This window comes from Apodemus sylvaticus, chromosome 18, assembly GCF_947179515.1.
Source record: "Apodemus sylvaticus chromosome 18, mApoSyl1.1, whole genome shotgun sequence".
NCBI classification, from domain to species: Eukaryota; Metazoa; Chordata; class Mammalia; order Rodentia; family Muridae; genus Apodemus; species Apodemus sylvaticus.
This window is the reverse complement of record NC_067489.1, coordinates 67220676-67292764: the sequence shown is the minus strand read 5'-3', so window position 1 is coordinate 67292764 and position 72089 is coordinate 67220676. Positions and strand designations below refer to the sequence as shown.

At 38.9% G+C, this 72089-nt stretch overlaps 1 protein-coding gene and 1 pseudogene across 4 annotated transcripts; one reads left to right on the top strand and one right to left on the bottom strand.

The window, feature by feature from the left end:
• Nucleotides 1-9255: 9255 nt before the first annotated feature.
• Nucleotides 9256-9569, bottom strand: LOC127668790 (60S ribosomal protein L36-like; annotated as a pseudogene).
• A 32873-nt stretch (nucleotides 9570-42442) lies between these two features.
• Nucleotides 42443-71106, top strand: LOC127668802 (eukaryotic translation initiation factor 5A-1-like). Of its 4 annotated transcripts, XR_007974200.1 has the most exons (8): nucleotides 42443-42580; nucleotides 43062-43256; nucleotides 43891-43995; nucleotides 46828-46892; nucleotides 64300-64458; nucleotides 67995-68179; nucleotides 69967-70086; nucleotides 70901-71106. XR_007974200.1 is itself a non-coding variant. In XM_052162597.1 (7 exons), exons 2-5 carry the CDS (start codon nucleotides 43098-43100, stop codon nucleotides 68145-68147), a joined length of 576 nt encoding a protein of 191 aa, XP_052018557.1. In that variant the 5' UTR covers nucleotides 42443-42580; nucleotides 43062-43097; the 3' UTR covers nucleotides 68148-68179; nucleotides 69967-70086; nucleotides 70901-71106. The 4 variants fall into 4 exon arrangements, 3 of the variants coding, with proteins under 3 accessions (XP_052018557.1, XP_052018555.1, XP_052018556.1); XM_052162597.1 differs by lacking the exon at nucleotides 46828-46892; XM_052162595.1 differs by lacking the exons at nucleotides 46828-46892; nucleotides 67995-68179; nucleotides 69967-70086.
• Nucleotides 71107-72089: the final 983 nt, after the last annotated feature.

Below are 72089 nucleotides of genomic sequence, written 5' to 3'. Positions count from 1 at the left end.
TAATGAATTCATATACCTACATATAGACCAAAAATTGACATGCGCAAAGTCTTCTGAGAAACAAAATAAATAGAAATCCTTAAACATAGAACTTTGTAAGCATTTACCTGCTCAAGAGCCTGCCTGGATTTCCTCAGTCTTGATGCATGTACCTGGATGTCAGGTGGGGGATCAGGCAGAGAACCCATGGGGAAGTAGAGAGTGTGGAGTTCTAGGGGAAGCTTAAAGTCCCTGAAAAACCCAAGACAGCAAGAGAAGGAGAACATGGAGCATTTTAACCCATTGGGTAAGGACTTCCTACTCAGCCATTAGCTCTCCTTAATTTGAACCAGAGAAAGAATAATAGTATTTATGTTGTAGACTCTGAATGTGTTTTCTGGGGAGACCTTGTGGCTACAAGTTGAAGACCTGTTGGAGATATTGGAAGATAGGAAATCTTGCCAATTTTCCTATTGTTTAATCAGGTAAGTCACCCAGAAGACATCTCAAGTCCTGCTTCTTGGGATAGAGACAGAAATATACCAAGACATCTAGGTAGTTTGGTTTACATTGTTAGACCTGATCAAAAGTAAAGCCAATTCTAGAGAGGACAGGAGGAATGTGTTGATATTTTGGTGATTCTCCATCAAAAAGCAAAGAACCTCTCAGGTGATTTCATTAACACACTTAAAGAGAAGTTTATCCTCCTTGCTGCTGACATTTTCCTGTTAGCATAGTAAGAGGCATTTGTAGTCTATGAGGTGTCAGGTACAGTGACATTTCTGTATGACAATCATGCATTTTTGAGGTAGGATATCCATATAAGGCAGGCTGGCCACATGATTTTCTTGCCTCAGCTTCAGTGAGCTTTGAGTGACAGTGCTGTTGATGTTCTATTTAGGCCAGGGTTACTGATATAGCATGCTCAAGTTCTGGAGTACCAAACCTCACAAATCATCAATATAGGAACCAGAGGCTAAAAGATACTTCACAGTTAGGCAAAGGGACAGGTGACCATAAAGAAATACTCATTGCTCACAAGCTATGTTGCCATGTCTCTTAGACAACTTACCTTTAATTGGTCAAGAGAGATTCCGAGGGAGCAGAGGGATGAAGTTCTCCACAGACTGACTGGAGACAACTGAGGAGACAGAGATTCTAAGCTGAATGAAGTAAGTGGAATGCCTGTTGCTTTCTGTTGAGTGCCTCTCCCCTCTCTGCCTTGTGAGAGCACTATGCATCTACCTCCATCTGTGACACTGCTATCTTGATAGATGTACAAGGCTGAAAGATTGGTTACAACACTGGTCATAGAGTTTGCATTCCAGGACCCTTAGCTATTTTATCCTGAGATATCTGAAAGAGAACATGATTGGACAGTGGTTAATGGAAGTCCAGGAAAAGGAGGAAGCAGTGGATGCCACAGTTATCATGAACTAATGCACAAGTCCCGTTTCTTGGCGGCTCAGGGCAGTTTCTCAAGTGTACAGTAGATTAAATGGCTATACAATTGGAAACAACCATTTTTCAGTATGTGTGTCTACATGTGCCTCTCTGTCATGGGAGGTTTCTCCAAGTGTGTGTGATACATGAGTATGTACAGAGATGAGGGTCTCCATGAGTGAGAGATTATGCTTGTAGATGTGAACATTCATACATGTGTACTTAGTTCTGCGTGGGCCTTCTCTGCCTCTATGCATACAGCACAAGCAATAAATCAAAGACTGTTCTCAGGGGCTCTATTGCTGCCCTGAGAGCCTGTTACCAAGGCTCAAAGGGTATGTGAGCAAGAGAGAAATGTGAGAAGGCTGGGCTACACTTGTTAGGCAGGACGGTCAATTGTGTTTGGAAGAGGGATGGAAGCTTCTCTGGATTCCTCTATGTAGGAAACCATGAAATTTTCTATCAGTTTAATCATCCATACACCCAATAAGCTGCATCACATACTGTTTTGCAGGTGTGTACTATTGTGAGCATAGGTGAAAACAGGGCTTTTCACAGAGCAGCTTACAGCATAAATAAAACATAGATTTCTGTAGAGGTCAAAGCTGTAGGCATTTTGATGGGATAGCTCATTTAAACTTACTTCAAGTTGTACAACAATCTACCTACCCATTTGGTTCTCACTGTTTACAGCTCTGTTCCCTATCTTCTGCTTCCATCAGTATCTTTTCATACTCCTGCATCTGCTTTTGTCCCCTCTGTCTGTCTCCTGCCCTGGTCAATCCCAGTAGTTTTGACCTTTCTATTGGCTGTCAGATATTTATAATTAGCAATTAGCAGTAAGACAGTGCCAGAATATCTCTTGGATTGCCATCAGGCAATGACATTCATGTTTTGAGCAAAGTCAGAAAAATTTAAATCAGCAAAATTTAAAATCTAAAGCACAGTGATGGTTCAGAAATGACAGTATCAAACTCCTGCCATCACTTAGCTCTTTATCAGTACAGATTTAACAATTGAAAATACAGAGATGCACCTTCATATACAGTAAGGAATGTCACCTGAACAATGGATGGATATGTGCACACAGCATGCAAATGTGGAGGTCACAAGACAATTTCAGATGTTGCTTTATGTTACCTTCTACTTTCCTGGTTGTGAGCCAGCTTATGAAGTACTAAAAACCACAGTCGGGTCTTCTGAAAGAGTAGTGCATGCTCTTAATCACTAAAGCATCTATCTAACCCTCACCTAAGATACTTCACATTTGTTTGTTTGTGTGTTCGATATTGATCATAAAGGGATAAATGGTTGGAGGTCAGCAGATAATTTCAGGAAGGTGGTTTCTTTTAGATCTGTATATTGAATTTAAGAATGAAACTTAGGTTACCACACAGAAAAGCTCAACAAAGTAAGATTTGGCAAACCAACAGAAGAAAAGAGCTCAAGAAACTGAGACATATTTTTACACATTCAGGAGTCCTATAAAGTACTAAACTGAAAGATAGGTTTTGGGAAGACTTTGCACACACCAATACACCCCATGTCTGCTGCCTCACCGTCTGTGTGTACAAATAAGTTTTGATCAGCTGACTTAGAAGGCTTTGTTCTCCTTGTGTCTAGTCTATCCTATGGTAAGCATATTATTTATTCTTATTTTTCTACTTCAGGATTCCTTGAGCTCTGAGGAGGGGTATTTAATGGAGAAATCTCATATGGAGTTGGGTGCTGCTCTTTCTCTCTGTCTCTCTGTCTCTGACTCTTTCTGTCTCTGTCTCTCTCTCTTTCTGCCTCTATCTCTTTTCTCTGTGTGTATATGTCTGTCTGTTGGACATTCTGTATGTATTTCAGTCTCTCTGCATGCATAATGTCTGATTGTCTATCTTTGCATTTTTTCCCATCAGATGCATGAGAAACCGGGGAAGATCCTTGAGGACATGGGCACAGGGGGAAAGTTCCTGAACATAATATATATTCAATTAATGACTTCACTGTACCTTTTAAAATGGTAAAAAATGTAAAATGTAAAGATATAAATAATGATGCATTTGGAGCTTCTAATATGTGTATATTTACTTTCTTTAAAGAATTGGACATTGAAGGCCTCCGTTCTCTCATTCAGCTTGGGAAAGAAATGCCAATGCTGCCATTACCCTTAGCAAGGCTGGATTTTTATACACAGATTGATTTTTAGAGCGGCTGTTCAGAACAGACTGCTTCTGGAACGCATGTAGTTGCAGGCTGATTTTGAGTGCAAGGGTAATACTTTAAGTAGTGACAAACACTTCAGATCCCAGAAATGTCAACAGGCAATGAAAACTTCATACTTGTCTGATTAGAAATGCAATTGGCCCACACTACTGTCTAATATTTTGTGAATGGATATCTAGAATGGTATTTCATATTGGGGTCACAGATAACTGCTGGTTCAAAGTTCAAAGTACTATAATGGTGGGAGAATAGGAGCCTTTCCAAGACTCCTTGTTAGAACATAGGGTAACAAATGCATAAAGACAGCGAATCTAAAATAAGAACTGTGGGAGAGTCACAGGACATAAGATGAGTAGAGCATCTGGGAAAGGATCCTTCCACTCACCATCTGCACCCTGGAGCTGGGTGGTTTCATTGCCCTCTGAGCACAGCCTGCCAGGAGAGAGCTGGGATTCCAGCAGTGATGTCACTTCTGGGTCACTTTCCCTCCAATAACAGTCCAGAGAGGGACAAAAAGCTCATTTCCTGGTTGTAGAAAGACAGCAAGAAGTTGCCATGCATAAGTGAGATCGTGAACTCAACACTTCCAGTGACTCCATCATGGAACTGTAAACCTTCAAAATGTAAGAAAAGCATGTATGTTACAAATCCTATTTAAGTAATGACAATTTATTATATTAATGACATCTACTTTGTCTGAAACCGATGTAGCTGCCCTAGTTCATTTTTGTGTCTTTCACTGTCAACTTGGTACATCCTTCCAGACCCCTTTAGCCTATGTTTCTTATAGACAATGTATTATGAGAACTTTCTTTTTCATAGATCAGGAAAGCTTTATGTTTGTAAAGAATAATGTGAGCACATTTAATATTCCTTGTAATGTAGTTTTAATAAGTACCATTATTTTTATTTCTTACATGTTTACCTTGTTCTGTTTTGCATTTGTTTACATTATATTTTGTTTTACTTTTCTTGTTTGTGGTGTTAATATACCAAATTTTATGTAATTTAATCATGTATCCTCAATTAAAATATTAAGTATATTCTAAAAAAACAATAAATACAGACCTATCAGAATTATACCAGACTTATTACCAGACACAATGAAAGCTAGAAGGTCCAGGACAGATCTCATTCAGACCCTAAGAGAACACAAATAAAGCCTAGACTACTATATCCAGCAAAATTCTCAATTACCGTAATGAAGAAATCAAGATATTCCATGACAAAACCAAATTTATACAATATTGTTCCACAAATCCAGCCCTTCAAAGAATAATACATAGAAAACTCCAACAGAATGATGGAAACTACACTAGAAAAAGCAATAATGTAATCTTCCATTAACAGACCAATAAGACGGTAGCCACATAAACATATTATGATTGTACAATGCATTTAAAATGAAGATGCAACAATGGTTGAAGTTGAGGAAAGGGAGTGTGTGCTGACTGGTAGCTTATGGGAAAGGCGTTAAGGATCATATTGTTTTCCCTTCCATAATCTCATGGTGTCCATCTGCAATGGAATGGCCATCATCTAAGACATCAAGATCTTTCTATGGACATGGAGCTTCAATATGCAATCATTTTTTAACCACTTTCCTTGGAATTTATATCATTAGCTTTGCAACATGGTCTCACTATTGTATCAAGACAGTCTCAGACCTGGGATGATCTCCCTGCTCCTGCCTTACAAGAGGCAGGGCTAAAATCATGTTCCGGCATACAGGATTTCTTTTCATTATCTTCTTTTTCATATTTGATTATGAATTTTTATTTCTAACAAACTTCAAACTTTTATAAAATAAAAATTATTTTTATTTAAGTAGCTCAAATTTATATGGATAAGAGTAATACCTTCTCAAAAATAGCAAACATTGATTATATGACTAATCAGTTAATCCAGCCTCTGTCATAATGGGAAGCACTATTATGAGATTCTGTCATTTTCCTATAACTTGGACAGCAAACATACTTATTAATATAGCAGGCTATATGATTGCTATATACATGTAGCTTCTTTTCTTATGATATTGGAAACATCTAGAGTAGAGTTCTATACAGGTATGCCTAAGGCCTTAGTAATAAGATGTAAGGGTGGAATTTCAGCCTCTTCAAAGTAGTTAATTGTGACTAAATATAATTTCAGAATTGTCACTGACTAGTAACTATTCCATCTCTTCTACAATGGTAAATATCAACTATCAACTTGAGTGGATTTAAAATTACCATGGAAACATGTCTTTAGGTATATCTTTCAGTATGTTTTCAGGAAAGCTTATCTGGGGAGAGAAAACACACCCTGAATGTGGGTCCATGCTCTCAAGGGCTGTGATCCTTGACAGATTAAAAAGGAAAAAATAAGCTGAGCACTGCCTTTCATCTCTCTCTGATTCATGAGTAGATGTAACGTGGCTAGCTGACCCATACCTCCTAAACCAAGATGGGCTGTGTCAGTTCAAACTCTAAGCAAAATGAAACTCTCCTGCTGTGGTCTAAGCCACAGTTAGTGACAGACTCCTAGGCACTGGCATAGTATGGAAAGTGATATGGACTCTTGTCATAATGGACCAGACTGTCCAGTGTGGAAGCAGATGACAGAATGTTGAGTACTGATTATGTAGTCCCTTCCAGCACTGTACTGCAGCTTTGTGTATCTGACAGCATATGGCAAAAGTGATGATTTTAGGTTATGAAAGACACTGTACCTCAGTTTACCCTCATGGTAGGAAAGGAAGCATGTAGTTGAAAAGAATATGGGAATATGTCTGCATGACAAGGTAGGGAAGAACTCTGTTGAAAGCCTCTAAGAATCAAGGCCTCCCAAGAAGCCTTGTAGTAAGCTTAGACTCTACAACTACAATCAAGCCTCAATATGAAGGCAGTCATGCAAACAAACTGCCATCACTTCCATCTTCTCCTCAATATCTCTATGCCTCAGAACACCTGACCTGCTCCTGGATGTCTAAACTGTGGACAAAAATCAACACTTATTGTTTAAATGTTCTAAGTGTCCCAGTAAGTTAATCCACTGCATTTTTAACAGGATCACCGCATGGGCATGATAGGACATACCTTTAATTCCAACACTTAGGCAGCTATGCCAAGAAGATCTGGAATTCAAGATGACTTTGAAAATCATATCTTCAAACTCTAAGAGCAAAAAAGGGAAAGATAATTAATTTCATTTATAGGGGAACACGTATTACATTGCATAATAACCATTATATTTAAATAAACAACATGGGAAGGAAACTGTATTTATCTCCATAACAATCTTGACATCATTTCCATGTCATATAGAAAATGATCAATGTTTATAGAAAGTTGTGAGTGTGATGCAAGTAATATAGGTTTCTAATGTTGTCATAAATAGAAAAGACATAAGTTACAGTAAAAAAAAAAAAAAACCTGTAAGCTCATTAATCTCATCATGCCAAATCAAATAGAATATTTTTTCTGTAGGAAAATTTATGCTAAAAGATGGGACAGCATATTGTTTATACAATGGTATGCTATAGAGAAATAGTATGCAATATAAATCTTAAACAAATACATTTCACTCATTTACTTTAATTGACTTATTTTCAAAGAGAATGCTTGAAGAATCCAAGGAAAAGATATGTGGATCTAAGAAAAAAACTTACAAGCACATCTGAGAAGAAATAGCTGAATACATTATTTGAAGGTTGTCTATTGTTTTCCTTTTAGGACTTTGTAATCATGAGATTCAATGCAGAACTTTAAGAAAATGACTGATTTCAAAATAATGAATATTGTTCCTGAATATTGTTGCAAAACATACCAAGTACATATTGATGGGAATCACTACTACAAAACTGTGTGGAGACCAATGTGAAGGGTGCACTGTGATGGAAAGTGACTAAGAACACAGCATAATTACTCTTTCTTGTAAATAATGTACTGCAGATGAACAGAGTTTTAGGCATATAAGCTGGCCTGTAATTCTCTCTCAGAGGCACAGACAGAAACTTAGGAGCAAGCAGCTAGCTGATCTGGACAATGCAGCAAGCTTAATTTATAAGACAGAGAGTCAAGGAAGAGAGTCTTGTCAACCTCAGCTTCCCTACACATTAGCAAGGGTACACATGTGTAGTGAGTGCCAACACATGTGCAGTACATATGAGCCTCCACACTATTAATATATCCAAAACTTGTTAACTCAAGTAATGCTAAGTAAACGTAACATCAGAAATCAGATTACCTCACTACTATAACAGGCTCTTTAATAACAAAGAAAGAATTATGGACAACTTTGTGTTACTGCTTTTCATTACCATATATGCAGAGTTTCTGTGGTAGTTTACAATTCTGTTTTCTGTATGGTTTCAGAAATCCAATGCCTATTACATTCTACCTGAACAAAATGTTGTATTTGTGGTATACAGGGGCAGGTTTGCTGGGCTACAAATTCACAGACATTCAACCTTCCTAACACACAACCTTACTGATTACCTTAGAATCTGCCCTGTCACAGGTGTAGTTCCTCTTTGCTACAGGGCAAAGCTTCCTGGAGCAGTGCCTCAGCCTCTGGCCTTTTTACGTTTTACAGAGCTCTGGAAAATAGCTCAAAGAAAGAACAGAAGGCTCAGGTCAGTGTAGGGTTGTTCAATATGAATCTCAAAGGCTTCTTACTAATACATTTATTTTCATTGTTAAAGAATCTTATTCTTTTCATTTGTGAGGCCCGATTACAGTATCTGAGAATGTGTTCTCACAAATCCCCAGCATGAAGCAATCATTATGAGCACAATTTATCACCTCAGCCTTGAGACTGGATATTATTGTCCCTGAAATTTTAGGAACTGCAAGTGTAAAGAACATGTGTTTGGGGGTCATGATTTCATTATGCGAGATGAATATAATATATGTAATGTCACCCTGTTTGACTCTGTTAGACAAAATATTAACCAGCATAATCCCAGATCCAATTCATGTGCAGATTATTTTAATTTCTGAGATAAAATTCTACTCACTCTATCACTCTTGGTGTCTTCATCTCTCTTCTCTCTCTTTTCTTAGTTTTGAACACAGGCCTGAACTAGACGAGTCAGCACAACTTTGCATCTATGGTGCTCTAATTTTTTTCAGTTCTGCTGTGACACACATTTTTAAATAATGAGAAGCATTTTGCTCTGATTAAATGAAATACACAGAATTCGTAGTACAACTCAGTTGGTAAATTACTGGGTTAACAGACACAAAGTTTTGATATTTGTCCTCAGCACTGCATAAAACTTGTTGGTGCTGAATCTTTGCAATCTCAGCATCCAGATCCAGTGAAAAGTAGAGCAGAAATCCTGTATCATCTTATATAACTTATTATGTCACCCTGTGCTTCAGGGTTTCCTGCCCAAAGAAGCAATGAACATATGGCAAGTCAAATATTAATGTTTATAAACAAATTATCCTGCCCATGCAGGCAAGTGAATTTGCTTCTTTTGAAGGATAAAAACCTCCATGACAGTTGTCTAGACAGGTAAACTGCAGTGATAGGAAAGGAAATAAAATGTGCACCTGCTGAAACTCTGCAGACTGCCATTTTGTTCTTTTTTTCTTTTTTTGGAACTATCTTTTATGGGGGGGGGGGGGGTATTCATCAATCTTCCTTGGCGACTGCCTTCCTCATGGCTGCCAGGACATTGCCAGCTCCTCCCGCTTTCTCGTGGCCCGGATGTTCGCGCCCACCCTCTTCTTGATGAACTAGAGTGCACACGCGTGTCTGTGGACACTGAGCGACTCCAAGGCGCTCTGCTCTTGGGGAGCGAATCCCTGCACCTCCCGGATCGCATCCCTCGCGAACTTGGTGTGCTTGGTGAGGCGCCCCGAGGCCGGCTGTGTCTTGGTTCCCTGATGTTCTTCTTCACCTTGTGGCTTTGTTGAGGCCACGGCCATGGGGTAGCGCAGGGCCATGGCTGCTGCTCTCCTACCACGGCCAGGACAGGAAGCCCAGTTTGTTATTTCAACCTTATTCTCTAACCTACTTTCCTGGAAGTTGCTAGTTCCTTCTACTCGATTATCCAGGCTCCATCCGTTTACCTGTATCGTATATTGTGCACTTCATGGTTTGTGGAGGACTAGGTTTATTTCATTATTTTCTATAAATAATATAGCATAGACAACAATAGAAAAAAATAAACAGGTTTTCTATTTATTAGTCTATTGCAAATAGACATTATATTTCTTTGTCTCTAATCTTGATACACATGTGTGTTTAATCCAGAGAGCATTTTTATGAAGTGCAACAACATATTGCCTAAACAGCCTAATTGCTGAAACAACGTCACAGTGACTGGTTGTCACCATATCACTTCTAAATCAATTTTGTTTCTAGGCCAATGAAGAGAAAACAATATTAAATTGTATTTCATTTAGGTTCATCTTAAACTTTGCACTAGATAAATATGACGGTCATTTAATTGGCTATACTTTACATTAATTTATATGTGTGGACATTATAGTTTGCAATTAATATTATGAAATTGAAATCGTAAACTTTTTTGTTTTTGTATGCAAACCAATAAAGTTTCATATGATTCAAAGGAAAAAAGTTACATTATATGTATTCATTTAAATAAGTAAAAAGTCTGTTATATAAAACAAAAGAAGTGAACATTTACATTTTTATTACTAAAACTACTAAAAAACTCAAGAAACATTTAAAAAATCTATTCATGTGTCTTTGTGCTGAACTAAAATAATTTTTATAGATTTATTTCCCCTCTTGATTTAACTATCTTTGATAAAATTAGTTGAAATCAGTAAACTCATTTTTCCAGTTTTTGCTTTTTGAATTCATAATTTCTAATAGTGTCTTGAGGGTAGTATAAGAGAATCACATTAATTGGAAAGTGTTTAACAGTTCTTTACTTTGGTAGACTAGAGTAAGGAAGGAGTTTATGTTATTGTGGAAACCACTAAGCTAAGACATTCACTCTCCTGGATGTTACCCTCACTATATACCTCCTATGAAGAATATTATGGACTTAGAGTGAAAGAAAATATTTTGTCATCTCAGTAACAGAGCCTTGTAAATCTTGGTCTATTTTGATGAGACACTTACAACTTGAAAAGGAACTATGGAATTGATGTATAAGCTTATAAACATTGAGGAATAAATGGGCCTATAAACTAGATTTCAAACCTGCTGTATTGTGTATTGGGGGGCATCAGTAAACTTAAGATTTTATATAAAAAGCAAACATACAGTTTTATTATATGCAGAAGATGTTTCACCAGGCTTGATTTAATAATATTTTGTTCCTCTTTTTATTGATATTTTCTTTATTTACATTTCTACTGTTTTCCCCTTTCCATGTCTCCTCTATAAAAATTGGGTACAGAGCTAAACAAAATATTTTCAACTGAAGAATACTGAATGGCGGAGAAGCACCTAGAGAGATGTTCAACATCCTTAATCATCAGCGAAATGAAAATCTAAACAACCCTGGCATTCAACCTCACACCAGTTTGAATGGGTAAGATCGAAAACTCAGGTGCCAGCAGACTCTGGTGAGGATGTGGAGAAAGAGGAACACTCCTCCATTGTTGGTGGGATTGCAATCTGGTAAAACCACTCTAGAATTCAGTTTGGCAGTTCCTCAGAAAATTGAACATAGCACTACCTGAGGAACCAGATATACCACTCCTGGGCATATACCTAGAAGATGCTCCAACATGTAATAAGGACACATGCTCCACTATGTTCATAGCAGCCAATACATAGTAGCCAGAAGCAACAAAGAACCCAGATGTCCCTCAACAGAGGAATGGAAACAGAAAACATTGTACAATTACACAATGGAGTACTACTCAGCTATTAAAAGCAATGGATTCATGAAATTGTTAGCAAATGGATGAAACTAGAAAATGTCTTCCTGAGTGAGGTAACGCAATCACAAGAGAACACACATAGAATGCACTCCCTGATCAGTGGATATTAGCCCAGAATCTTGGAATACCTAAGATACAATTCACAGACAGTGTGAAGCTCAAGAGGAAGGAACACCAAAGTGTGGATACTGTGATCCTCTTAGAAGGAGGATCAAAATGCCCATGGGGGGAGATTCAGAGACAAATTGTGGAGCAGAGACTAAGGGAAAGGCCATTCAGAGACTGCCACACCTGGAGCCCAGCCCACATACACTTACTAAACCCAGACACTATTGCCGATGCCAACAAATGCTTACTCACAGGAGTCTGATACAGCTGCTCCCTGAGAGGCTCTGCTAGTGCCTGACAAATACAGAAGTGGATGCTAACTGCCAACCAATGGACTGAGCACAGGGACCCTAATGGAGGATCTAGAGAAAGAACCCAAGAAGCTATAGGTGTTTGCAGCCTCAGAGGAGGAAAAATATGAACCACCCAGTAACCCCAGAACTCTCAGGGACCAAACCACCATCAATCAAATACACATGGCGGGACCCCTGGCTCCAGTACCATATGTAGCAGAGGATGGCCTTGTTGGACACCAGTGAAAGGAGAGGCTCTTGGTCCTGTGAAGTCTGGATGCTCTAGTGTAGGGGAATGGCAGGACAGGGAAGCGGGTGTTGAGGGGTTGGGGAGCAGGAGGAGAGAAGATGGGATAGGGAGTTTTGGAGGGGAAAACTAGGAAAGAGGATAACAATTGTGATGTAAATAAAATAACTAAAAACAATTAAGGAAAAAAGGTAAAAAAAATAATCAATTGTATGAAAGAGACAAGAAGAGTTGTCAATACATAAACTGAACAATTCAGGAGGCTGTGTAAAAGAGAACTATGTAGAAAGTGAACCCAGAAGACTCAGTTACACACTCCCTCCCCATGGGAAATCCAGCAGAAAGCAGGGGACAAGGACCTGGGATCATTGAATAGGTATATAATCATGGGTATATAGGAGAAATCGTGTCGTTTGCCACAAAGTGAGTGGAAAATATAACTTAATGTGATTTTGTGCAATCATATAAAATTTTCTGATGAGTCATATAAAAATAAAAGGACAACTTTCTGAGTGTGCAGTTCCTCTGAACTAAAGAGTGTAAAAGAGTCTGAGATTCCACTAACTTCATAATTCTTCCCTTTTACTTTTCAGTGCTGCACATTTCTAGTTACTATGTTTTTCCCTGAATTACTTTAACTTTCAGGGTATTTTGAGCTTCAATTGGAATTTTATATTTCCCCCCCTAGATCTGTGAAAAATATCAGTAGACTGCTGATGATCAGTAAAGATATAGACTGGAGACGCATATGGTGGTTATTGAAGAAACTAGCAATAAAGATGAAATCTGTTCCAGGTATACAACTTCTCAGTATAGATGATACTGAAAGGACTTTAAGTCAGTAATACACAAATATACTTACACATATGTGTTTATTGATGTCATGTTTCAAGGAGTCAGGTAGAAGTTTGAGCATAGCTGACCATCATATGAAGAAAACTGAAATAAAATATGCACATGTTAAATAATCTTATTAGAATATCTCAGTTAACCTTGAGTGATATCTTAGCCTCACCTGAGAAGAGTGTAGCAACTATGGATCACCAAGATGAAAATGGTCTTTAGGCATGTCTGTGAGTGGGTTGTTAATTGATAGGGGAAGACCCATGCAACTGTGGACATTGCCCACCATTCCCTGGAAGGAGGTCCTGGGCAACTAAGCATGAGCTTGGGAGTCAGCCAGCAAAAACAGTGCTCATTGCTGCAGAAGATTCTGTTCATCGTGGCTGGGAGTAGAGTATGCTGGAGCACAGCATTTTAGCCTTGCAGAAAGGCAACAAAGAAGAAGGGGTGCACTCCTCTGGTGGCCATCTCCTTTGCTACTATTTATTCAACCTCAGCTTCCAGGTCAAAGGACACATACTTCCCACATTCAGAGTGGAACGCCTGCCATTTGATAATCCCACCTGGAAAATCTCTAACACAACCAGAAATATGCTTCTATGATTTCCTAGATGATTTCAGTCAACTTGAAAGTGTATAAACCATCAAAACATTTAACAGTATATTTATTATTATATACCTTTCTTCAACTTTGTTTGCAAAGAGAGTGCTCAGGGAATTTAATCATCCCAGGAAGAAATTCCCATTAGCTGCAATTCCTGGCCCAAAGGCAAAGTAATTCCACACTAATACTTGAACATATATGTTAATTGCTGCAATGCTTCAACGAAACAAGAAATAGAATGGGTCGAGCTGACAATTATCTGAAGAACATGAAATGTTCCAATATACATATAATAAAATGTGCCAATCTACTAACAGAATTTATTTAAAATATTTCAGTTACACTTTAATTATTGCTTGGTACAGCTTAGAGTATCAAAAGTACAAACTTAGAATTTCTGGTACTCATACTTCAATATTCATTTTTTAAAAAATATTTTAAATGAAAATTATCAATTATAAATATTAGTGAGATACAATATCATGAGTAAATAAATGTACACACTATTTCCTAAATGATATAAATTTCCTAGCTTCTTGTTTATCTTGTGACAGGTGGGAACCTAGTGATAACTAGGCACTCAGACCAAGGGAGTCTAGGGAAGAAAAGATCTTTCTCTACTGGAACAACAAATATGGTATGTCTCAATGCAGTTACAAATGAAGGTAATTTACATGGAATTATGAGAGACAAATTTAAAATGTAAATGTTATTTTTGTGTTTACACTAATGATCCTCAAATATTTTCACCCAAGTGGACATATATCACTTTTTCTTTATATTGCCACTGGGATTAGATAACACAGGTCAATGCCCTTATCAGTTAGTCTTTAGCCTGCATTGCACTCTGTGCTCAAACAATGACCCAAGAAAGTCATGTACAATGCTGAGGTCCAAGGTGCTCAGATTACTCAAAGGTTTTATTGCCTACTGAGGAATTTCAGGATTAGGTTCTGAACTTTTTTGTTTGTTTTTTGTTTATTTTTTATTAGCTATTTCCTTTATTTATATTTCAAATGGTATTCCCTTTCCTTGTTTCCCCTCCAAGAATACCCTATCCCATCTCCCCTCCCCGTTTACCAACAATCACCCACACACTTTCCTGACCTGGCATTCCCCTACACTGGGGCATCGAGCCTTCATAGCAGCAATGGCCTCTCCTCTCATTGATGTCTGAAATGGCCATCCTCTGCTACATAAGTAGCTGGAGCCATGGGTCCTCTTTGTTTGGTGTTTTAATCTTTGGGAGCTTTGGGGATACTTGTTGGTACTTGTTCCTCCTGTGGAGCTGAAAATCTCTTCAGCTCTTTGGGTCATTTCTCTAGCTGCTCCTTTGAGGAACCTAAGCTCGGTCTATTGGTTGGTTGTAAGCCATCGTGTGTTGATCCACCTTTCAAGAAGGATCAATGTACCCACACTTTGTATTACTTCTTCTTGAGCTTCATGTGGTCTGTGAGTTGTATATTGGGTATTGGGAGCTTTGGGGCTAATATCCACTTATCAGCAAGTGACTACTGTGTATTTTCTTTTGTGATTGGGTTACCTCAGTCAGGGTGATATTTTCTAGTTCCAACCATTTGCCTAAGAATTTCATGAATTCATTGTTTTTAATAGCTGAGCAGTACTCCATTGTGTAAATGTACCACATTTTCCGTATCAATTCCTCTGAACTTCTTAGAGAGCAGAAACTGAGTGTTCCTTCCTCATGGTCATGAAAATGCATTACCCTCCTATGTGTACAAATCCACTCATAGCTATGCGAAGTTTTCAATTTCTCATTTCAATAAATAGGCTATTTGTAAGACAGCTCCTAAAGTTGAACATTCCCTAAAAACTCTTGTGCATTACATTTTTAATGGGGAGAGACATCCCAATCCCAAGCCTACCACTTGATTACCATTATAAGGAAATCCCATGGTGGGATTATTTACCAAATGGTGGGATTATTTACCAAATTCATAAAACTCAATCACCACATGTGAGGTTCTATTCACTCTAATTTCTTTAGCAAAAGAGATCCGTGAATCCAACACAAACATGCCGCAATACAGTTGCACAGACCTCTGTGTGTGTGTGTGTGTGTGTGTGTGTGTGTGTGTGTGTGTGTGTGTGTGTTTGTGTGTGTGTGTGTGTCTGTGTTTGTGTGTGTGTGTCTGTTTACGTGCATGCATGTGCACGTGCGCTAGAGATCTGGAATGGCAGCAGGCCCGACCAATGATTTTGATCTTTCCTGTCTTTCTTTTTCTGTCTTAGAACATCCTCAGACACCATGATGTCACGCTACCTCCACAAGAGAGATTCCAAATCTTAAGTGCGCTAAAGCAGAGCATTGACATCAACAACAATTCTTTGTTGGCTTCTTACATGAGCCTGAGGAAAAATGTCTTCTAAATGGCAGCCGACTTGGATAAATGTGGACAAGGAGAAGCCGCCTTTGTGCTCTATCACAAATTCCTCACATGAGAACCCGCGGTTTCTACTCCTTTCCTGGAACTCTTCCCTTGTTCAACCTGCTGTTCTATTAAGGGTTCTCTCCTTGGCTGACAGCTATGGAACTTGAGGCTGCCATCTCTTTATCAGATTTCTGGCAGCTCACACAGAGGCTTTTTCTTGCAATTCAAAGACATGAGGACCAAAGGTGGTGGTATCATGAATAAGGAATATTATTGGTAGTAGACTTAGTTCTTGAACCTGTGCACACATGATCCAGATCATAGTGGATGAAAAAGGGGACCAGAAAACAGGATGTATCTGACCTGGTAGGTATTTTGATTTCCAAATCTCCTCTCAAGAAGTCACTGGCATGTCTCTGATGGGTGGCCAAGCTCAGTGAATTCCATGAGAGAGAAGTAGGACTTCCTAGAGCTCCACAGTCACCAGAGGATTGTGGACTACTTGGGGTCAGTGTGGTTAAGCACAGTTAGGCTTTTTTCAAAATGGTCATCATATTGGGTAGGCAGAATAAAAAGTAGAAAGCAGAGCTGTCACCAGGAAATAACTATTACAGCCTCAATGACAAGTGTGCTTTACATATAGTAAGGGGATGGTAGAAAAGTCTCACCAACCATAAGAGGCCCAGAGTGGTGAAACAGAATATAAGGAGATACACGTGACTCTGAGGAGCTCAGACACTGGGGAGGTGTTTTATGGATATGATTTCATTGACCTTCTGAAGACTGTGTGATGAGCAGATATAACACTTCCTGTCTACAAAGATAAAGCTCAGGTTTACAGATGAGCTCAGATTCCACTGTTTGCATTATCCTTGTTTTATAACTCCTAGAACAAAGTTTCTTTTGGGTTTCCACTGGTGCTTTCCAGCAAAATAAAGGCATTCACTTGAGATCATAGTAAATCTCCCATTATTTCTTTTCTTTTCCAAAAATAAATCACTCTTACTAAGGAGTCATATAATTTCCCAGACATCAGGTTTCCTAGTCTGAGTTTATGGGCATATCCTCTTCTTAAGTAGAGTTTCTGGCAGGGTTGTGAATCTGTTTTGAATCTTGACAGACCTGAGGGTTGAAGCAGTTCACCAGCATCTTTCGGTGTAGCATCTGACTAGGTGCCAACAGCACAGCACTTCCAGGAACTAATCACCCTCGGTATCTAGTGTCATTACCTAATGACATCTGATGAGGTTGTGCACTCCTGGTAAGCAATATACAAACCTTCTATGTGGACAAAGATTCATATTGTGATTGGGAATGGAAGACTGTGAACACTGTCTTTATTTTCTAGTTTCAAATTTATGAGGACAACCAGTTTCCTCAAATTTCTGTGGGTCCATCTGGTTCCTCTTGAGTGCTGATGTGAGAGTGGCACTATGCCACTTTAGCAATGCCCATTGACAGTTGAATGTTTGCTGAATGTGCCATTTTAATGGAAGACTGTGGATATGCTCTTTCCAGGCCAAGGTATGGAAATGGATATGGGATGTCAGCGTGTGCCTTTTTAAATATGAGAAACATGTGAAACCAAGTATACAGAGGCCAGATTTCCTTAGGTCCTCATTTAGACATATAATTTTCTCTGCACAGCTTTCTCTCTGCACTATTCTGTTAAGACTCTATGTGGAAAAAATCCCCGCAGAAATAAAGTACCAAGAGATTTTAGAGAATTTTAGAAGATCAAATATCTTCAAGGTACATTTTCATTCTCAATGTGGGGGACCAAAAATCTACAGAGTAGTACAAGGCTACTCACAGAAAAGCCGCAGATGAAGACACTAGATTGAATGAAGGAAATATTCCTTCAGGATTTCAGTACAGAGGACGGGGTGGAAGGGAATGGGGTTCAAGTCATGCCTGAGATACTGATGCCCCTGCCAACTTATTTTCTTTGTCTTTTTGCTGACATCAGAACTGTTCTAATTATCCATTTTGGTTTGGTATTGCAGAGGACAAAACAAATTTTTAGGAGAGATGAGGAGCTGAAAAAGGAATTACGAAAGGAATACTTGGAAGAATATCTAAGCTATTTGGCAAAGAAATTCAGTATGAGAAGCGTGGAGACAGGAGAACTCTGTGTCACCTACTCAGTCTGTTTCCAGGACTCTCTTGTGCTGTCTCAGTGGAGTGTGTTATTTAATAAAAGTGCTCCACATGCAATGTGCATATGAAGCAAACACACAAATACACACACACACACACACACACACACAAACACACAATGGAGTGGCATACTGAGAAGACTTAGACCTAGCTTACTGAAAACAGGAAATGAGTAAAGTAGAAGAATGCATTTTCAACACACCAGGGATACAGGCCCTACACTGAGATGTCAGATTTTAACAGAACTACATTTGGTTAATGTCTTGGCTGACAAGAATTTGCTTCCAAGGTTTGAAGCAGTGGCCTAAATGATTTTCCCTTCCTACAGAAGAAGAATAAAGAGGAACTTGCCCAAAAAGCATCCTTCTGGGAGGAGATAAGAAACATTCTAGTAACATCAGGATTTTTCAAATGGGCTTCCTAGTCATTTGGAAAAAATGTATTGTTCTGAAGGAAACAACTTTGGGGAGGTGGGCTCTGGAGCACCATTAGCATCAAAGAAAGTTCAGCCTTCTTTAGTAACAACAAGGACCCTCAGCCCACCAGTGGTGTCTTCAGGAAAGGAATCCTGTGAAGAAGCAGCCCCAGCCACATCACCAACTTCCAAAGAGGCTGCAGAAACACACACCTTGGAAAGACCAGGTGAGTCACCACAGGTTTCTGACTTGGACAAGACTTGTATATAAGTGGTTCCAATTTCTTCTGGATCAGTCACACAAAAGTGCAACTGAAGCTCATAAGTAAGGTAAGGCAGAGATGCTGGACAGGTGTCTCAAGTCTGGAGCACTGGACCCCACAGAGAATACTGAATCTCCAGCCATGTGTTCAATATTTTGCTATCAGGGATCAACTTAGTATCCTCTGGTAACAGAACCTCCTGTGATGAGTGTTGCTTTTTTCAGTCCTGACAATCTGTCTTGTCAGCTTGTGCAGACATAGCAATACTTCTGGATGTGTCTGTGAGTTGATGGTAAGAAAGAAAAATTCTGACCTTGCCTTGCAGTTCTGAGGCCACAAGGGTCTCTCTTTCCCTACAATACTGTACTATTGTAGATATCCCCTGATGGTCTGATCTTGAGAATAGACTGTCTTTCTGCTGTGTGCAGCCTCTTAATACCTGATGGGGTTTCTCATAGGCTCACAGCTCTAGTGTAAATGCTCCATATGATTGAGCATGCCCACAGCTGGCTTCTTAAAGGAGGACTCTATGAAATACTTGCAGTTTGACTCTATGTCTGGAAGTCACAGACTTGTAAGTCACTTGTGTGAGACTGTGCCTAAGGAAAATCCCAGCAGGACACAGGAAAACACATGTCCAGATCTTAGAATCCAGAGGCCAAAAAATCTGAAGATATGAACTAAGAATAGAGAAGACATATCTCTGCCTGGGGAAACACAGCAGAAGTTTCCTATTCTCTTACAGTTTAGATACCTGGAGATATATGGTCCATACCTGAGAAGACTTTGTCCAATGAATCCCTCCACACACATAGATATTTTATAGTCAGCCCAGATTCACAACCAAATATATTGCTCTATCCACTTAAGCTGACAGTAAAGTCCAAGGCCCTATCTCCCAGACACCAATACCCAGAACTCAGAGTAATACTTCCTGCCCATGATGAGGAGCAGAATGAAGGAAAGAATCCCAATGGCTTTGAATTTCTCTCCCAGGCTGCCAGACTGAGTACTGCTCAGAGATACCAGGCCCTGTCACCTCAGACTTTCCTAAATTTTTCATTACAGTTCAGAAGAGACCTGAACCTGCTGGTCCTCCCTCAGGATTTATGTGAGAAATTCCTCCCCTCAGGAAGGCAGAACACTAAGAAAAGAATTGGGAAATGTGGGGTATTATGTGGAGCCTTGGAAAAGATATGAACACTTCTCCTGATCTGGGGCCATTTCTTTCCCCTTGATTTTACATAACTGCCAGGGAACATATCTAGTGTATATAGCCACACACCTCACCCTCCAGAGGGAACTATGTGTGACAAGGACTGGCCATCTTGAATTTGATGACTGTATGTGGTTGCTTTTCAGAGTCCATGGAAATGAACACTATAATTAGAAATTTTCATTGTAGTTGAAGGCTAGAGCCAGTGATTCTAGTCACTCACACAATGAGGCTGAAGGCTTCCTACAAACTCAAATCAGCTCCACAGTCTGAGTGCCATATTACCTAAAGGATAAAGAAGGCAGACCGAAAGCATAAGGCAGCCAGGGAGGCATAAAGCAGGAATAGAGACATGGTGCCTAGTTGCAAAGCGAAAAGGAAACTGCTTTTGTGTCCTTGACTTCGTACCTATTCTGGTAAGCTTTGGAGTATAAATTATCAAGACACCTCAGGATGCCTGAGCAGACCTGCTGACTGCTACAGGAAAGAGCCTAGGACCAGGAGGTGTCAGGATGAATATCTCCAGTTCCACTCAACATATTTTCCTTTTTACTGTATCTCAACAAAGCACAATAGCACCCAAAACAACAAAGAGAGTAGGAACAATGAGATTTATGCACTGGTGTGGTCTGGGTCATGTGTGTGTGAGAGGATGGGTCTGAGTCCTCCAAGAGTTGTGATACCTACATCATCATTCCTCTCTAGAAAGGAGCCCAAGATTTTTGCTATGCACAAAATGAGGAGTATCAGTTCCTCATATAAGAAGAACTGGGTCTTCTTACATTAGGCTGGATTCATGTAAGCAAATGGAACTCGGTAACTGAGGGTACCTCTTGTCTCTCTCTTAGAAACAGCCAGCCTAAATAGTGCTCTACACAGAGTCAATCCATTCCAGATCTTCTTCACTGACCATATACAGCCAATAGTGAGCAGTTCAAGTTAAAGGAGCATTTCCTAGTACTTTTACAGCTCCTTGTATTTTATGTCTTACTCGGAGAAATTCTTCAATGTTCCAACTTGATATGAATCTGCATGGAAAACGGTTGCTTGCCAGGATGTATTAAAACAGTCTGTACAGACCACATACCTAAAAGATGTAAAAATGAAACTTAAGTATGCCAAGAGTGTCCTTTCTAATGATTATGTTTGGTATTTATGAAGAAGTACTTCATTTGTGCCCAACCAAAGAGATCCTACAAGGTAGGTTTTCAAGTATTTGCACATGCAGAGCATACATCTCTTGATTTTCAAGGGAACACACTAATTTGCCTAGAGAGTCCTTTGGATGAGTCTCTCATTTTCAGACTGCTGCTCACAAAACAATTGAAATTCTTGTAACTTGCTAAATATAAGCCACAACGAGGTGGTTTGCTCTTAGGTTTTGTAAGATCTTGGAGTCAGACCTTGAGAAGTGCTGATGTGTGAGGCAGTCTCCTGTGACTTCATGTTCTTCAGTCCAATTGCATCTATTCTTACTGCTATGCCTACTTCAATAATATAATATGTCCAATTTAAATTTGGCCTTTTGTGTCTTGGGACTCAAAAGGGAGATTATAGAGAAAATGAGTAAGGCACATGAGGCAAAAAGCACAATATACTGCCGGAGAAAAATATAGGCCAGTGTGGGTTGCAGAGGAAGAACTGTCACACATAAGGCAACTTATGATAACTTAGGAAGAGGAGTCCAAAACAGTTTATAGGGGAGGGGGATAGCATTGGAGATTGATACACTGACCTCCTGTATCAGTGAGCATTTCTGTTGGCTGGCATTTATGGTTTGTATTGGAAAAGAATGCCTGATATGTGTTGATATCAGCCATCAGAACCATGGCATCCATTGTCTTGGATGGACTGGAAAAGTAGTGATTTTGAGTAGAGGGAAAACGTTGTGGACTATTCTGAGCAAAATTATGGTGTGATCAAAGCTATACTCTAGAAGTTAAAATGAAGGAGATGCAAAGCTGCTTGGTTAGGGAAAGTCAGGTGAGGTTTGGGAGCTGATACCATGGAATGATGATAAGGGGGTGATAGTCTTGTGTGTGTGTGGAGGAGTGATCAGGGGAATCCAGATATCCAGGTAATAGGGATAAAGTTTGAGGAGTCTGAGACAGGGCAGGATTCCAGTTAGAATCATGGTGAGGGCAGTGTTCATCTCATAAACATGAGTAGGATTTGTATAAGAGGACAGAACTTGAAAGTGAGATGTAGTTATAAAGTGTGCAATTGAAGGCACATGTGAGATATTACAACTACATCAACATTGGGAGAATGAAGTGAGAAGGCTAGAGAGGGACCTGAGGCACTTAACCATGCAGGCGGCTCATGAGCTCAGTAAATATGGAGAACTGGCTGCAAGAGAAACAATTCCTAGCAGCTTAGGTGAATGTCTAATGAGGAAATCAGGGAACACAGTGGGGATGAAGGAACAACAAGGCTGAAAGGGCACTGGATATGAGGTTCACAGAAGCCATAGGATGGGGACACAGGAAGCAGGAATTCAGGATGGAACCTGCTGGAGTTCTGGGGATATTGACTTAATGTATTTTAAACCATGGTAGGCAGATACTGCAATGTCCAGTAATGTCATAAAATCTGGTTATACTGTCACTTTCCTGGACCCCCACCCCCAGCATTCAGGAGGATAGAGTGCAAGTTGGTGAATTTGGTGCCACGTTGAGTGAACAGTAATATTGTGCCTCAAAACAAAAGTCACTTGATGAGAAATTGGCCATTGTGGATTCTGTTATAACTGTCATACTGAATCTGGCACCTAGGCCCTAGAATCTAGGGGAATTTGAAGAGGAGGCTGCTCTTTGGGAATGGGTTAGCAGATTACTGTCATGTAGGAGCTGTGAAATAGTTTGGACATGGTTTCTTCTTGTTTATTTTTGTTTTTAAATTTTTTACTTTTTCATTGATTTCACTTTAGATTTCCAAAAGCTTGATGTTTTAAATGATAGCTTAGGTGTGAGTATACATACATAAACACAGTTGTTTAATGGCTCATGTGGGAAGCCTCTGTGTTCATACACAACTTAGAGAAAGAAACAAGAATCTGCTAGAAGCCTGCTCAGAATTTCTCACTTTCTCCCTGGAAGACTGAAACCCCTCTTGCTCTCCCCATGTCTTCCTCCATTTTACATGTGCACCGCTTCCATTCTAACAGTGATTCAATTGCAATGGGTAGAAATGTAACTTTTACAACTGGCTTGCAGGGCTTAACATCTGCAAGATTTATCACCATTCATGCAAGCAATTGTTTGGTGGGTTTTTACATATGGAGACCCACTGAAGGAAGAAGAAAAGTAATGGAAAAAGACACAGTATGATCATATGACAGTAATACTATACCACATCAGAAGGACAGAAGTAGCTCCTTGTCACATAGGGAGAAATCCTATGGGTCTCAGGGGCAGGATACAATAAAAACAGCTGCATTCTCAAAGAGATTGTTGAAGAAGTCATCAGAAATATTGATGAAGCAATCAGTCTGCTGTTGTCAGGAAGGAAGCAGAGATGGGTTAGAAGTGAAGACAAAACTTGGAATAGTTACTGTCTAGACATCAGGTTTAACTAAGCGTGGATGACCAAAAGGGCCTTGTCCTAACTGAGGGACAAGCTAAAAGTAAGTGTAGTGGTTGGAATACTCCTGTCCCAGGCAGGGTATTGTGGGGTATGGCCTTGATGGACTAGCATTGGCATTGTTGGAGGAAGTATCTCGTTGTGCATGAACTTTGAGGTCCTCCTTGAGAGAGGAGGAGTCATTTTTCTACTTTTTGCCTTTCAAACAAGATGTAGAACTCTATACTCACCAGGCACCATGTTTGCCTGAATGCTGTCATACTTTCTGCTTTGACGATAACAGACTGAACCTCAGTACCTGTAAGCCAGCCCCAATTAAATGCTGTCCTTTATAAGTGTTGGATTGACCATGATGTTGATTCACAAGAATGAAAACACTAAGGCACTAAATGAGAAAAATGCAGTACATTTTGAACATTATACATTAGGAGGACAAAGAAGATAGTTCCATATTACTGCTGCACATGACAGATGGCAGTCTACATTTAAGGATTTTGGAAATCACAGGAGAGAACAGATTGTTAATGCTCCTTGTGCCTCCCTTCCTTTGTGAATCAAGCATAGCTGGCTGGGCTAACTTAGAATTCTTTGCTTCTTTTGTCTTCTCAGACCAATCCAACCCAGAGAGCCTTCTGGTCAAGTACAGAACTGCACACATATTTTGGATATCAAATGGTGCTCCTTGAATCCATTGCTGTGTTGTGTGCCCCCAAGTATAAACAGTAAGTATGTGAGATTCAAGTCTGGAATTTACAAGTACAAAATCACCAATGTCTCAAAACTATTTAAAAACTGTCTTTGTACAGAATGTCTTGACTGATTGCTATGAAAGTCTTCCTTTTATGTGCATATTCTAATGATCACCAAGCACTCTTAAAAGACAGGTTGACACCACTGCTGGTTTTTAAGACAACCTTTTAAGAAGTAACTTTAAGAGGCAGAGATTGAAGAAATTCAACAGGAAACACTATATGGGAGTTCCATGTCTCTTCCTTCCCAACGCTGTATTCTTATGAATTCTTCAGGCAAGTTAGTGTTGGGTAAGCAATGAATATGATTTCTTTTATAATATGTTTTGTCACTTGATGTCCTAAAGAAACAAGCTAACCCCAGTTTTATATTATTGTCCCTTGTTCCTCACAATCAATGGGCAAGAATTCATTGTGCAAGAAAGGGATCCAGAGACAGAGAATTTATATACACACAGGGGAAAGAGAAGGAGGACACAGAGGACAGAGTGGAGGACATTGAGAAGATTCGAGAAGGAGGAGGAGCATGAAAAATAGAAGGAAAATGAATATCGAGAGAAAGAAAACAAGGAAGGGAGGGAGAGAGAGAGAGAGAGAGAGAGAGAGAGAGAGAGAGAGAGAATGTAGATGGAAGAGAAGGGGAAAGAAATCAAAGAAAAGAAAGGACAAAAATAAGAAACTAGAGGGCAATTAAGATTGGACAGGGATGACAAGGTCTAGAATGAGGACAAAGATGACAATGATGCATTGCAAAAGGAAGATAAGTTCACAGTTTCTAAAAGAGAATGGCAACATTTTGCAGAGAAGATGAGACGAGAGTTGGGAGGAAAAGAGAGAGGTAAGAAGGGAAAGAGAAAAGGGAGAGATAGGGAGAGACATATGAGAAAGAAGAGAAGAGGAATGAGGAATGGAAAATTGAATGAAAGGAGGAAGGTGGAGAGAAAGGTGGAGATGAGAGACAGGAAACTTGGACTTGGAGGCAAATGTGTGCAACTGTGAGTCTGCCTTTTCTCATTTCAGAATTGGAATTTTCACACTGGTACCTACTGGATGAAAATAAATATCCAATTATCTACGGAGTGGGCTCCATGTATGTATCTTTGTGCAAGTAATCAAGGCCGTGTTTTCAGTCAGGACACAGTGCTGATTGGTTTTATCATTTTTTTTCCTTACCCTCCTGGCAGTTCATCTTCATCACCCCCTTCTTAGAAATCCATAGTAACCAAATATCTATGATTCTGAGATTAGTGAATGTATGTTTTCTCATATTTGAAATCTGATCATTCACTGTCTCTGAGATGCTATTCCTTTCTGTCCCATAATCCTGATATCTGGGGATAGTAATACTCTCAGGAAAAGATTAAGGAAAGAGGATGTGTGTGTACCTCAGAGTCAGAGTGTGAGAGCAGCATGCTTGAGGCTCTGAATTTCATCCCCAGTAACATGAGGAAAAGAAAAAAGTATGAAACTCATTAGCTTATTTAATGCTTATTCCCTGATACTTTGTTCTTTATCAATGTCAGTTACAAACTTACAGTCAGAGATCTGTATACAAAGGACAAACTTGCACAAAAGGTAAATTATGCAAATATTGTTCTGGAATTTTGTCTAGAAGTATATGGTTCTCACCATCTAGGGAGGTGGTTTCTTCTCCTATGTTGTGGTCTGTGATCTCACACTTAGTATGATCAGATCTCTGCGTGTCAGATCAGACCCAGATAGTGAGATTCTATCTCTTTACTGCATATCAGCCAGGACTCTTCCATTGAGTATAGATTCAGAGGAGATGCAGCAACATAGGGAAAGGACCAAAACGTGTCCCATGAAATAGATAAGAACCAGAAATTCAGTCATAGAGATCCAAAGTAATCTAAGATACTATATCACTCTCTCTCTCTCTCTCTCTCTCTCTCTCTCTCTCTCTCTCTCTCTCTGTGGGTGTGTGTGTGTGTGTGTTTCTATATACATATGAATGTATATGTGCATACATTTTGTATTATTCTCCTTATCAAAAATACTGAGACCTAATAAAATTTAAGATTTCTTTTATAAGACATATATTATCTTCCTTCTGTAGCATCATTGTGTAGACATGTGAAAACAGATACTATTTTTAGTTTATGCCTTTATCTGTGGTTTCAGTACCTGTTGTGGTGAGAAGAGTTTGGCAGATGCCCTAGATCTGGAGTCAGGTTATTGTGAAGTGCTTGCTTCCCTGCACGATCAGTGGATACTGTTACACACTGTAAGATTTCCCCAGATTCCCTTTGTGTACTCTCATGGATCAAAAGCAGAGAATGATTTTCAGTTGAATGTGAAAAGACTTTTCTAGCAGATCTGATCTAAACTACATAGCCCTATCTTGGGAGACAATAATGTTTTGGTACTGGGATGTTGAAAGAGATTGCACGATTATAAAAATGCCTAGAACTCCAATCCAAAGGTTCTCTGTTGTAAAGACCCTTTCTAGTTCTGGCCAATGTAAAGCATACCTGTAATGCCAGCAGCAGGGCAGCTATAGCAGGTGAATCATGAGTAAGAAGCTATCTGACCCTACATAGACAAACTGTGTTAGACTAATTAATCCTTGCCTTTCTGTATGCCATATTTGAGCATCCCTCAAAAATTATTAGGTAACTTTTACTACGTGATTTATATCATGACTCCAATATGACACTGCACTTACTGGTCCTTTTAATAAAGCAATATTTTGCAAGTGACTCTGGATAAAATGTGCCAAGGTACGTGGTCGTGACACACTGACTCTGAGAACTATGTAGGAGTACTGGTCCCTAGACCCTTTCCCATAGCTGCCACCAACACTGCAATCACACTCTCTAGGCTGAGAACTATTGCCCTACAGTGAGCTTTTTATATTAGAGGTTGGGGACAGGGCTCAGTAGGGAGAGTGCTTGTTTTTCAAGCTTTAGGCACTGGATCTAGTTCCCAGCACTTCTGGAATCTGCCAAGGTGCTGCTTGCCTTTAACACAGCACTGGAGAGCAGGTGCCAGGAGGATAATTCCAAGATCCTTCTGTGCTCTCTAGGATATATGGTGTAGCCTAGATCACATGAGACTCTCCTTTAGTATAATATAAAATGTATAAGTTGTTTCAAAATGGGAGTTTTCCATGACTTATCAACATTTCCTTTTCTCCAATTGCAGGACTGCAGTCATGTCACCATCTGGAACATCAAGGTAACTGTCACATATTTGAGATGAATCAAATCTCACCTTCTGTTGTGGGAGTATGTGTGTGTGAAAGTTTAAGTGTGTTTGTGTGTGTTTGCACATGCACCTATATATGTCTCTGTGTGTTTTATATATGTGAATGTATTACATATATGTATGTAGTGTAGTGTAAATATCTGTTCAATGGGTGTTATGCATGTTGTTTCTATGTCATGCATATTGTATCTATGTCATTTATGTGCACTGGTGTGAATGGAAGGCATACTATTATCATATACAGTGCCCAGAAGGAAATATATATATATATATATATATATATATATATATATATATATATATATATGTGTGTGTGTGTGTGTGTGTGTGTGTGTGTGTGTATGTGTGTGTGTATATATATATATAATATAGTTATAGTTATATAATTATACAGTTATATATATATAGTTATATATATAGTTATATAAAGTTTTATATATATAGTTTTATATATAAATATAGTCTATATAAGTTTTATTTAAAGATAGAATGGTTTATGACGAGTTCATAGCAATTAGAAATTAATTATTTTATATAGCATATTTATTAAGAGCTTAAGACAAAATTTTTGACCATGCACCAGTATGCGTGTAAGGCTCCAGTGCACCCAAATCTAGTCTGCCTTACCTGATGCAGGGTCAATATGGGACAGATTGCAATTCCAACAATAACCTACTGCCAAAGAGACACATCTCAATGGTCCCAGATATTGGTCTATATTTTTCATCTACTCAAAATGTTACCCTGAATAACAAATTGATTTTTGAATAATTAAGAGAATTTTCTGACTCAAGAGAAACTTACTTTCTTTTGGGTTGATTTTAATCTGAGATGAGTCTACACCAATATTCAGTTTCTAATACAAACTGCATAATATGATGTTTCTCCACATGACACTCTTCATTAGAGTCTGGTACCCCATCATGGGAAACTGAAAAAGATGTATTTCCAGGAAAAGATGCTAGTGTTTCTGCTAGGCTCCCAGAAGCACTTTTGTCGATGCCAATTGAGGCTTATACCATTAAAGTAGTGACAGCTGTACTTTGATTTTCACTGCATATTGAATTTGCAGTTCATCATAGGTGTGAAAAGAACTTTGGTAACACAGTTACCACCTCTCAAACCCTGGAAGACAAGAGGAGATGACTACAGCCCTGTGGAAGTTGTTACATTTATATAAAATAAATAGGAAAAGGAAGACTTTCTCCACTCCTCATACGCCATGTCACTTGCTCCAGTTTGTCCAGTCCTGCAACCAAGTTGTCCTGATGGTCATATTCCTGACTGACCAATCTAGCCACAAAACACATCATAATATACCAGGAAAATCTATCTGGCCTAGAGACAGTAAAGACCTTGCCTGAACATGTTTCCTACAGCATGTGATTTCCATGAATTGTTAATGACTTGTCCACTGAGGACAGAGTTTGTGTCTACCTCACACAAAGTTACTGTCGTGAACAAGGGATGACACGACAAACTCACTGTTGCTGACAGACTGGCAGAAAGAAGCTCACTATGACCTGAGGGTGGACAACTATTCTCTTCAATGCCTCTGACTTTGGCCCTGTGCACAAGTGAAGCTAATCAGAACACATTGATGTTTCCCTAAAATTTCACAGAATCCCTTCTTTTATTTACATAAGTGAATGCTCAAAGAGATTCCTAGATTCTTTAAAAAGTTATTTTAATTCTTATTCTATAGTAAAAGTTAACTTTGATTCAAACTCTCGAGTCTTGTGCCTATTCCTGTTTCCCAAAAGCACGTTAAATGAGAGGCCTGACTGTCAGGAAATAGGATTGGCAGGTGATGGTGGACAACCTTGTCCTGGTTATTTATTTCTCTTTTCTCTCCTTTCCACCTTTTCCTTCTCCTTTCTTTTTCCTTGTGACTGGATTTCTGTGTGAAACAATGTCTGTCCTGAAGTCCCGATAGTACTTATGTTGTCCAGGCTGACAGGGAACTTAGAAAAAAAAATCTGTTCCTGCCTCCCAGGTGCTGTGATTAAAGACTTGTTGGGTACTATGGCTGGAAACTTTGACATTTATCCTTTCACATTGGCTCAGCACTTGTTTGCAACCACTCAGAGTAAATAAGGCTATGCATTAACAGATTTCCATGTGAGAGTGATCTACAATGTATCTTGATGACATTTAGTCCTTGCTGCCCTCTTGCACGCTTCCCCAATTAAAAAAAGAGGAAAGTCTCTCCTACTATGGTTTGATCTTGAAAATATCATCCTAAGTGAGGTAACCCAGTCACAAAAGAATACACATGGAATGCAATCTCTGACAAGTGGATATTAATTAGCCCAGAAGCTCTGAATACCCAAGGCACAAATTGCATAACAAATGACTCCCATGAAAAAGTATGGAGAGGGCCCTGATCCTGGAAAGGATTGATCTAGCATTGGAGGGGAGTATCAGGACAGAGAAAAAGGAAGGAGGTGATTGGAGAATGGGTGGAGAGAAGAAGGTTTATGGGACATATGGGGAGGGGGGATCTGGGAAAGGGTAAATCATTTGGAATGTAAACAAAGAATAAAAAAAATAAAAATATAAAAAAAGAAATGCACCTCTCTCTCTCTCTCTCTCTCTCTCTCTCTCTCTCTCTCTCTCTCTCTCTCTCTCTCTCTCTCTCTCCCCTCCCTCTCTCTCCCCCTGTCTGTACATGAGTGTTTGTTTCTCTATATGTGTTTACTGTGTGTTTCTATCCTGAGAAACACCTATGCTAGATGTTCTCTGGAGTTAAGGAGCACTTTCAGGCATCAGGTATTTCCTACTATCATGTGGGATCCCAAGATCAAACTCTTCTTGTCAGGCATGGTTGCAAGGGCTGTCTTCCTGGAAGCCAAGGGAGCCTGTATCATTTAAAAAACCTGCCTTGTTTAATCAGGGTGTCTTGCACATCTTCTTGTGACATCCTATAAATTCTGGGCAAAATCCCACCTCATACCCCCAAACAGTTGCTATTAATAGCTCGTCTGCTAAGGCTAGAGCAGGAGCTTCTTTCATATGCATGATAGAATACTGAAAAGCCTTTACTTTTTAAAGCTGGAGTGGAAGTAAACACAGCTGCTGGGCTTTTATGAATACAATGGCTTGTCCTGTCCAGAACAGAGGTTAACACAGTAATACTCCCCACCCTCCATCTATTATACTGTTTCTGGGTTATGTTACACCATGCCCTCTGAGTGGTGAGGTTTGGTGTTTATCTGTGTTCTATAAATTACTTATTTGGGATCAAACACTCAACATTTAGTCTCTACAATATAAGGAGTAAATAAGTCTATACATTAACAGATACAAAAGGAGTTTCTCTGACCAATGGGAAAAGTAGCACTAATCTATGGACATAACCACATTCAGGAAGGAGACTGACATGTCCAAAATAGCATTTGTTTGTTTCCTCTTGGTCAATGTATGGAATTAGGATGAGATTTAGAGCCTGTTATGCTTGTCTCTAGAGGGGCCCTGACAGATACAGATGAGAAACTAGCAGCCATCCATTGGACTGAGCATGAGGTTCACAATGGAGGAGTTGGAGGGTGGACTGGAGGAAGTGGGGTAGGGTTGCAGCCCCATGGGCAGAATGACGATTTGGTCAACCACACACCTCAGGGCTCTCGGAGACTAAGCCATAAACCGAGGAGTACACATGGCTCCAGCCAAAAATGTGGCAGAAGAATGCCTTGTTGGTCATCAGTGGCAGGAGAGGTCCTTGGTCCTTTGAAAGCTCAATAGAGGGCCCAGTGTGGGGAAATCGAGTGGGGGTAGTGGGAGTGGTTTGGTGGAGGAGCATATTCTTGGAGGCAGGGGTTGGGAGGATGGGTTGGGGGTTTTCCAGGAGGGGGAAACCAGGAAGGTATATAACATTTGAAATATAAATGAATATATTCAATAAAAAATAAAATGTATCAAAGCTCAAAATAAGAAAAGGATGAGATTTAGAGCTTCAGGCATGGATTTCATCCCGTGAAATGGCCAAAAATTCAACCAGAAATTGTTGGTTATTATTATACCAATAGTTCCATGATTGCATCTATAGGCATATCCTTCCTATCAGGTCAGCATTATAGCAAAAAGAATCCACTGCTTGTCAGAAATGACTTTTCTCCCAACACTATGCATAGCACCATACTGCACAGAGAATGCTAGGCAGCAGGGAAGAAGTTTGCCAGTCTCAGATCATTTCTCTATCTGCCAAGACTGAACTGTGATGTCTTAAACAGTAGGGTCTTACCATCTACTTCTGGTCTGTAACCAAGAGAATTAGTACTAGCTTATATTGTTTATGTAGCTTTAGGCTTCCCCAAATAAAAGTACATAGTGGATTTCTCACACCTGAGACTGAATTTCTTTGATCATAATCAATAGTAGCAAATAGAACCTTGCTGTATTCTCTCCAGTGGATCCTCTCTTTTCCTTAAGATTTATGGTCTTCAGCTTGGGCTTTGAAGTCTATTCAGAGTCCCAGATTACATACAATGTAAGAGTTCAGTTGCCCAGACATCCAGTCTCCTAAATTAACCTGTTGACCCTTTGGTCCTAGGACCTGGCCTAGGATGGTGTAAAGCTGAAAGCAATAGTGAATTGTTATTTATGAACTGAGCTGGTTATTTCAAGGTTGCCTAGAAGTGTGTGAATTTAGCATGACAGGAATGAATATCATGTGTTCATAATGGTTGCTACTGGATCCCCAAGAGCAGCCAGGGCTCACTAACCATTGCTATCTGATAATAATGAGTTCTCGATTATTTCCACAAGTCAACACTCAGCAAATGGATAATACATGGAAGCCACACTGAGGGCCGTTCCTTCCCTACAGAGCAAGGCTTTCTTACCACTGGCTTCTTGGGTGTCTCTGGGGAGATGAGTACAGGAAGTGCATCTGTGTCCTTCCTGCAATGCTCACATTCCATTCCACATGTGTCCTAGACAAGCTCTGTTTTTCACTTCTATTATATCCTTCCCTTGTATGCGCTCTTATCCTTCTTGTTGTTGGTTTAAGTAAAGAGAGACATTATGTCTTTTCATATTACAGTTGGTCCTGTAGACACAGATACAACTCAACCCTGAGCCCAAATTGTTGCAGACCAGTGCAGTTTTAAGTGAGGTGGTAATATCAGTAAAAGACCAGGCTAAGGGTCCAGATCATCACTTTTAAATGTTCCTAGATGAAAAGATGAGGAGTAAACAAAGCATTCTGATCTCCAATGCTCTCCAGAGCACCACTTACTTTAAAGATGGTAAATGGAGCTCCAAACAAGGCTCAGTGCTAAAAAGAGCAGCACTAAATCTGTGGATCGTAATTGATCTCAGCACCCATATGTTGGCTCACAAGTCTTTGTACTCTAGTTATAATTTCCTCTGGTATTCTCAGCTCTCATCAGGAATGCATATACCTACATGTTGTTGAAATATTCACACACAGAAAGTCTTCTGTACAAGCAAGAAAAGTAGAAGTATAGAAACATGGTACTCTATAACTTTGTACCTGCTCATGAGATACCCTAGGTTTGCTCAGACTTGAGGCAGGTCCCTCAAGGGAGTTGAGCTGGGGACTTGGACAGGGAAACCATGGGGATGCAAAACTTTAGAGTTTATTGGAAGATTATTGTGACTGAAATCCCCAAGACACCAAGAGATAGAGAACATGGAACATTTTAACAAAGTGCATACAGACTTTCTCCTCGGCTATTAGCTCTCCCTGATTTGCAGCAGAGAAAACATAACAGTATTCAAGTTGTGGGCACTGAATGGGTTTTCTAGAGAAATCTCGGGGCTGCATGTGAGGACCTGAAAGAGAAAATAGGAGATAGGAAACCTTGCCAATCTTCCTATAGATTTTTGTCCTGAGGACAGGTCCCTTGTATTCATCTGTGTATATTAACTTAAGTATTCTGAATATCTAGTTTCCTTTTCTTGGCCACTTAAGCAGGATCTGATATATGTAAATCCCTTGAGGCTCAGGAGTGGCTAAGCCCCTCCCCTGAGCACTTCCAACTGCCAAGTTCCACAGAGAGAACACTCTAACTGCCCTACAGGCTGGCCTCAGTCTCCCCATCCACACTCCATCCTTACAGAGTAGCCCAAGCACAGAAGTCGAAATCGCAGCCATCCCTACCCTGGAAAGCTCTGTGCCCAACCCCACGAACAGGTTTCTATCCCTGTCGTGAATTAAATTCTTTGCTGCTTTGCATTTGAGCAGAGGCAGACGCACCAGAGGAAGTTAAGTTCGGTTCTTTCTCCCAGCCCCATTCTCCCAGGAAGAAGACTCAACCTCAAAATATATTTATAAATACACTCATCATATAGTTAGGCTCATTTCTGACTTGATCATAACAAAAATTAATCCATTTATTCTAATTGATATTCAGCTGTGTGTCTGTTTACCTTTGCTCAGCTAACATGGGCCTGTTTTTTCACAGTTTCCCAGGCGCATCTTCCACCCGGCACTCTCCCAGAATTTTTTTTGCCTCCTGTATGCCCGCCTCCTACATTGTGCCTAAGCTATAGGCCATCAGATTTTAATTGACAGGTGCCTCATCCATACAGATAGAAGATATTCTCTCCACACAGCCCTCTGGGTTTTTCCTTCCCAAATAAACTTTGGTGTGAGATTTTTGGGCTGTGTGACTCTATAGAATCCCTTGCCTTCTGATTGCCAGGTTACTTTTCTATCCCGGTTGTAACATGTACAGGGGGTTCCATCTCATATGACATGGCCTGAACTCAGATTGTTTGGTTACTTCCATATCTTTTGTGTCACTATTGCTGTGGTATATTTTCAGTCAAGATATTAAAAATAATTATGTCTTTCTTGGTTATATAAGCATAAGTGTTTTGCATGAATGTGTGTGTGTGTGTGTGAGTGTGTGTACGCGTGTCTGTGTGTGTCTCTGTGTGTGTGTGTGTGTGTGTGATGTGTATTCATATGTGTGGATGCTGGTGCATGCCACAATGTACATCTGAAAATCACAGGACAACCGAGAGTATCTGCCTTCATATTGCACCATTTTGGAGGCAGGGTCATATGGTAATTTTTCTGCTGTGCATGCCAGGCTAGCTGGACCATGGGGTCTGGGGATTCAGTCTCTGCCTCCCATCTCCCCAGTGGTGTTGGGGTTGTAGACAATCACTCTATGTGTCTAGCTTGCACATGGGCTCCAGGCATACAAACTCTGTCAGTCCTCACTGTTGTACATAAGGCACCTTGACCTAATGAGCCACTCCTCATTAATATTAATAACATTGATATTAATAACATTAATAAGCTTCTACAGGAACAATTTTTCAGCTTGATGTGTTTGAGAGCCTGGGGAAAGCAGCCATCTTTGTTATTCACTGCTATAAACAGAACATAGCCTAGCGGAGTACCTTGCACACAACAAGTGTCAATCAGTATCTAAGCTAGCTTGAAGGAGAGAATTTTAAATTTAAAAAGAAAAAACAAAAGAAACACCCACAAATGCACTATAATCATTATAAGAGAATCATAGAAAATTCTAGAAAGAGCTATAAAATGCTAACAATGCTGATTTGGGCAGCACGTCCAACCTCTTTAGACCCCACTTGTCCATTATTTGTGTCAATGGGGCCTCACAACACTTTTAATCAGGAAATAATGAGTGGGAAATGATAAAGGAGTCAAGTAGAGCAGAACGGCCCCATTACATTCCGACCCACTGTCCACCATTGCTCCTCACTCCCACTCTCATAAGATAAGAAGGAGACAAGAACAACCAACTAAAGGGGGAAGAACGGTGAGCACAGCCCAGGTAAAACATCATTTGTAGCTACACTTCCTTGGATATAATTTCTATCATTTGGTCCCACACTCCAAGGAGACTAGAAAGTGCAGGAGACTACAGATGAAGTTAAAATGGCCCTTACTGGACAACCATAGCATCTGGCTATGGGGTAGATAAGAACCCACTGATCCTGACTGGATAATCAGAGCATCTGGCTACACTGTAGACAAGAACTCACTGGTCCTGAGTGGACAACTCCAGTACCAGCCTGTCAGGTAGACAGGAGTCCACTGAACTAGTCTTGTGAGCTTTGAACTTTTACATAATAAAATACTTTATTAATGCATCTTATAATTAGCAGCCTTGGTTAATGATTATTTCCCCTTGATCTCCATTCCTATAATAGCCACATACAGCAAACATGACTGAAAAGCCAGATCATCCAGAAAGGGAGATGACACATCTTTTATGACTCATAATTTAATCATTCACCTATAGAGAGGCAAGTTTACAACCAGGTCAACAAAGAAGAAATACTTTTCAGTAACTCTCACCTGCATACACACCGATAAACCATGAGCACAACAGGGCTGGTCCAGTTTGCTCTCTTACCATCTTATCACAGAGCATGTTCAGGGATAATGGAAGCATTAACACTGTAATTCATCCTCCCTTCCTTCCTTCTGTCCTCCCTCCCTTCATTCCTTCCTTCCACGTGAAGAATCCCACTCGCTCACTTCTTCCCCTGCCTGTATAAGTTCCCTGAGAAAATGCAGTTTACTAGGTCTTGAGCAGTTAATTTGTCTTGACCTCGTTCTTCTCATCTCCTGTCTCTGTTTCTCTGCCCTTCTCCTCTAGGGTCCCCTGTCAAAAACCCCTGCGGGCCGGGGCAACTCTCATAAAATGCTCCCTTGTTTCCTTTCCTTCTTTCCTTCTTCCTTTCTCTCATTTTTTCCTTGAAGAAGCATTTTAACTTACTCAACTCCTACAGGCTTGAGTTTAAGGCCCGTGTGCTGAGTCCAGAGGCACTGATCAATTGCTGTGATTTCATGTCAGTGTTTCCCTGGAATATATCCCAAAGAACATGAGCTAATGTGTTTCCTCCCACACTGAGTCAGCTGACAGTGTCCACTTGTCTAAGCCTCTCCTAACTCTACCTCTAACAGCATCAGGCAGCCACTCTGTGGCTGAGTCTCTGAATCAAGTCAGATTGATATCATTCTGATTCCAGATCTCATTAAGAAAATTCCTGTGCAAGCAAGGTCCTCTAAACGTAGATGTACAGCTATAAAAGGGGTCACCTAATGCCCATCGTAGGAGACATGAATTCGTCCCTGTCATCTGCTCTTTCATGTATTTTATAGAGCTACACCTTTATAAAAAACTTCTTTCATACTAAGGGGAAATGGAAGCAAAATGTAATGCTCACATAATGTCCTCAAATGTCATTTTAGAAAGTAAGGAAGCAGGAAGCAGGAGAAAGAAAAGCAAGATAAACAAAGAAGACATTCTACATCATAAAAGACAGTGTGACAGAATGTCCCCCAGGGTTTCCCTGCTAAGTAGGTGTTGCCTGAGCCACATAATCAACTGAGCATCCTTGCCCTCAGGAAACCTCAGTCTGCTAACAGCAACTGACACCTCTCTCTCTCCTCTGGGTTTTTCAGTAAGTTTTGAGTGGCTGCAACTATCTCATCAATATGCACATCCACACCTATCAAGTTTCTGTCTTCAAACAGAAACCACTGGGTGTCCTCAGGGCAGAAATCACCTCCCCAGAGGGAAGCAAACACAGGCTTTCTGGTTTTCACATCACCTAGAAGCAGCTGGTTGCAACCTTAATGTCCATCCTAGCAGCAGGCTCCAGGATTTACTTGGGCTCCTTGCCCTGCCAGAGGCATCAGAGGAGCTCACTGAGGCTGTGGTGCAAATCTGAGACCCCACATGATCCTCTCATCACCCACTCTTACTTTGAAGCCCCGATTTTCTAACTCCTTCTTGACTCCTCTTTGGGGTAGGTAGAACCCGAAGGTAGCCTAGGGGAAACAGGCCTGGCTTGGGAGTGAGGGACAGGAGTTGCTGAAGCAGGGGCTGGAGATAGCCATGGAAAGTGTGCTCTTTAGTCAGCTGCAATCCCAGCATCCCTTCCAAGTCCGAAGGACCAAGACCACTTCCTCTTTGAAGCAGGCAGGGGCCAGTGACTGGGACTAGGGCTGAGAAGCAGCCCCTTACCACTCCCAGTCACTGCAGCATCTTTTAAGGACCCCTCAAAGGGACCAAAATCTGTCGGTCAGCTGGGGCAGAACTCAGTGTCACCTGGGGGTTAAATAGCAGGTTACAGCTTCTGCTTGGGTGCACAGGCTTTCACTGGGGAACGCAGGAAAGTCACCCTGAAAAGTGTCTGCTGCTGCTATAGCCCCCTACTCAGCCTCTGCAAGAGGTAACAGCCTGCCTGGGATTCTGGGGCTCCAGGGAGGGAATTTTGCAGGGTGCAGAGGGTGAGGATGGGTGAATATGGAAGCTGTGGTCTTGCTCATTGGACAGCTCAGGATGGTGGTGGTGGGGAGTACATCCTGCCTGAGAGGCAGCTGGTGTGTTTCTTATCAAGTTTCCCAACTTGCAGCAGTGATCATCCCCTCACAGGGGGCGGCTGCTGGAGATACCCCTGTGACCCTCATTACTGCCTAGTGGAGCTTGCTCTGTCTGGCACGCACTTGTGAACACCCACTCACACACACACACTGAGAATTGCCCTTTTTATATCTTTAAAGAATTATTTGGAATTTTGATGGAGATTTTATTTAATCTAGTTGTCTTTGGGATTGGATAGCTATTTTTACCGTGTTAATCTTGACAATCCATGATCATGGGATATCTCTCCATTTTCTGAGTTCTTTGATTTCTTTCTAGAATACTTGATGTTCTATCATAAAAGAACTTCACTTGTTTGGGTACAGTTACCCAAAGGTATTTTATATTATTTTTAACTAATGTGAAAGGTGCTGTTTTCCTATTTTCCTTCTCAGCCCATTTATCATTTGTATAAAGAAAGGCTACGGATTTGTTAGAGTTAATTTTATATTCAGTCACATTGCTGAAGTTGTGTATCAGCTTTAAAAGTTCTTTGAGAGATTGATTGGGTTTGCTCGTGTATACTATATCATCTGTAAATAGTGATACCTTAGATTTTTTGCCAATTTGTATCCCCTTGATCTCCTTTTGTGGTCTTAGAACTCTAGCTAGAACTTTGAGTAGTATTTTGAGTAGATATGGGGGCAGTGAGCATCCTTGTCTTGCCCCTGATTTTAGTGGGGTCGATTCAATATCTCTTCATTTAATTTGGTGTTATCTGTTGGGTTTGTTGTATATTGGCCATATTATGTTTAGGTATGTGACTTGAATTCCTGATTTTTCCAACACTTTTAACAAGAAGGGGTGTTGTATTTTTTTTCAGAATTAGATGCTTTTTTAGCATCTAAGGAGATAAGCATATGAACTTATTATAAATGTATCAAAATTGGGAAATTCAGACAAATAAATTATATCATATTCTCATGCATTATACAAGTAAAGACTCAATTTTCTGTAGAATTTTTGTTATTGTGTAATATATATTGAAACCAAGTATCCTATAGATATATGCATAATTAAACCCACAAAACCTCTTGTCAACAAATATTTATTTCGATTACATATTAAAATGCAAAGAAGAAAGCAACATGTTCTCATTTATGCATCCAGGTATGATAGGATTACCTCAAGTAAATTGCTTAAGGAATGGATACAGAAAACGTGGTACAATTACACAATGGAGTACTATTCAGCTATTAAAAACAATGAATTCATGAAGTTTTTTATGCAAATGGATGGAACTAGAAAATATCATCCTGAGTGAGGTAACTCAATCACAAAAGAACAGACATGGTATGCACCCACTGATAAGCAGATATTAGCCCAGATAAGTGTAGGTAGGCCACACCTGGGATGGTGGTCCTGGGTACCATTAGGAAACAGATTGAGCAAGCCATGAAGAGGAAGCCAGTAACCAGCATTACTCCACTGCCTCGCCTTCAGTTCCTGCTTCCAGGTTCCTGCCCTGACAACTTTCAGCCCTGACTTCCCTGAGGATGGACTACAAACTGTGAGCTGAAATAAACCCTTTCCTCTCCCAGTTGCTTTTGATCATAGTGTTTCGCCAAGCCTCAGAGGCACTAAGACAACTGTGCCTACTTGTTCCCAGATCATTCAAGCTATGTTATAGCGCTAGGCTTCATCCATCACACGCAAGCCAATGAGTCACCAATGAAACCGTCTCCATGGCAGAGATCCCACTGCCCACAGGAATTTTCACTCACTTTTTCCAAAGTGAACTCAGTTCTTCAAACCTGCTTCTTCTGAATTTTCTGTGTCACTAGATGGCATATCGATGTCACGGAACAGTGTCTTAGGGCTGGACTGATAGCTCAGTGGGGAAGAGCACTGACTGCTCTTCTGGAGGTCTTGAGTTCAAATTCCAGCAAACACATGGTGGCTCACAACTCTCCGGAATGAGATCTGATGCCCTCTTTGGGGCTGTCTGAAGACAGCTACAGTGTACTATCAAGTCATAAATACAGAAATCTTAAAAAATAAACAAACCCTGTGTCTTAGTTAAATTCTTTACACTCTGTGCCTCCTCATCGTTACTGTCAACATTCAATTATGACCACTTTTCCATTCCTCCTTTAAAACTCTTTTGATACTGTACCTTCAGTCACTACTTGTTCTCAAAAATAAACTTTATTTTGCTGATAATTAATTTCCTACTTCTAGTAGTTTTCTCCCCTATAAAGGTATCATAATGGGTGGTCTTTATAAATTTAAAAAATAGTTATCATTTCATCATCTGCATTGCTCTATCATTTACTGCTCTTAGAATAAACTAAAAATTCACCCATCTCTTTATGGTACATGTTAAGCTATTTGCAAGATAAAACCACAATTCTGTCATTTGGGCTCTTATACTGCTGCCTTTGGTTTAAATGCATTTTCTAAACACTTTATGGGCTAACATTTTATTGTCGCCCAAATGCCTGACATATACATCTGAAGGGAGGAAGTGCTTTTTTTGACTCATGGTTTGGCCCCAGGTACTTGGACAACATCACAGCCTGGGAGTTCTATCAGAAAGCATCTTCTCCCCATTATGGTGGGAAACAGAGAAGACAGAAAGATGCGAGGAACAAGATAATGTCAGATACACATCATTCGTGGTCTTCGTACCCCAGTCAGGATCCACTAAAGTTTCTAGAAGTCTCCCAAAATTGTGCCACCAGCTGAGAACGCAAGGGCTCAGCCTGTCTGTCTTTTGGGAGAAACTGCACATCCAAACTTTAACAGCTTCTTACTGCCAGCTTCTACCCAAACTTCAAATCTCAAATTAGATTGTCACCTCCAGAGAAGTTATAGCTGTACTTTCCAATCTGTGGTGTTCATAGACAAGGCACCAGCCGTATTCAGCTTACAGTGCACCTGAAATGTGGTTCCTGTGAACTTAGATGTTAAACAAAAAGTACATACCTTATTGTAAAAAGTTAGTATTAATTTAAATAAACACACACATATGCAATAGCTTAGTAATAGTTTTATAATTACATGCGAAAGAACATTTCAACATATTGATTAGGTTAAACTAAACATATTAATGGAAATTAATTTCAGCTTTAAAAAAAACCTTTCAGCCTCTCTGTAGAAAACTCAAAGTTACATGCAGACTGCCTTAGGGTCCCTGTGACCAACACCCAGGCTCAGCAGGAGGAGCTCCTGTAGTCAGTGGTCTGTACTTGTGACTGGACTATTTATCTGTGGAAATTACAAGACTGACAGACTGCAAGCAGCTTATGGACAAGGAGCTGGCTCTAACTACCTGGAAATTCCAGAAGTAGGAATGCTCAAATAAATAGTCAACAAATTATAAGAAATAAATAAACAAAATACTCAATCCTCACTATTTTTGGATTCTACATTTGTGGGTTGACAGAAAGACACAAAAGAAAACCTCCAAATAACAGTGCTTCCTGTATCATCTGTGCATGTGCTGAGTGAGATCTGTGCTGAGGCCAAACACAGCAGTATTCTCTTTTATGGTTTCAGCTATCAAACTGCGCACACATATTCTTTCCAGTCTATTTACTATGTTTTTCAGAGCTTTGTTTTCTGATTTGCACCTTATGCCATCTGTTGATTTCCCTGCTTGAAATGCCCCCCAAATACCATGCTGAAAAGTTTTCTGGTGTTCCTATGTACAAGGTTCTGTTGTGCCAAATAGAGAAGACAAGTGTGTAGATAAAATACCTTCAGGTTTACATCATAGTGCTATCAGCCACACACCCAAAGTTAACAAATCCATATGAAGTAATGTGCCTCTTATAGAAATAAACATATCAATCACTTGTTCCCCATGGAATGTGGCCACAGGGACCCACAAGGAACCTAATCCTGTAATTCTCCTAGAATCAAGGGCTCACAATTTGCTACTTCAGTGTTCTAGAGACCTCAGAAGTCACTGTATTTGTCGAATAGTCATTTGGTTTAAAAACAAATCTTATGTGAATATGGTGATAGACAAAGAAGTGATTTTAACTTTAATTCTGACTGACTTTTACAAGTGATATGATTCAGGGGAACTTGCTTCACTGTCCTGTCCTTTTCCCATAATTCAAAATGAGGATTAAAAAAGTTTAACTGTTAATGGTTGGGAAGGTCTGGCTGGGTGTAAAGTGGGAGTGGAAACAGGGTTTATGACCAAGAGGCACAGTTCAGGATGTGAAAATATTCTACTGTATCTTGATTATGGGGGTGACTGTATATCTGATTTTCTTTTTCAAAACTCTGAAACCTTATTCATATATATTCTAACATTAACCTTATTTTAAACAAAATCTTTTGTATATCAAGAGTGCACTACTCTGTAGCACTTGGGGTTTCCTGGGCAAGCTTCACCTGATGGGGCGGGACCTCAGGAAGCTTTAAGCCAATGGGAGGTCTGGAGGCGGGGCCCGTGGAGCGCCAGGGCCTATCCCGGAAGTGTGTGCGCCCGGCGGGAGGGACGGCCCTGTGGGGGCGGGCCAGGGCTGAAAGCCGGGTGTGGGAAGCTTGGCGGTCCCGCCCAGTCTCCTGGACCAGCAGAGGACACGGGCGCTGCTGCAGCTGCAGGGATTGGAGATCACAACAGAGTCGTGCGGTGTGGGCCTGAAGGTGAAGTCCTACGGCCGGGCCTGGGGGGGGGGGGGGCGGCGGGAAATGCAGGAGGTGATTCCGGGGTCCGGGCGAGGCGAGGAGCCGAGATGCACGGGAACTAGAGGGCGGCGAGCTCGGGACCGCCGGGGCTCGGGCCCTTCCCCGCTGGCCGGAACCGGGATCCAGGGCGGCGCCTCTGCGGGTCTTAGGCGCGCTGAGGGCCAGGTGGATCCTGCGTGTGCTCGGGTCCCAGTTTTCCCTGAACCTGCGGCCTGGCTGATGCCCTGGCAGCTGGGATGGGGTGGGGGGAGGCGCCGGGCCCTGCATTCCTGCACGGGAAGGTCGTGGGCTCTTCTTGCGTAGGGTGGTGGGGACTGGACCTGCTGGCCAGGCGCTGGTGTCGCCCTCACTCTACTGCTAACTCTTCCCTCCCCACCTCCTCTGAAGGGCTGCCGGCCTGCATGCCCTTTATTAAAAAGCAAACAAACTTTTTGCCTAGTTCCCTCAGAATATCCACACATCTCCCCAGCCCACCATGGCAGAGGTGCATTTCACTGGAGATGCAGGGGCTTCCAGCAGTTCTCCTATGCAGTGCTCAGCCCTGCACAAAAATAGCTTCCTGGTGCTTAAAGGGGAACCAAGCAAAGTCATAGAGATGTCAACTTCCAAGACTGGGAAGCATGGTCATGCCAAGGTAGGACCTTCCAAGTCATTCTTTGGCTTCACTGATAAGATCATTTGTGTTCCATTCCACATCATGAGGTTTCTATACTTAAAATAACTTTTTTTTCTAACCTCAGTCTCTTGAAAGATCAGGCATTACTCTCAATAATGCTCTCCTTTAATTGGGCCTTTAGTATGTTTCACTAACTGGAAACAAAAATTTTATTGAATCCTGATGGTCTAAAACATTTTGTTTAGTTGAGGCAATCCAGTTCTTACAATTCTAAGAGACTTGGTTTTCACTTTCTGGGGACTCTTGTTAATTGAAGTCCTGAGTTAATTTAGTGTGTTGAGTTTTGAAGCCACCAAACTGTTCAGGTTTTGGATACTTAACGAATTTCAGTTCTGTGCTCCTGCAACTTTTTCAAAGAAAGTAAGATGACTTTGAAAGAGTTGAAAGGGGGCTGGAGAGATGGCTCAGCAGTTAAGAGCACTGACTGCTCTTCCTAAGGACCTGAATTCAATTCCCAGCAATCAAGTGGTGGTTCACAACCATCCATAATGAGATCTGGCTCCCTCTTTTAGAGTGTCTGAAGACAGCTACAGTGTACTTATATATAATAAATAAGGTTAACCATGTTTCCTGTTGTTCTTGCCTCTGTCAGATACGCCTTGTTGGAATTGACATTTTCACTGGCAGAAAACATGAAGATATCTGTCCCTCTACTCACAACATGGATGTTCCAAATATTAAGAGAAATGATTATCAAGTAAGTACTGATCTCATTCACAGTGTTTCAGAAGTGTATAAATGCCCTCTTTGGTAGTAGTTTTTCAAGACTTGAGAGTAGTTTTATAGAATATATTCCTTACCAGTTACTAGACTCCTCTTATCTTACAGATTAGAGAAATAGTGTTTTGTTTTGTTCTGCTTTTGTTAATATTCTGTGCCTTTTATTGTTGGGAAATAGAGGATCATATATCTCAGACTGGCCTTGAACTCCCTATTCAAGGATAATCTTCAGTTTCTGACCCTCCTGCCTCTGCCTGTGAGTGCTGAGATTATAGGTTGCATCTTCATGGCTGGCTGTCCTGTACTGGAAGCCAAACCCAGGGCTTTGTGCATGCTTTAGGCAAGCAACCTACAGTTGTGCTGTTTCTCCAGCCTCTATTTCTGCTTCTTAAAAATGCTGTATTGGACCGGTGAAATGGCTGGGTTAGGCACTGCCTGTGAAGCCTTAGTCTGGACAGAGGTGTTCTCTACTTGTGAGCTGGGAAATGCCTATATCTGCATACATATACTCACTAGATAAATAAATATAAGTGAGGCAGGAGAATCAGAAAGACTTAGGAAGGTTGGAATCAGCTGCATTCACTCAATGACTTCCTTTTATTCTGTCTTTTAATTCCTTAAGAAGTTTAAGGGAGATTGGTTCCCATTCTGGATCTCCATCATCCATGCTTACAGTTGGGAAAAGCTTCAAATTTTCCCCTTGTTCTCCAGTCCTCTGTACTGTTTGTAGAATATGGGACTGAGGGGGTGTCCTTTTCTTGTCCATCTTCTTAGGCCTAGGAGGTAGAAGAGGGGGCAAGTAAGGATTATGATATTTAGCTGTTTCTATTTTGTGGAATAGTTTGAAGTGCCACGGTCACCCCAGCTGGGTATGGGGGTCCCTGTGATGAGGGTCCTTGATGTCCAGGTGGGTAAGGATTCAGCTGTGAGAAACAGAAACACAGAGGCAGCTTGAATCTGAGGGTATTTTGCAGCTCTCAAGCAGGGGTTTTTATATATTAAAAACCAAATGTAGCAACTCTTAGAAACCGTATCCAGTGAAACAATGACTAACACCAACAAAAGTCATTTGGCACAGTAAAATACAATCATCATCTGAGCATTACAACTCTGAAAGTACATGTTTAGTGAATCATAAATAGGACAGGTAACATCATTATTATTAATATAAATCATTAAAATATAACAATTCTAAAAGGATGTATTCAATAGGGCGGTCATCCAAGGCTAATGGCATATTCCCAAGAACAGGTTAATAAATCTATATGTTCAGTGCTCTCAACCGCTGAGCTAACTTTCCTGCCCAATATGGTTAATTATTATTTAGCATCTAATGCCTGATTTTTTATAAATCTTCAACACATAAATTTAAACTATTTTAATTCTTTAAAATTAAGGCTTTCTCTACCATATGACAAAACCCACCTCCAATGTCACACGTGTAGGCATATGAAATTTTATTATTGGGAAAGTTTTCATCTATCATAATAATTTTATAAATGATTTAAAAAGTAAAGAATTGGTTTACCTGGAGATATGTTAGTGACCCACATCTCAAGGCATGGTTTCGTAACCATTGTTCTTGCATAAGATCATGGTCTAGGCTGCCAGGAACCTGTAACTAAGGAATTAAAGAGAACAGAACAGAAATGTTGTCATGAGAACTAGGGCTCAGTATGTTTGCTCCAGGGGAGAGTTCCACAACTGGTTCCAGTAGACCTCTTTCTTTTGAAGTTGAATTCTCAGTCTGTGGAACTTGTCAAACAGATTCTCCTGGTGTTGGTGTGGCATTGAAGATTATTGGTATTAGGTCTTTGTTGAAGGTCTGATAGAACTCTGCATTAAACCCATCTGATTGATCCTGCCTTTTTTTTTTTTTTTGCTTGGGAGACTATGAATGACTGCTTGTATTTCTTTAGTGGGTTTGGGATGGTTTAGATAATTTATCTGATCCTGATTTAGCTTTGGTACTTGGTATGTTTCTACATAATTATACATTTCATCTAGATTTTCCAGTTTTCTTGAGTATAGGTTTTGTAATAGGATCTGATGATTTTTTGAATTTCCTCAGTATCTGTTGTATGTCTCCCTTTTCATTTCTGATTTTGTTGATTTGGATACGGTCTCTGTGACCGCTGGTGAGTTTGTGCAAGGGTTTATCTATCTTGTTGGTTTTTACAAATAACCAGCTCCTAGTTTGGTTGATTCTTTGTATATTTCTTTTTGTTTCCACTTGATTGATTTCAGCCACGTGTTTGATTATTTCCTGCCTTCTATTGCTCTTGGGTATATTTGCTTCTTTTTGTTCTAGAACCTTCAGATGTGCTGTCATGCTGCTAGTGTATGCTCTTTGCAGTTTCTTTTTGGAGGCATTCAGAGTTATGGGTTTTCCTATTAGCACTGTTTTCATTGTGTCCCATAAATTTGGGTATATTGTGCCTTCATTTTCATTAAATTCTAAAATGTCTTTAATTTCTTTCTTTCTTTCTTCCTTGACCAAGTTATCATTGAGTAGAATGTTGTTCAGTTTCCATGTGGGCTTCCTCTTGTTTTTGTTATTCTGAGGTAGTATCTGTTTTTGTGTCTGAAGTGGGATTCCTGTATGCAGCAAAATGTTGGGTCCTGTTTACATATCCAATCTGTTAGTCTATGTCTTTTGATTGGAGAATTGAGTCAATTGATATTAAGAGATATTAAGGAAAAGTGATTGTTGCTTCCTGTTATTTTAGTTATTAGAGGTGGAGTTTTGTTTATGTGGCTTTCTTCCTTTTGGTTTGTTAAAAGAAGATTATTTTCTTTCTTTTTCTAGGGTGCAGTTCCCTCCTTTTTGAAGTTTCCATTCATTATCCTTTGAAGGACTGGATTTGTGGAAAGGTACTGTGTAAATTTGTTTTTGTCATGGAATACCTTGGTTTCTCCATCTATGGTAAAGTTTTTCTGGGTATAGCAGCCTGGGTTGGCATTTGTGTTCCCTTAGGTTTTGTATGACATCTTTTCAGGTTCTTCTGGCTTTCATAGTCTCTGTCAAGAAGTCTGGTGTAATTCTGATTAGTCTGCCTTTAAATGTTACTTGACCTTTTTCCCTTACTGCTTTTAATATTATTTCTTTCTTTAGTGCATTTGGTGTTTTGATTATTATGTGTCAAGAGGAATTTCTCTTCTGGTCCAATCTATTTGGAGTTCTGCAGGCTTCTTGTATGTTCATGGGTATCTCTTTCTTTAGATTGGGGAAGTTTTCTTCTATAGTTTTGTTGAAGACATTTACTGGCCTTTTAAGCTGGAAATCTTCATTCTCTTCTATACCTATAATCTTTAGGTTTGGTCTTTTCATTGTGTCCTGGATTTCCTGAATGTTGTGGGTTAGGAGATTTTTGTATTTTGCATTTTCTTTGAGTGTTGTGTCAGTGTTTTCTATGGTATCTTCTGCACCTGAGATTCTCTCTACTATCTCTTCTATTCTGTTGGTGATGCTTGTTTATATGACTCCTGATTTCTTTCCTAGGTTTTCTATCTCCAGAGTTGTTTCCCTTTGTGATTTCTTTATTGTTTCTCCTTCCATTTTTATATCCTGGATGGTTTTGTTCAATTCCTTCACATGTTTGGTTATGTTTTCCTGTAATTCTTTAAGGGAGTTATTTATGTCCTTCTTGAAGTCCTCTATCAGCATCATGAGCTATGAATTTAAATCCAAATCTTTCTTTTCAAGTGGGTTGGAGTATCTAGGACTTCCTGTTGTGTTGCCATGCTGCCTTGCTTTCTGTTGATAATGTTCTTATTTTGCCTCTTACCATCTGGCTATCTCTGGTATTAGTTGGTCCCTCCTAATAGCAGCTACTAATCAGGGGAAACTACAGGCACTGAGTTCTTCCTGGTTGGTGATTCTGCACATACTAGAGAAAAGTGCTGTGATTAAATGAAGCAGTATACAAGGTTGCACTCTAACTTATGACCATGGAGGTGTTTTCTGGGACCACATCACATATATTCTCCTCTGCCCATGATCATAGCCTTCATATTATTTTAGAAGGTATGAAGTTGATACTGACATTATCAATTAAATAATTTAAGGTATGTTCTCATAAGTTCGTCAATCGTTTTGAGGACAGATATCAATGATACAATATTTTCAGTTTGGGGGGATAAATTTTCTGATCATCCATAAATACTATTCCTGAATATCCACTTCAAAAATTGTGAAAAAATGAAATGTTTAGAAGAGAATAATAGGGTAAATTTGGATTTCACCCCTGATCAGTCACTGTAAGCTCCCAGCATAGAAAACGTTAGTGTCTGACTGATGCAGGCTCAAAATAAGTGAATGTCCAGGCTGTCTGTCAATCTGTCATCCTTCTTGTTATTTCTACTCAACTCACTTTCAGTCCACACTTGAAAATACTCACATTTTTTAGAAGATAGTAATCAACTCATTTGAATGAAAAATGAAAAAAAATATGTATATGCTCATAGTGTGCCTTTCAAGTGTATTTGGTATATGTAAGAAAAATTCACTTTAATTTTTGAGAGTAAAGGAAACTAAAATGAATGTTTTTCTTGAAAGACCATATATGTGTCCTGATTCTGCTGTCTAGTGAATAAAAAGTTAAATTATTTTGAGGATGTCTTTCATGTTATGTTAAGAGCGTTATTAGTTTCATGTGAGATGATCATCAGTATTTCCATTTGCAAGGAAGGTAATTACTTATCAGACATTTAAATTGGAGATTTCAGTTTTATGTATTTCTTCTAAATTTTGGTTCATATATACAGATATATATGTATGTTTACAATTAGATGTCTTGAGGTGAAAAGAAAATATAAGTACAAATGTTTCATTTGATCTGACATTTGTTTGTTGTTTGTTTATGAGTGTGCATGTGTATCCTTTAGTAAATATTATATATTCCCATATTTTGAGTGTTATATGGTACATGAAATAGTGTGGAAAATTTTCTTTGTAGCATCATGTTTCAAAAATATCACACATTTGAAGAGTATGTGTATATGTATATACACAAGATTTTTGATTCAGAGTTTATATTGTGTCATTTGCCTCCTGAATCTGAGACAGTAAGTATCTTCAGATTTGGACCAACATATTAGCTTAACAGTGTCCAATACAGATTTATATACCCAAGTGAACACACACACACACATACACACACACACACAAACACACACACACTTACACATATACACACATTCATACACAAAGAGGTAATATTCACCCTATCAAGAAGTAATAGAACATCACACATCTGGGAAGTATTCTGTCAAAAGTTAGAAGGGAAAAGAGAGAACAACAGCAACAAAAAATAATTATGAACTATTACGTATGTGAATTTTTCAAAGGACAAATTTCATAGAAAAGGAATGATGAAAGAAGGAAATCAATGCTTCCAAGATTATTGTTTCTTATAAACACGTGATAAGATCAGAATGCTTGATGGGAAGACATATTTCTAATTACTTGTTTAAATTATTGAGATAAATAATCATCTTTTTGGACACTTGTATGAGATATGCTTTGTGTGTTTACTAAAGGAGCCATTGTAGTGAGCTGATGTTACTTCTTAGCATACAAAGAAGGGCAATGGAAAATGAATTTTATCCAGTTAGACAATATTTCTATATCATTTATTTTAGAAAAAATATTTAATGTGGTTAAGTAAAGTACAAAAATTTAACTAATATTTTATGGTATGGTCATTGTGGAAATAAATAAAAATGCTTACTAATTCACAATATTTAAGGAAGAAATCTTGATACATAGTTTTCTAAAAATGCCATATATATATATATATATATATATGGACATATTCACAGTATATTCATTTTCAACCTTCTTCAATCAGAAAACAATCAGGCTATGTCTATTTGTGAGCACTGAGAAGCTCATATCCAGTACCATCTTTTACACATGCTTTGTTGAATTCCATCTACCCTGGCTTGAACTGTGCCTGAAGTTCTCTGTTCTGGGGCAGGAGCAACTGATTATTTCCACCAGTAATACCAACTACAATGTAAATCAAACTAACAGAGATACTTGATTCTTTTTCTAGGAGTAAGAACAAGTTTAAGATAAAATGTATCATCCCACTGGATAACCTGTGGGCTGTGGAAAACGTGGACCTGGTCAGAAAACAAGCAAACCTGTCCTTGCAAGAACCTTTTCCTGCCCACTGGAAATTTTTTGGCCACCTTTCTGTAAGACCAACACTCTGGACCAATATTCACAGGAAGAGAGCTGTAGAAGTTGTTGGGCAACTTAATGCTTCCTAATTCACAGATCAAGCCAATTAATCAGGATGTTTACAAAATCCAATTTAGTTTGATTTTATACAAGGTGACAACTCCAACTTTACCCTTCTATGATGACCCCATTTTGTCTATAATTTCCACAACATACATTTCACATCTAAGGATATACCTTAGTTTTTGATCTGTGATGTTCATCAGGATTCAAAAAGATTCAAAAAGACAAATGGAGGAACATTGTCTTCTAAGAAGGATGTGGACAAAACAGAACAAAGCAAAACATATCCTCCACTTTCTTTGCTCCATAATGTCTGGTATTATTTAGGCTTTGAAAATAAACAAATTGATTTTTCTCCAATAGTACTGCATAGAATAGCTAAATTTAACAAATACCTCTGATACTCCCCGGCTAATTTCCATAAAAATGGTATTTAATTGAACAGATAAAAATGGTTACTCATAGAATGCTCAAGTATTTGAAGGTCTGTGTAGACCTGGTATCACTGGTGGCATATTGTCGATTGATAAGGATAAAGGTCAAGGGATAAGGTTCCATCAGATCCTCAGATGAGCTCATGTTGATCTGCCTTAGCTCAATGGCCAGGCTCTTCCAAGCCTTCCTCACTTTTCACTCCTCTTCCCGACTTTTCTCCCACAGCTTCACACCTCTGAATCTGCCCTCAGCTTTTGTTCTCAGTCACCTTAGTCCAAGCTCAGCACCCTAAATCTACCCTCAGCTTAATTATGTTTCTAATCTCCTACCTGCAACCTCATACCAGGTGTGGGAGTAGCCAATGGCCAATACTCCTTAGATCTCACATGGCTGGTGACTCTTTCTCCCTCTGTAGCTGGTGAATCTTTTGCTCCTCCCCTGAATCTGCTAGCCTTACTGTAGTGAAGCTGGAAATCCTGACTAGTCCAACCAGCTCATTGGCCAATAGGATCTTTATTGATAGATGAAGAGCCAGTTAGGTAACAGGACCTTCAGGGTTCACATGCAGATTCCTGATCAAAGTGTTGGAACCAACCCCTACATATCACCAAGCACCTGTGAGGTTTCCACTTGTGTCACTTTTTATTTTAGTGATATGTGATGTGTTTTATATATATATATATATGTATATATATGTATGTATATATATATACATATATATATGTGTGTGTGTGTGTCTGTGTATGTATGTATATATGTGTATGTATATGTGTATGTATGTATATATGTACATATACACATAAGTGCATATAGATTAGTATTTATATGTGTACATATGCATGTATATATACATATATGTATAATGTATGTATATAAATGCACATATGTATGTTTGTATATATACATATATAAAAGTATGTGTATATATGTATATGCATATATCCATATTTATATATGTGTGTGAGTGTGTGTGTGTGTGTGTGTGTGTTTGTGTTGGTGTAGGTTGAGGGGCACAGACAAAATCCACCCTTTTTTTTTAATATTTTTATTTTCTATATTCTTTGTTTACATTCCAAATGATTTCCCCTTTCCCAGATCCCCCCTCCCCATATGTCCCATAAACCTTCTTCTCTCCATCCCTTCTCCAATCACCTCCCTCCTTTTTCTCTGTCCTGATACTCCCCTCCAATGCTAGATCAATCCTTTCCAGGATCAGGACCCTCTCCATACTTTTTCATGGGAGTCATTTGTTATGCGATTTGTGCCTTGGGTATTCAGGGCTTCTGGGCTAATCAATATCCACTTATCAGAGATTGCATTCCATGTGTATTCTTTTGTGATTGGGTTACCTCACTTAGGATGATATTTTCCAGATCAAACCATTTGCCTAAAAATTTTGTGAATTCATTGTTTCTAATTGCTGAGTAGTATTCCATTGTGTAAATATACCACATTTTCTGAATCTATTCCTCCTTTGAGGGGCATCTGGGTTCTTTCCAGCTTCTGGGTATTATAAATAAGGCTGCTATGAACATAATGGAGCATGTGTCTTTATTGCATGCCGGGGAATCCTTTGGGTATATGCCCAGGAGAGGTATAGCAGGGTCCTCTGGAAGTCTCATGTCCAGTTTTCTGAGGAACCTCCAGACTGATTTCCACAGTGGTTGTACCATCTTACAGCCTCACCAGCAGTAGAGGAGTGTTCCTCTTTCTCCACATCCTCGCCAACACCTGCTGTCTCCTGAGTTTTTGACCTTAGCCATTCTGACTGGTGTGAGGTGAAATCTCAGGGTTGTTTTGATCTGCATTTCCCTAATGACCATTGATGTTGAGCACTTCTTAAGGTGTCTCTTGGCCATCCGAATTTCTTCAGGTGAAAATTCTTTGTTTAGATCTGTACCCCATTTTTAATAGGGTTATTTGGTTCCCTGGGGTCTAACTTCTTGAGTTCTTTGTATATATTGGATATTAGCCCTCTATCAGATGTGGGGTTGGTGAATATCCTTTCCCAATTTGATGGTTGCCGTTTTGTCCTTTTAACAGTGTCCTTTGCCTTACAGAAAGTTTGTAATTTTATGAGGTCCCATTTGTCAATTCTTGATCTTAAAGCATAAGCTATTGGTGATCTGTTCAGGAACTTTTCCCCTGTTCCCATGTCCTTAAGGGTCTTCCCCAGTTTCCTTTCTATTAGTTTCAGTTTTTTACATGGAGGTCCTTGATCCACTTGGAGTGAAGTTTAGTACATAAAGATAAGAATGGATCAATTCACATTCATCTGCATGCTGGCCTCCAATTGATCCAGCACCATTTGTTGAAAAGGCTATCTTTTTTCCACTGGATGTTTTTGGCTCCTTTGTCGAAGATCAAGTGACCATAGGTGTGTGGATTCATTTCTGGATCTTCAATTCTATTCCATTGGTTCACTTGTCTGTCACTGTGCCAATACCATGCAGTTTTTAACACTATTGCTCTGTAGTATTGCTTGAAGTCAGGGATACTGATTCCCCCAGAATTTCTTTTGTTGTTGAGAATAGTTTTAGCTATCCTGGGTTTCTTGTTATTCCAGATGAATTTGAGAATTGCTTTTTCTAACTCTGTGAAGAACTGAGTTGGGATTTTGATGGGGATTGCATTGAATCTGTAGATCGCTTTTGGCAAGATGGCCATTTTAACTATATTAATCCTGTCAATCCACGAGCATGGCAGATTTTTCCATTTTCTGAGGTCTTCTTCGATTTCCTTCTTCAGAGACCTGAAGTTCTTGTCATATAGATCTTCCACTTGTTTCGTTAGAGTCACACCAAGATACTTTATATTGTTTGTGGCTATTTTGAAGGGTTTCATTTCCCTAACTTCTTTCTCAGCCTGCTTATCCTTTGAGTATAGGAAGGCAACTGATTTGCTTGAGTTGATTTTATAACCAGCCACTTTGCTGAAGTTGTTTATCAGCTGTAGGAGTTCTCTGGTGGAGGTTTTCTGGTCACTTAAGTAGACTATCATGTCATCTGCAAATAGTGATAATTTGACTTCTTCCTTTCCAATTTGTATCCCCTTGACATCCTTATGTTGTCTAATTGCTCTAACTAGAATTTCAAGTACTATATTGAAAAGATATGGAGAGAGAGGACAGCCTTGTCTAGTCCCTGATTTTAGTGGGATTGCTTCAAGTTTCTCTCAATTTAGTTTGATGTTGGCTACCGGTTTGCTGTATATTGCTTTAACGATGTTTAGGTATGGGCCTTGAATTCCTGTTCTTTCCAATATTTTTAGCATGAAAAGATGCTGGATTTTGTCAAATGCTTTTTCTGCATCTAATGAGATGATCATATGGTTTTTTTCTTTGAGTTTGTTTATGTAGTGGATAGCATTGATGGATTTCCTTATATTGAACCATCCCTGCATTCCTGGGATGAAGCCTGCTTGATCATGGTGGATGATCGTTTTGATGTGTTCTTGGATTCGGTTGGCAAGAATTTTATTAAGTATTTTTGCATCAATACTCATAAGAGAAATTGGCCTGAAGTTCTCTTTCTTTGTTGGATCTTTGTGTAGTTTTGGTATCAGCGTAATTGTGGCTTCATAGAACGAGTTGGGTAGAGTTCCTTCTGTTTCTATTTTGTGGAATAGTTTGAAGATCATTGGTGTTAGGTCTTCTATGAAGGTCTGATAGAACTCTGCACTGAAGCCATCTGGTCCCGTACTTTTTTTGGTTGGGAGACTTTCTATGACCCTTTTTATTTCTTTCGGTGTTATGGGACTGTTTAATGTTCTATTTGATCCTGATTTAGTTTTGGTGTCGGATATCTGTCTAGGAAACTGTCCATTTCCTCCAGATTCTCCAGTTGTGTTGAGTATAGGCTTTTGTAGTAGGATCTAATGATTTTTTGAATTTCCTCAGTTTCTGTTGTTATATCTCCCTTTTCATTTCTAAGTTTGTTAATCTGGATACTATCTCTGTGTCCCTTGGTTAGTCTGGCTAAGGGTTTATCTATCTTGTTGATTTTCTCAAAGAACCAGCTCCTGGTTTTGTTGATTCTTTGTATGGTTCTCTTTGTTTCTACTTGATCGATTTCGGACCCAAGTTTGATGATTTCCTGCCTTCTACTCCTCCTGGTTGAAATAGCTTCTTTTTGTTCCAGGGCTTTCAGGTGTGTCATTAAGCTGGTAATGTATGCTCTCTCCATTTTCTTTTTGGAGGCACTCAGGGCTATGAGTTTTCTCTTAGCACTGCTTTCATTGTGTCCCATAGATTTGGGTATGTTGTGTCTTCATTTTCATTATGTTCTAAAAAGTCTTTAATTTCTTTCTTTATTTCTTTTTTGACCAAGGTATCATTGAGTAGAATATTGTTCAGTTTCCACATGTATGTGGGTTTTCTGTTGTTTTTGTTGCTATTGAAGACCACTTTTACTCCATAGTGATCTGATAGGAGGCATGGGATTAGTTCGATCTTCTTATATTTGTTGAGGTCTGTCTTGTGACCAATTATATGGTCGATTTTGGAGAAGGTACCATGAGGTGCTGACAAAGAGGCGTATTCTTTTGCTTTAAGATAGAATGTTTTATATATATATATATATATATATATATATATATATATATATATATATATATATATATATATGTTAAATCTAATTGGTCCAAAGCTTCAATTAGTTTCATTATGTCCCTGTTCAGTTTCTGTTTTCCTGATCGGTCAATTGAAGAAAGTGCAGTGTTGAAGTCACCCACAATTATTGTGTTAGGTGCAACGTGTGCTTTGAGCTTTAATAAAGTTTCTTTTATGAATGAGGGTGCCCTTGCATTTGGAGCATAGATGTTCAGGATTGAGAGTTCTTCTTGTTGTATTTTTCCTTTGACCAGCAAGAAGTGTCCCTCAGAGTCTCTTTTGATGACTTTGGGTTGAAAGTCAATTTTATCTGATATTAGAATGGCTACTCCAGCTTGTTTCCTGAGACCATTTCCTTGTAAAATTGTCTTCCAGCCTTTTACCCTAAGGTAGTGTTTGTCTCTGACCCTGAGGTGTGTTTCCTGTATGCAGCAAAATGTAGGGTCCTGTTTACGTATCCAGTCGGTTAGTCTATGTCTTTTTATTGGGGCATTGAGTCCATTGATGTTAAGAGATATTAAGGAATAGTGATTATTACTTCCTGTTATTTTTGATGTTATTTTTTAAATTTGATTGGTTAACTTCTTTTTGGTTTGATGAAAGAAGGTTGCTATCTTCCTTTTTCCAAGGTGAAGATTCCCTCCTTGTATTGCTGTTTTCCTCCTATTATCCTTTGTAGGGCTGGGGTTGTGGATAGATATTGGGTAAACTTGGTTTTGTCATGGAATTTCTTAGTTTCTCCATCTATGGTGATTGAGAGTTTTGCTAGGTATAGTAGTTTTGGCTGGCATTTGTGTTCTCTTAGAGTCTGCATGAGATCTTCCCAGGATTTTCTAGCTTTCATAGTCTCAGGTGAGAAGTCTGCTGTGATTCTGATAGGTCTTCCTTTATATGTTACTTGGCCTTTTTCTCTTACTGCCTTTAATATTCTTTCTTTGTTTAGTACATTATTATTGTGACGGAGATATTTCTGTTCTGGTCCAGTCTGTTTGGAGTTCTGTAGGCTTCTTGTATATTCATGGGCATCTCTCTCTTTAGGTTAGGGAAGTTTTCTTCCATAATTTTATTGAAGATATTTGCTGGCCCTTTAAGTTGTAAATCTTCATTCTCATCTATGCCTATAATCCTTAGGTTTGGTCTTCTCATTGTGTCCTGGATTTCCTGGATGTTTTGGGTTACAAGCTTTTTGCATTTTGCATTTTCTTTAACTGTTGAGTCCATGGTTTCTATGGTATCTTCAGCATCTGAGATTCTTTCTTCTATCTCTTATATTCTGTTGTTGATATTTGTTTGCATCTATGTCCCCTGATTTCTTCCCAAGGCTTTCTATCTCCAAAGTTGTCTCCCTTTGAGTTTTCTTAGTTGTTTCTACTTCTGATTTTAGATCCTGGATGATTTTGCTTAGCTCCTTCACTTGCTTGTTTGTGCTTTCCTTTAATTCTTTAAGAGATTTTTGTGTTTCCTCTTTCATGACCTCAGCCTGTTGACCAAAGTTCTCCTGTATTTCTTTAAGTGATTTTTGCGTTTCCTCCTTATTGGCTTTTGTGTTCTCCTGAATTTCTTTCAATGATTTTTGTGTTTCCCTTGTAAGGGCTTCTAACTTTTGATCCATTTTCTCCTGAATTTCTTTAAGTATGTCCTTCATGCATTCCTCTACCAGCATCATGACCAGTGATTTTAAATCCCAATCTTGTTTTTCTGGTGTTATAGGGTATCCAGGACATGCTGTTAAAGGAGAATTGGGTTCAGATGCTGCCATATTGCCTTGATTTTTGTTAGTGACATTCCTGCCTTTGCCTTTTGCCATCTAGTTTTCACTGGTGTTAGCTGGTCTTGTCAATACTGGTCTCACCAGTGCAAGCTGCCTCTTCCCAGGTGGCCTCTGGTGCACAGTTGACCTCCTGCACTGCCTGGAGACAGGGTGCTGTGGCCCAGGCTGTTCAGATCCTGAAGCAGACACCTGAAGGCTCCCACTGGGGCCTGCTGGACTCACCAGAGCACACTGACTCCTCCCAGCCAGCCTTCTGGGTGCCCCTCTGGCCTCTTGCAGGACCTGGAGATGTGGTGTTGCAGCCCAGGCTGTTCTGGATCCCGAAGCGGAGATCTGAAGGCTCCTGCCAGAGACCTCAGGACTGGAACCTAATCTCTGTGCTGCTGGAGCAATCTGTGCGCTCCCAGTCTGCCTCCGGGTGCACACCAGGCCTCTTGCACTTCATCATGAATGAGTTTTTTAAAAACTGTCTATTGTTCTAATACTTATATAATTGTTCCATTTTCACTATTGGATTTAGTGTAGATCATAAATTTAACTCTTATGTAGCATGCAGAGCATTGAAGACCATTGCTCCTGTAAAACAGAATAGAATGTAGCTCAGGGATTCACCTTCTCTCTGACTTTTTAAAATGCTAATGGGTACAAAATGTATCTAGAGTCGATATTCTAATATGTCACTGTTTAAATTGCACTTAAAAAAACCAAGGTGTATATAATGATCACCATGCAATTTGATTTTAATACTTTGTAGGTTATACAAAATGGTGATTAAAGAGAAAGTGTAGTATAAAAGTAATTTCTAACCAGTGACATTAAATAGAATACTCAGTAACTTAGCTAAACCAGATGTGTCCTCAAGACAGAGAAGACCAGAAGAGCAGATAGTCCTGCCGGGAAATGCACTGTTGCCTCTGCTGTTTGATTTCAGCTATGGCAAATGCTCAGTATTATAGAAGAGCAGTCTGCCTGATGTCTTTCAACACCTTTGTGACTTAGATCCAATTCCTTTGCAGTAAACATTTTTACTGATTTTAACCCATGACTCCCATAAGCCCTCTTCCCTCCCCCTGTTCTCCCACCCACCCCTTCTCACTTCCCTGGTCTGGTTTTACCCTATACTGCTACACTGAGACTTTCCAGAACAAGGGGCCACTCCTCTGTTCTTGTACCTCATTTGATGTGTGGATTAGGTTTTGGGTATTCCAGTTTTCTAGGTTAATATCCACTTATTAGTGGGTGCATACTATGATTGATCTTTTGAGACTGGGTTACCTCACTTAGTATAAAGTTCTCCATCCATTTGCCTAAGAATTTCATGAATTCATTGTTTCTAATGGCTGAATAGTACTCCATTGTGTAGATATACCACATCTTTTGCATCCATTCTTCTGTTGAGGGATACCTGGGTTCTTTCAAGCTTCTGGCTATTATAAATAGGGCTGCTATGAAGATAGTGGAACATGTATCCTTATTACATGCTAGAGAATCCTCTGGGTATATGCCCCAGGAGTGGTATAGCAGGATCTTCCAGAAGTGATATGCCCAGTTTTCTGAGGAACCCACAGACTGATTTCCAGAGTGGTTTTAGCAATTTGCAACCCAACCAGCAGTGAAAGAGTGTTCCTCTTTCTCCAACTCCTCGCCAACACCTGATGTCTCCTGAGATTTTAATCTTAGTCATTCTGACTGGTGTAAGATGAAATCTCAGGGTTGTTTTGATTTGCATTTCCCTAATGACTAATGAAGTTGAGCATCTTTTAAGATGCTGCTCCACTATCCGAAGTTCTTCAGGTGAAAATTCTTTGTTTAACTCTGTACCCCATTTTAATAGGGTTATTTGGTTCTCTGGGGTCTAACTTATTGAGTTCTTTGTATATATTGGATATTAGCCCTCTATCTGATGTAGGGTTGGTGAAGATCTTTTCCCAATTTGTTGGTTGCCGATTTGTCCTTTGATGGTGTTCTTTGCCTTACAGAAACTTTGTAATTTTACGAGGTCCCATTTGTCAATTCTTGATCTTAGAGCATAAGCTATTGGTGTTCTGTTCAGAAACTTTCCCCCTGTACTGATGTCCTCAAGGGTCTTCCCCAGTTTCTTTTCTATTAGCTTCAGACTGTCTGGCTTTATGTGTAGGTCCTTGATCCATTTGGAGTTGAGCTTAGTACAAGGAGACAAGGATGGATCAATTCGCATTCTTCTGCATGCTGACCTCCAGTTGAACCAGCAGCATTTGTTGAAAAGGCTATCTTTTTTCCATTAGATGTTTTCCGCCCCTTTGTCGAGGATCAAGCGGCCATAGGTGTATGGGTTCATTTCTGGATCTTCAATCCTGTTCCATTGATCCACCTGCCTGTCACTGTACCAATACCATGCAGTTTTTAACACTATTGCTCTGTAGTATTGCTTGAGGTCAGGGATACCTATTCCCCCAGAATTTCTTTTGTTATTGAGAATAGTTGTAGCTATGCTGGGTTTTTTGTTATTCCAGATGAATTTGAGAATTGCTTCTTCCAACTCTATGAAGAATTGAGTTGGGATTTTGATGGGTATTGCATTGTTTGAACTATTAAAGGAAGTCTGCTGACTTCTAAATTATATAACCAGTGACTTGCTATAACCCAAAAGATCAATGAAAAAGAGAAATTAGCAGCAGTGCAGAGGTAATGTGTGGTCAAATATGTGAACATTATCAACAAAATAGAAGTTATATTTGCTTGCACACATTAGAGATTATGTATCCCAGAAATATTCACTAAAAATAGTGACTGACAACAAAAGTTTCCATTGTTCACAAACATGGAAGACATTCTGAAACAGAAGTATGACTTGGTGAGTCACAGTGGATCATCCTTATGACTATCATCTTTTTATTCCATGTACATTTTTCATTTCCCCCTGAATCTAGGGAAACATTTCAAGCAATATTTCGAGTGTTTATTCTTACTTTGATTTTATTCATGGAGGTCCATACATAAGATACAATTACTCTGTTTGCTTTCTTCATATTTACAAATCTAGTAAGCTTGTTTTAAAATAGCTGCCTCTTTGTTCAGGCTTTTAGATAAACTCCAAGAACCAAATGCTGCTCTTCTGGGACAACATTTTAGGATTTTATATAAAATTGCATGAAATTCTTCTATTAAGCTAATGCCACCTTACCATCTATCTGCTGATATAGCACCATATATCTTATGGCTTCCTAGCTATCACAATAAAGTCCTGGAAATTTTTATTGCCTAAAAGGTAATGAGGCATAAAATTTAAACCTGGCTTTGAGAAGCCTTTACAATGAGATAGGAATGAGAGATTATTCTGAGAGTCTAGGCTATTTTGTTGATGGTGATTTTGATTTTGCTTTTGTTTCATTTTGTAAAATAAGTAAAACTGTAAATGGTGTTCATCTGGAGAGGAAAAATCATTGGTGGATTTTAAGTAAGAAAAATATAAATGAGTATTTGAGCTCAATGACTCAGTGTTTTGTCAGTTCTGATTTAGAACATGCTTAGATTAAACCAATGATAAAAATGCTGTGAAATGATCAAAAATCCTGGGTACTGGGTTCAGTAATCAAGACTGAATTCTGATATAATTAGTGTAGAATGTGTGAAATTCTACTCATTTTCAATGTGGTTTCTTCAACCAAAGAAAGGCAATATAAAATTAGTGTGGTTAAATATACTGCTGGCCTCTTGATGCTGGTTATGATTGGTTTAGAGAAATTATAGAGTACAATTTTCTATTTGCCTTTCAAAAACTATACTAAAATATCAAAACTTCTACAGTATTAGTATTAAATGTTTATTTTGACTCTCAGTATTTGAATTTCTGAATCATTATTAATTGGCCAACTGCCCTTTGACCTGAAAGGAATATATTTTAGGACAGCATAACTGAGAATAAATATTCCTCATATTATATAGGGTCAAATATGAGAAGGAAAAAATAGGATTCAAAAGACCCTGGCATGGGAGATCCATAAGTCTCCAGTTTCCTCCACATAGGCATTATTTCAAATACCTCCCCACATAATAAACCTGAGATTATGCTGTTCCCATAGCTTCTGCATTGAGCCATCAGAGACATGGGAATGTTTCTGCTCAGATGGGTTTGCCTGTCTCTAGCTTTTTAGTTAGCCCTTGGGAGCTGTGAGTAGGATGGAATCCCACTTAAATGACCAAATTCAAAGGTCATCTTCCCTCCTGTTCCTATAAGGACCCTAACAAATATGCACAGCCATGAATGTGTCAAAGACATCCAAAGTTAATTAAATGACCAATGTGTATAACATACTGGTCATCACAAAGTGAAAACTGGAAAACATCCTCTTATATCAAATTGGACTATGATGATCTCACTTGAATATCTGATCTTACAATGTTTAAATTTCTTACAAGAAGCCCACCCCTATGGTTTATTAAAGCTAATATTTTCTCACAATTTTGAACTACATACTTTTAACCTCCAAGAGTTTTAAATAAAATGTGATTTGTAACCATGCAAAATGACAGAGACCCTCTGTATTTGCCCTGTTTTATCAGATTTCCTGGTAACATTTATAATCGAAAACTCTCCAAAAATTTTCAGATTAGACATGGTTGCGGTGTGGTAAGAAACATCATTTTTTCATCCACATGGAGCAAATACTTCATGTTCCCAGAATACTCCATCTAATATCAGTAACATAAAGGAACTAGAACATGGACTCAGCAGCTGCCACAGTAGGAGGACATGGACCCCTGGCCATTGTGCACTGGTGGAAAGTCCAGTGGCTCCTCTTCTCTAGGAGAGTATTATAGGTGTGTGTAGATATTCTACTGCCATAACGTAAAACTTAGATTCATTTAGCACTTAAACTATGAATTATAACAAGCAGCAATGAAGAATTTAATAGACCATGTAAAGGGAAATTCACCTGTGGGTTATAAACTCCTATTGTAAGAAATAGCCTCCAAATTTTGGTACCTCTTTCCAATGATCATGAATTTATATAAGAGGTAAATCCCAGAAATGAGATTCTGTAATTACTTAAGGATGTGTCACTTGCTTTGATATGTAGAGTATTGATATAGATGTGTATAATACAAAGAACAACCACTCAACACCAAATTAGGTTTTCCCTATGTAAAAGATCTGGCTGTTCTGAAATTTCCTGTGTAGACCAGGCTGACCTTAAACTTACAAAGATCCATCCTCTTGGCTCAGCTTCTGAGATCTGGGTATAAAGGCATGTTCCACCATGCTTTTCTCTTATGATAGTCTTAAAATATAGCCTAATGTACCCATATGAGAGACATAGACACCATGATCTCAGATTTGAGCTCTTGGTTGGGGGGGGGAGGGTAGTAGCGAGGAAGCCAAGGACTGTAGTAGAAATATAGCCAGGCAAGTTGTGTTTTGAAGTGCAGATACTGCTGATAATTTGCAGTTGGCCATTGCTGTTCAGTCAGAAAGTAACACAGGTGAACTAACATGTTGGTACTATTTCATTGTTTGACTCTAATACCTATATGCATAGCTTTCAAGGCAAACCCAGAAATTACTTTGTATACCAGAAGCATGGGCCATATACTACAAATTATCCAATGTCTTATCAAGCAATGCCATTATTAGAAATTTTATAATACTGATCACTTATTTTCTGTGTATGTGTGGTGAAGCATAAGGCATGCAAGCTATGAAATGGGAGGGGCATGCAAGAACTAAGTGCGATCAATTACGGCAAATAATGATTTCCCTTTATTAGATTCAGAGAAAACAGAAGGCAATATGGATATAACACTACAAGCACCTTTTCAAACTACTCTTGCACCAATAAAAAACCAAGTATTTTATAAACTCCCACCCATTGTTTGTTTGGACAGAATGCTGCCTTCTCCTGTACTTATGAGTTTCATTTTGGGTTTCTACAACTGACCTCTTTCATATAGTTTCTGGGTACCTTTCTTCTAAGTAAATTATTTTATCAAACTGATGAATGTACAGATAACCTATTCATGAGGGTAAGATCCTTTAAAACAGATATAAATCCCACTGAAGTTTGAGTCTTCTGATTTAAAGAAAAAGGAAAAAAAGAGAAATGATACAGTATTCCCATGATTTGAACTGATTTCAGAAAAGACCCAAACTCACCAGTTTTTAGAATGAAATAAATCTTTGGAAGTGCCCTATTGATTTTCCAACTGGCAATATCTTCAGCAGTGTTTTGACTCCATAATACTCTAGATTGTACTTTAATATAATTGCCTCTGAGATTACTAAATCTTATAATTTAAAACATTTACAGACATTTATTTGATATTATCAATTAATTAGATATACACATTGTTCTTTGCTATATATTGATCTTTTTATGCTACTGGGCTATATAAAATTGGCACGTAATAAGGCTTAGTCTATTTTAAATATGCTACTATATTTCCATTGGAAACATTCTTTCACTGTCCAGGATCTATTTTAGCATCATGCCTGTGCCAGGAATTTATTGTGCATGTTAACAAGTTATCATGTTAGACACATGAGAATTACTGCCCATTCCCTAGGTTTATTAGAGTAGAAGTTACTGTCATCAATGCCTGTACTCATGTAGTCAATTATAATGAGAGAAAATGTGGAGTAAATCTGTGTTTGCTCATCACTTCTACAGAATGAAACCACTGGAGAACGATTGACATTTGCTTGGGTTCTTAAATGCGACAGCATCTTTAGATTGTAGACACTGGAAAATAACAAGTCACAGATGAAGGAAATAAAACTGTCAGTACTATAGTGCATAAAGAAAGCTTTCTTAAAATCACAAATATTAGGATTCATAATAGAGGCATAACAGACAGGAAGTAAAAGAGAAATTTGTTCTGTGAAAGAGAACTATCCCAATAGTAACATGGAATGGCATGCTTGAGAAAGATATTCGTAGAAGAAAAGAAAAAGTAAGAGAACACTGACCACCAAAATGCTTTGGTGAACAGAAGTGTGATTCCGTCTTGAAGATTAATTAATTCCAAGAAACATTGATGTTTCAAAGTTGGAAAAATCGATGGGGAATAAAATATATTTGGAAGCTAAAATAGAAAAAAAGTAAAATGTCTTCCTCATTCCTTTCCGTTGTAGCTATGCGTCCATTATTGCCATAGCTCTGGTTTACTTTAAAAGACACATTTGTACTTCAGGTGTTTGGATCTGAAATAACCGGTTTGTCCTTATCCCACACAGGATATGTTATCCCTAATTGCGGGAAGAGGCCAAAGTTCATATCAAATATTCAGATTCGTACCAGAAAAACCACACTGGTCCCTGAGGGATAAGATTTACACTGAACTACATATTAACTGTAGTGAAGAATCTGTGCTCATAGTAGCTTCCGTTTTAAAGGTAAGAACAACTTTTGCATCACCAACATTCAGCATCACTCTAGAGATGTGCTTTTTAATATTGAGATTGCCTGATGATGATAGTTTTCTTGAACTATGGACACATGACCTCTGAATAAGAGGCATGTTAAGTAAAATTCTCAGGAGCTCAAAGATTAATCACCAAGACACCTTCTCTTGGAAGTTAACTTCCTTATATATTGGAAGGGCTTGTTTTGGCATTTCAAATGTTTACACTCTGTGATCTGAAAGACCTCTATAACTGTACCATGTCAATTAATAGCAAAACAAGAAAAATAGTGCTAAAAATGTGTTTTACAAAATCCATGCCTTAAATCATACTCAACAAAAAAAACCTATTCCTCATAAATAAACATAGTACAAAATAGCTGGTCCATCACACACTTACAATAAGTTTTGAAAGAGTTGAGTGTTGCCCTCTGTCCAGTAGATAAACTTAATTCTTTTCCTTCTCTACCAAAAAAATAAAGCAGCACTTTTACATTAGTGAGATATTGCCATTTTAACCCCATGTCAAATAATGAAGAATTAGCCTCCCTACTTCTAAATAGTCTACCAAGCTTAAGTTACCAGTGGGCAGCAATAACTCTGGAGCAAATATCACTGTTTTATTTTTATTTGGGCCATGATCTGAGTTTGCCTCTCAGTAGGTTATAGAGCTATGGCCCCAAACATCAAAAGAAAAGATAATGCTCTGAGAATAGGCATGGTTAATAATATTAGGCAAAGTTACTGAATGATCCATCCTTGGCCCTTGAGCTTTCAAAGTGTGTCTGGCTCTAATTGCCAGAAACCTGGGACCATGTCATGGGGAGGAAAGTGAAGATCAGTAACTGGAGGTGGCCATGAGTTTTCACAGCAATTTAAAGGTACAGGAACACCTGGGAACCTTTCATTTGTCTGATTTGTAATCCTTGGTACAACATGAAAGTTAATTGTGTTATTTCATGAGCAAAGACACTTTTCTGTCCTCAAACTTGCTGCTGCTTACAATTAATTAAATAGCTGATTATTCCACATTTTAAGGAATGGAAGTGAAATTGTAAGACCTTCTCACATGTAAAGCAGGGTGTTGAATAAGAAAGTTCACCACATTCCAAGTGTGCCTGTATACAGAGGTATACTTATATATTACAACTTTACACTCTGTGATCAGAAAGACAAACTGACCCAATTATACAACAGGAAGGAGGTATTTTCTGTCCCTGCCATTGTTTAATTGTTGCTTATTTACAGAAAGAACACTTACAATTTTTGTATGTTTGTTTTGTTGGTTTTATATAGTTACTGTTTCTTTTTTCCTTTATTTAGCTGTTATTAGTATTATTTCACATTTATTTATGTATGTATTTATTTATTTTACACCTTGAATGCTGACCTCTACCTCCTCACCTGTTACAGAGTCTTTTCCCTTCTCCCCTGAGTGGGTTAGGGATCCCATGTGTTATCCTTGCACCCTGACACATCAACTCTTACCAGGGTTAGCACATTTGCTCCTACTGAGGCCAGTTGGTGAAGGGCTTCCACAGACAGCCAAAAGCTTTAGGAATAACCCCTGTATTTGACTTTGTTGGTCTTCCTGTAGACTCCCAATCTTCACCAGTGCCCTGAATCCCTTCCCTAACTGTTCCATAATGGTCAAAGTGCTCTCTTCAATGTATGCCTGTGGGTCTCTTTATCAATTTTAGTCAGCTGCTGGGTGATGTCTCTCAGAGAGCAGTTATAAAGGCTCCTTTCAGGATGTCCCACAGAGAAGCTGGCCTCCTTTGAAACAGACAGACCTTCAGGCTCTGAATTGGAGTGCAGATCTCTGATTGCAGGTAGTAGTGTGGACTGGAAACCAGGAAAAGCACTTAGAACAGACAGTAGGGTTATTTCACTGATAATGCAGCCAGAACTCTGCATCTTTGATTCTAGTTTTAGGTAAGAACACATGGGCTTCTGCCTGTAGTTTCCACCTTAGAGGCAAGTTTCCAGTTGCTGATAGGCTGATAATATCTTAAGGAAGTAGGGTCTCAACCAGTTGTTCTTAGCCTTCCTAATCCTCGGAAATCATGCTGTGATCATCCATAACCATGACATCATTTTGATGTCATTTCATAACTGAAATTTTACTACTATTATGGAGTATTATGCATACTCTATGGAACATCGATATACAGAATATGTGACCCCCAAATGTATTGTGGCACACAAGTTGAGAATCACTGGACTAAACTGCTATTTTTAAACAGAAATGTTTCTCAAATACTTTCTAAAATGTACATTGATCATTAATTTTCTTGTGATTTTCCTCATTAAAAAGGATTTCATTAGAAATAGTTAAGGAAGCTTGCATTCTTCTGATTTATATGAAAATTGGCTTAGTGTCCTTAATGACCAATCTCTGCTTGGAAAATTTTCTGCTATACAAAGGCATTGATACAGTAAACACTTGGGGAACTGCACATAGTTAGAATCAATGTATTTTCAAGGTACATTGGTTTGTATTTACAGGATTATAAACTGGACCAATGTCCCATGCCAAGAGGTATCCTTTGCTCAGACATGTATATTCACTTTATAAACCGGTGCATTTCTCAAGCAAGAGTGTTGTACCATGTCTGTAATCCCACCACTTGAGGGTCTTCTACATTATAACTGTCATGGTTTGGAAGACAGAGCATGCTACACAGTTATGTGCAGGTCAGACTAAAGTATTGGTTTGAATTCCTGTGTGAGACAAATTAAAAGAAGTGTCTATGTATAATACCTGTGGGTTATTGACATCCTAGTATTATCACCATGGTATTGAGAATATTGCACATGTTAAATATATGTCATTGATTAGAACATGAAGCTATTTCTGAGTTCCCCTTTCTCAACTATAACTACCTAGAGAAGTCTGGGTCAGGCATAGCTTTGACTTCTGTGAATCATTTTCCTGTACAATATTCCCTACAATGATTTCTTTGGTAACAGGAGCTTTGTGCTCCCATTTCTACCCAGGACTCCAGCATCTCTGCCTTCCCTATAGCAGGAGCTGTTACACCTGCATTGTGTTGGGTCACTAGTGTGCTTTCTGCTTCTTGTGTTGCAGAGTGTTGCAAGAGTATTACATGGATTCATACTACAATAGACATTAAATATGTCCCCATGGTGGCTGGAAAGATGGTTCCCTTTTTAACAATACTGTTTCCATACACAGAACACACATGACCTACAACAATCTTCATTCATTCTATTTCCAGGGAACCTGACACCTTCCTCTGGGTTCTGAAGGTAGCAGTTATACATGTAGTACTGAGAAATTCATACATGATTTTCAAAGTTTCCTACAATTCTATAAGGAGAATTGATTTGAAGAAAATATTTAGGGCAATTCTTAAGCTGTATATTCTTATTTATTTTGAATTCTGAATATATTATGAGCTGGTCTACAAAACATTTATGCTGATCTTTCTTTGTATTCAGAGTTTTGTAAGCAACATTAATTGTAAGACAATCAACAGTAAAATTTTCCTTTTTTATGTATAGTATTCTACTGAAGATGCCATGTACAAATTACATCCTGCTAAAACAGCTCTTCTCTGTGCTATTAAAATGAAAACCTCTACGAGGAATCACTTAGACACCTACACCTTATCTGTCTGCGTAGCCCCTCATGTGCTGTGGGATCCAACTTACTGAACTCATGATTTGAGAGTGACCTCCCAAAATAGGTAAGGGGATATGATTATTCCCTTTGGGAACAAAGTCTTCATTGTGATCCAGGAATTGGGAATGTCTCAGAAAGGTCACTGAATTAAAGGACAAACTAGGATTGCATTCTTCTGGAGTTGGAGTGTCTGTTATATAATATAATTTGCGTTCTTTTAGCACTCGCTCTTACTTCTGCAAAATAGAATCATGTATGTTTGAATTATTTCAGGTACAGTATAATGTACCTCAGTCTTTTTTTCTGTAGCTCTTAATTTTACTATGAAGCTGTATGCATTGATATTTTTATTACTTTCATTATTTACTTTATATCCTGATTACAGTACCCTCCTCTAAGTCCCATCCTCAAAACCCCTTCTTCTATCAGTTTAATTTTAATTTAAAACTTTACTTAATGTATATTTAATTTTTAATTTTGGGTGGAAGTTTCCAGGGGAAAGAGTAGATGTGGTCAGACTAGAAAAGGAGTGTTACTGGGTGGCATGATGAGAAATTCACAGAGCATCAATAAATACCATATGTTTTGAAAAGGAAAAAAGTTAGACAACCCAAAAAAGACAATAACAAAAGAAGAAAAGAAAGCTAGGATTCTCTTTAACAACTAGCTTCCAGAAATAAGGTCCACAGGAAGAAAGTCATACTAGTATTACTCAAAAAAAGAGTAAGATAGGCCAAGAAATAGGTTCCTCAATTTAGAAAGTGTCTTAATTTATTACTGTTGCTATGATAAAACACTGATAAAAAGCAACTTACAGAGGACAGGTTAACACTTCACGATATACTCCTTGTTACAGTTAACTACTGAGGAATGTCAGGGCCCAAACTGAAGCAATGCAGGAATCTAGAGGAAAGAACTGAAGCAGAGGCTGTGTAGGAGTGCTGCCTCATGACCTGCACCCCATACCTTTCTTTATCTCAATATAGCTCAAGGGTGGCACCATCCTGCAGATCTTGTCCTTACAAACTCCATTGTTAATCAGGACAATATCCCATAGACTTCCCTAGACAATCGGCCAATCTGGTGTTGCAGTTTCTCAACTAAAATTCCTCTTCTCACCAACTTGTCTTAGTCATTTTTCTATTGCTTTAATAAAGCACCGAGATTAAAGCAGCTCATAGAATGAAATACTTATTTGGGAATTAGATATCCAGAGAGATTAATGTCCTTCAAAGTCATGACAGAGGAGCATAGCTGCAGGAAGGTAGGACAACCAACAGGAAGCAGAGAGCTGGTGGCTCTCATCTTAGGCAGCAAACACGAAGCACAGAGAGTACACTGCAAATGGCACCTGCCTTCTGTGACCTTAAATTCTAATCAATGACAAACCTCCTATGAGGAAGTCAAGCCACTTCAACCACCCAAAAGTTGTCACAAAGATGGTGTCATATATTGTGATGCCTGCAGTTACACGGCCATCCCATTCAAAGCTTCAAAATAAAACTTTGCCTCTGTCCCCAAACCCCTGCAAAAAATCACCAATTCAAGAAACCTTGGAAGTCATTGCTGTGATTCACCAGTCATTATGGCAGCATATCAGTTCTGAAATGTTACATTGCTTTAGTAGTTTCCCCATTCTTTGCAATATATATGAAATTTTAATTAGGTTAAGTTAGTTGCAAAGAACTTAGAGTCTCCATTTCAGACATAGACTTCATTTCACAGTTTCATATCTGCTTGTAGTTACTGCTACTTTCCTTATCATTTTGGATTTCAGTTTTTTATTGATTTCAATTTTTTAAAGTATGTGAAATGACAAGACAATCTTTTTTTGGCCTTGTGGTGTTACAGATATCTATCATACATATCATGATTGACAACTGTGTAGATATATTTGGATAGAATAACAATATCGTTGTGACCATAACCAAAAGAGGTCAGATGACATAAAGACATCAGTAAATACTGCTGGTAAGTCACCTGTTATGATAAAAAAACATAAATGGCCACAGTGGGAAACCACAGATGCTCATACTACAGAAGTAAAGATTTCATCTGATGCTCCTCAGGCGGAAGGTCCTACAAGTTAAGAGAACTTTTAATTAGTTATCACAGGGAACAAACAATAATATCATTCCTTGATTTCATAAATGTGTAAATATCAGAACAGCATTTTAGCATATCATGGTATTAAAGCATTGGAAAATATTTTAAACAACCCTTAAATTATGTAACTATATGTATATATACATAGGTAAGCATACAGACACACATATATACATACATACATACATGTATGTATGTATGACAAGGGAATTCTTTTTTTAAACCCTGTAAGAATTCCAGAATATTACTTGCTATATTTCTATCCTTTTCTTCCCATGGTCCATAAGTCATGTAGAATAACTTAGATATGAAATTATTTAAAAAAAAAGTTCACTTAGAAACAATTATTTGATTTAAAAATGTACTAAACTTACTACAAGATTAAACCATGTGCCAGCAAGCTGTGCTATCCTTGTACAAAAACAATGATGTTTGAGAGATGATCTTGCCAAATGCCTAGCATTTGGTATAAATATTAATTTGCATGGGATCCAGTACAACACATATGTGAGAATCTTAAGCTGCAGTATTATTCAAATTCAGATATAGTGTTAACTCAAGTAATTCTTTGTGTAGATTCTTTGTTCATAAAATATACTGAAAAACTAGTCTTATCTGAAATGGGGTGAATCTATCATCTGAGAATGTTTGTACAATGAAATTTTTATGTTTCCTTTAGCAGGGGAAAATGAAACAACTTCAACATATATCTTTTCACAATGGAAATTTCCTCATGACTGAAGAAGTTGCTGGTCATTTTATTTCAATGTTCCCTTCTACCTCCCTCTTAACCACAGCAGAAGCGATTATTACGAGAAACAACTTCAGTTTTATATTTAACCATATTGTTACATAGTTTCACTCACTATATTTATTTTATGTTGTGTAGTACACATTCTTATCTATTAATATTAATAAATGGTATTAAATTATGTTATTGCTTAGATTCCAGTTTGTCTGATTCATGATTCTCCATAGTCTTTGGAAAATGGCATCTTCAGTATTCTCCTTCACCTCTGTTACTCAGGCACCTGTATTCCTGTGACAGATCCATGTTAGTATTTGTTTCTTTCAAAGTTCCAAAAATGGGCATTCTATGTACTGCTCAATAAATGAAAGGTAGGGATTTATCTGCCCAAATTCTTCCATATTGTCACTATAAAATACTCCCCATGGCTAAGTGTCAACTATTTAGTTGTACAATAAAATCAGACTCACTCCTGTGCATTGGAACAACACTTTTTAAAAAAAAATAATATTCCTATTTCTGTGAAATGGTACTCTAGAAAATTGTTTACATTAGGAAAAATAGCTCATTATTTGAGGGCTCAAGATATCATCAAACAGCACTTGTAATGTCAGGAGGTTGTAACTAGTGAAATCCTTCACCTAGTTGAGAAGCAGAGGATGATGAATATTCATATTCAGTAAGTTTCTTCCTTTTATACATTCAAAGAACCATGAAAGGAATTGTAGAGCCCAGTTACATTGTTAGTTTGTCCATATCAGTTACTTAAGCAGAGACATTAATACATTATATATATCCTGAGTTTTGCAAGCAAATGGATGAAATTAGAAAATATCATCATGAGTGAGGTAACTCAGACACAAAATGACACACATGGTATGTAATCAGTAATAAGTGGATATTAACAAAAAAGACAAAGAAATACAGAATACCAAGGATACAGTCCACAGAACTCAAGAAGTTAAACAAGCTGAAGGTGAGGATGGATCAGTACCACCAGAGTAAGAAGAAAGCAATCACAAAAGGGTAGGGAAAGAACTGGGAGGGAACGTGGACAGATGGGAGCTTGGGTGGGGGGAGGGGATCCTGGTCTGTTATTGGGTGACAGAAAAGGACTGAA

Excerpts from the sequence above, each read along its gene's own strand:
- LOC127668802 (XM_052162595.1), top strand. The coding sequence starts at position 43,098 with ATGGCAGAGGTGCATTTCACTGGAGATGCAGGGGCTTCCAGCAGTTCT. Across the intron at positions 43,257-43,890 it reads GGAAGCATGGTCATGCCAAG|ATACGCCTTGTTGGAATTGA; the intron begins GTAGGACCTTCC and ends TGCCTCTGTCAG. Across the intron at positions 64,459-70,900 it reads TAGTAGCTTCCGTTTTAAAG|CAGGGGAAAATGAAACAACT; the intron begins GTAAGAACAACT and ends TGTTTCCTTTAG.